The sequence below is a fragment of the Arvicola amphibius genome, chromosome 9 (genome assembly GCF_903992535.2).
Source record: "Arvicola amphibius chromosome 9, mArvAmp1.2, whole genome shotgun sequence".
NCBI lineage: Eukaryota > Metazoa > Chordata > Mammalia > Rodentia > Cricetidae > Arvicola > Arvicola amphibius.
In genome coordinates, this window is record NC_052055.2 from 48,091,843 (window position 1) to 48,163,931 (window position 72,089).

The window sequence follows — 72,089 nt, forward strand, 5'->3', positions numbered from 1 at the left end:
GGAATTTTGGTTTCTGTTAAATGCGATCCATCAATAGCATGGGAGCACACATTAGCTATAAGTCACAGAATAGACACACCACAGTACGGGAGAACCTTGAAAGATGAAGTTATGACTGTAGCCACTTAGGGTGGATACCAATGCTACCCTTGAGGTGAAGACGACTAGAAGTTTCAGAACTACCAACTAAGCGTAACAACAGGTGTCTGAACTACTGTTGACAACCAGCTAGTCAATGTCACTTTGTACATTTATATTCAAAAGGACTTTTCATTTTGCAGCTTAGCTGAGTGTCCCAAATAAGAAGCTTGAGGGATAAACCTCAATGACAAAAATGATGTTTGCGAAGGAAAAATCTATTATCATACAAGTGACATTAATTAGAACTTGAAGGAGTTGATCCTGTGGAATTAATTTAAATGTGTTCATTAAAGTTTACAGAGAGCCATGTGTACAGCTGGAAATGATACATTTTACTATTTCATACAACACAGGCATAAACTATATTTAATTTTATACACAACTGGGCTCTCTTGTCAAAGAACTTATTTCTTTGTTTAAGGAAAGAATTAAAACATATTAAAACACGGTGCTAATAAATGACGTGAAATATAAAATACCTTATATAACTAAGGACTATCAGTACTCAAATAAAATGCATTGATAATCTCAAAGTTAAAAACAGAAATAAACCAAGAGGCAAAACAAACAGAAATTATACAACAGGTTATTCATTATCACGGGTATATTTTAAATGAAGAAGTCAAATGTTCTGTGTCTGTGTGTATCTGATTCGATGAGCACATGATTCTAGGTCTTTCTGTGACATGATTTTATTTGGAGGCTTTATGGTGTGGATGGTAGTCTTGGAGAAGAACAGGATCCTTGACTATCAAAGCTGGTTGCCCGGCCAGGTAACTGAAAGATAGGAATTTCATAAAATCTGATCCAATGATGACAAAGCATATAATGACAATCGTCTCTCTCTCTCTCTGTGTTAATAGTGATATTCATGCACAATTTGTAAATCTCTGAAGAGAAGATTTCTGTAACCTCCACACCCTTCAGAACTTACCTTCTAAGGCAGAGAGAGAAAACACAAACATTTCCAGTAACACACACTGTTTGAAAAATAAAAGGTACACAGAATAATGTCTCACAGCTCCTTTTATGGCTTTAGAAGAGTCCCACACTTTATAAGAGATGCTTAGTTTTTTTTCTGTAATATTACTTATTATAGTGTAAGGTAAGAGCAACAAGAAATTGTGGACACCGATGACTTATGATAATCTGAATGAGAAATGGCTCCCATAGGCTCATATATTTGAGGACTGTTTGGGAAGCTTATGGAACCATTGGAAGGGATTGCCTTGTTGGGTGGACTTTGAGGTTTACAGCCTTGGTGCCCATTTTCACGTTTGTTCTGTTTCCTGTTTGTGGATAGAAATGGGCTCTCTCTGCTTCCTTCCCTGGCCTCCTGCCACTATGCTTCTCCACCATATGGATGGTCCTTTGGAACCATAAGCCAAAACAGCTCTGTCTTCCAGAGATCACTTCTGGTCTTGGTATTTTATTACAGCAACAAACTGTAACTAATACAAGGCTGTGTTCCTTTTTCTTTTAAGTAGGGGGGATTTTCATCTGGGGAATTCATAAATGGGAAGGCCAGCTTGTCAGGTGGCAACCCCAAGTGACAAGGGTAAGTCTCATGATCCTTACATATCTGTATTTTGAGAGTTAAATAAAGTTTGATTAATAAGTTGAAATAAGATTTTTTTTTCTAAGTGAGGCTTTCACCTCTGCCTACCAACTTACTCAGCTCTTGAATAACTAGTACTTTCTCATTTATTCCTTCTCTAACAAAAAATATATAATTTCCCTCTTCATTTTCCTGTAGTGCTAAATTCAGGCTGGGCATATGTCTCTGGTCCATACAATCTGTTTGTCTACTAAATAAAAACATAGGGGATGAAAAAAAGCTATGTGTAGAGGAAAGTACATTTGTCTTTTAATGCCAGTTGTCCCTGATCCAGTTACTAGAAAACTATCTTTGATCTAATGCCACGCTATGTCCTGTGTTCTTATGTATCTTTTGATACATAGGAACTGAAGGGGGACTGAAAAGGGTTCTTTTATTCTTGTTCTTGATACAAACATATGCCTAGTGTTCTTTATCAGATAGTTTTGTGTTTATATGCATTTATGATATATATAATATACTTCAGACTATATGCGTCTCTTTACATTTGTTTAAATTTTGCTCATCTGCTTTCATTTCTCCTGAGCCATCTCATCAGCATGGAAGGGCACGTAGCTTCTCCAGGATCAGATATCAGAGGAACAACCCCAGAGTCCACATTTCCAATTGGCGTGTCTCCCAGTGTAGCAAAGCTTTCTCCCCTTTCTATATTCTTGAGCTCAGGCTCCCCTTTCCAACTTAAAAATGAGACCCAGGGAAAAGTGCACAATTATATAACAAGCAGGGAAGTGTATTTTAGACAATACTTACCACGGAGACCAGATAAAATGTACTTTAGTGAGTGTTGAGATACCCAGAAAATGCACCTGTCTCTACTTCTGAAAGATTTCAGGGGAATACTCTGTGTGATTGTGTGTGTGCATGCATGTATGTATTTTTGTATGTATGTATGTATGTATGTATGTATGTGTGTGTGTTTGCATTTTTTGTGTATATATGTATATGGGTGTATATGTTTCTGTATATCTATGCCTGTTTTGTCTGTGTGTATGAATCTGTGTGTCTCTGTGTGTGTGTGTTTGTAGGTGGTTTTGCCTATATATGCATGTATGACTGTATATGTACATGTGTGTATCTGTGTAAGTTCCCATGTGTTTATATGTTTATGTATGTGTAAGTCTGTGTACATGTGTTTGTGTCTGTATATGTGTATATGTATGTCTGTGCGTATGTGTCTGTGTGCATATCTATTGTATGTGTGTATGTGTCTGTATCTGTGTTGTCTATGTATGTGTGTCTGTCTCTTATGATTTACATTAAATTATGGAGTCAAGTAAAGTTTTGGGCCATTTATATATAAATGCAACCTGTGATAGCAATTAACTTTCAGGGCCTGACCATGACATGTTCACCCCGTTTACACAAAATATCTTGAACAAGACAGCCAAGGTCTCATTCTTGTAACTAAGCTGAGACTGAAACCCAGTCCTACTGCTACATTCAGTCAGCTTCGGTGCACAACCTCTACCAGTTTAAAACCAAAGCTTCATGTGCAAAGGTTGTGGAAAAAATTTTAAGGTGTGTTACATTTGTTTATGCGGTGGAGAGTTTGTTTAATGATGTAAAGGTGTGGTGCTTTTGTTTGTGCTGCATTTGTTTAATTCTATGAAGCTGTGATTCTTTGCCTGCCTAAAACAGACGATGGTCTAATAAAGAGTTGAATGGCCAATAGTGAGGCAGGAGAAAGAATAGGCGGGGCTGGCAGGCAGAGAGGATAAACAGAAGGAGAAATCTGGAAGAGAAAGAGGAGCAGGTAGGGGAAGGGGAGCAGGACACCAGGAGCCAGCCACCCAGCCACCCAGCCACCCAGCCACCCTGCTACGCAGTCAGCCATGGAGGAAGAGTGAAAGCAAGATACACAGAAGTAAGAATAAGAAAAAAGCCCAGAGGGAAAAGGTAGATGGGATAATTTAAGAAAAGCTGGCTAGAAACAAGCCAAGCTAAGGCCAGACATTTATAAGAAAGAATAAGACTCTGTGTGATTTATTTGGGAGCTGGTGGCAGGCCCTCTAAGAGCTAAAGGGTCCCCTAAAAGCTAAAAGAGTAATAGGAGTAGTAAAGAGTAAAAACATCCAACAAAATACAAAGCCACAATTACCTCTCAAAAAGGCTGTCATTATTTATTTATTTATTGTGTGGCTATCATAAATATTCATTTTATGGAAATTCATCCTTTTGTAACACATTATGTCTCAGTTTACGTTGTGGCTCTTGAGGTGGTTGCAGCAACTGTCTTTGTTGGAAAGAAAGGCATTCAGCCAAGCGATACTTATTACATCCAGTAGACTGACTAAGAGGAAACGGGTACTCATCTTTACTAACATAACTCAAGCATGGACCCAGCTGTAAAGACCTCATATTGAGTCAATCTGCGCAGCACTGTGTTCACCATCGTCTCTGTAAGGTACTTTTATTGAATAGGCGCAGCCGCAACTCAGAGAAGGTCAAGTCATTCACCAAAGCTTTATAATAGAAGCCGCACGGCATGGCCAGGCCTGGAACACAACTAAGTTGGTGCCTTGATATTTTAAATTTCTGTATATTCTTTCTGACCAGAGTTGGATGGAGCAACCATATTCCTTACACAGGTGTATCAGACAGCAGTGCTTTATGAAGGGTTTGTAAATGGAAAGGGGCTTTAAATAAAGTGGCTTTTCCCACAGAGAAGCAGTTCCCACTGAGTAATGAACGTAAGACAATGGCCCCTGGTCACTGACGTAAGCCTAAGGCTGTGCAAAGAAAACGACACACTCCTTCCACAGGCTTCCTGAACAGGAAGCCACAGACAGCTAGTGTTTTTTAAAAATCCTTCAAGGCACACAGAATTTGAATAGATGATGCTAGAGACTCTGAAACACAAGCGTGAGAATTGTTTTGAAAGGTAAATAAGGGAAATGTCAAATGAAAGTTAGCAGGTAAAAAAAATATTTAAGTAACAGCAATATAACTGAGGGCAGAGGCAGCACCCACATCCTTACCTCCAGCAGGGGGTGCCAGTGTGTGATCGGTTTCCGGTGGTAGGCCAGCATTTCGTTCCAGTGGTCTCGCCCAAGACCCTCCGCATCTAGTCCAGTTCGACACACGCCTATGACCTCATTGTGTCCCACCCTAGGATTTGTGGAATAGCATACTTTCACTGTCTTAATTCAAAGGTAAGTGGGAGGTTCCACATTTCAGTACAGTTTTTAACACATCATCAAAAGCAGTAGATTCTACAGCTATGGTAGTCTCTAGACCCAGGTCTCACTTTGGTACTTTCAGTGATCCGTGGGCAATCACCGTCTGAAAATACCAAATGAAAAGTTCTAGAAACAAATAGCACATCAATCTTAAAGAATGCTTTATGTAGTATCTTGTTATAATTGTCCTATTTTATTATTTGTTACTTGTTACTGGCAATCTCATGCACAGTTTATAAAGCAGACTTTCTGAAGATCTGTACACGTAGGAAGAACGGAATACGTGGAGCTCACCACTGTCTTTACCATGATCTATGGAACATGATAGAACATATTCCCTCCAAACAAGGGATTATGGTGTAGCAGTTTTGAGTAAATGAAAACTTCTAAATAAAAATTAAGTAGGCCAGGTGTGGGGCTTGACTGAGAGGTGGAGACATGAAAATCAGAAGTTCAAGTTCATCATTATCTACAGAGAAAGTTTCGAGGCCAGCCTGGGGCACACGGTATCTTGTCTCAAAATCAACTAACCAACCAACCAACCAACCAACCAACCAACCAACCAACCAACCAGACAAAAAAAAGGCCCAATGATAATTAACTAAATAATATCAATATACAATATGAATTTGCATATAAAAACCTCATAAACCTATTCAGCTCTCTGCAGTGTTGACAAGGAAAGTGTGTGCCTGGGACACCAGCAGACCCCTCACTTCAACAATGCTGCTTTCTGGGACGCAGTTCTACCCATCCCCCACGCTATAAGGAGAAACCCTACTCTCTTCACAAGGCTTGCTCTGTGATGGTGTTTCGACTGTATGGCAAGAGGACAGTGCTCACTTTCTGGCATAACAGTCTCTATTTTACTGACTAAATTATATGCGTGAGTGCACTATTGCTGGCAGTATAATTAAGTGGGGCAGGGCTGTGTTTAGTCCCACCACTATGATTTATCATTGCATAACAAAGCATACTGTTTGACATTACTATTTTCTATTTATGCCCCACTTTCGCTGCAACCAATAAAAATGATAGCTAGTATTTATTTTTACTTTTTTTATTTTTGATATTAAAATATAATTATACCATATTTCCATATCCCCCTTTCTCCCTCCAAACAGGCTCAGAGTCTGCTCTTCTCTCTCCTTCACATTCATGGCCTCTTTTTTCATTAATTGCTATTGTATGTACATAGGTATAGGTTCAGGCATATGCATTCCTAAATATAAGCTCTTCAGTCTGTATGTTATTTGTATGTATGTTTCTAGGGCTGACCATTTGGCATTGGACAACCTATTGGTGTTCTCTTCCCTGGAGAAGACCACCTCTTCTGCTCCCAGCATTCCTCAGTCACCTGTTGTTCTTTGTGTAGGGTTGGGGTCTTGTAGTCTTTTCTCTATCCTCTTGGGCTTGTTAGTTGGTGTAGTCCTTGCTCAGCTCATGTTTACGCAGTCACATTGGTAATAGATATTTCATGGGTGTAGCTTCTGACATTACTGGGAGACAGTCTCACAGCAAGCTCCCTGACTCTCCGGCTCTTGTAATCTTTCTACCTGCTCTTCTGCAATGTTTCTTGAGTCTTAGGTGTGGAAGTGTTCTGTAGATGTCTCCATTTGAACTGGGGATAACTAATATTTTTTTGAGAGTTCACTATGTAAAGAAAGTTTTTTCCAAGCATTTTAACATAATTAATCCCGAGCCCATGACTCTCACTCTGGATATCATTACTATCATCTCATTTCATAAACAAACTGGAGGCCCAAAAGAGTCAATGGCAGAAGCTGGGTTCCATCAGGATATTCAAGACAGCACCTGGCATGCTGAGGTTCTTTCTTTTTTAATCTTTTTGGAGCCAGGTCTTATGCAGCCCAGGCTGCCCTCAGACTTACTATGTAGCTGAACTGAGCCTCTTGCCTGCACCCCCGAGTGTTAAGCTTACATGTCTCTGCCATCCCAACTTCCTTCAAAAGCTTGTTCTTGAAACAGAATGTAATCTGAAAGAATCTGAAAGACTTTGTACAGAATTACTTAGATAGCTATCTCTGAAGAGGCTTTGGGGTAATTTTAGGATGCTCCAGTATGCTTTTCTGGTCTTTTCCATGTAAATTCATGGCACTATGAAGTTTCCCAACAAGCATATTTATAGGAATAATTTTATCTTACTGATTTATGTGGCATTAATTTCTATTTCCTTAACATTGGGTTGATGACATACTTAGCTGCACCTACTCAAACTCACTGCTTTGAGAAGTCAATAGGGATAGGTACTAAAGCAAAATAGGGCTGTTCATGAAAACATTTATAACGTTTTTAACATTTGAAGAATGGGATAATTTGATATTTTTCTACTGCTGAAAATCATCCCAGGTCCTTTTCCTTTAATATAAATTCAAGCAGATCAGAAAATATTAATTAGTATTTTATACCTGTCATAATCCATGACACTTTGAGACACAAAATGGCACATTGCTATCACTACTCATAGACCAGTGAGTATTCTCTTAGGCATTTTATATTCATGTTCTACACAAGTGGTAGAGTTATCAAAAGCAATGCATAAAAGCATTGAGCTGATTGCGATTGCATCTTTCAGTTCCATCAGCACCCCACATTCCACAGCATGTTAACAGTTTCCCAGTGGAGAAGGTGAATCCCAAAGACATGCTGGCCCTCAAAGCCAATTCATTATAGAGTTGGGGTGAGCGTCACTATCCTTGTGTGGTAGCCTCTCTAGTGAAGTCAACTCTGGACCGCAGTGTTTGTTATTCTGAAGAAAAGGTCCTCACCAACCCCACATCTAAATAGTTCTTTATACTACTTGCAGACCTTTCTTCAGCCTCAGGTGAATGTTAAGAAAGACTGCTTTGGAGGTGAAAACAAAAGAAAACTATAACTATAGATTCTCACGCATCATTGCCCTGTTTTTATTTCAAGTGAGATCTGCTGTAACAGTGAGTAACCTGGAAAGCAGATGTGACCTGGTTATGACAACTTGAAGATCTACATTGGGGCCAGCAGCCTCCACCCACCTGTCATAATCCATGACGGCAATGCACAGGCTGACCTGGTCTACATTCTCTGGAGGGATGTCAAAAATAATGGCTTCATTGTACACAGGATTGAGAGTGTTTTTCTTTGTAGTCGTTTTCCGTTTTTTAAGTCGTCGGCCCTCACACATCAAAGACACTTTGACATAAGGATCTGTCAGAAGGGAGGTAATTTTACTAAAATTAAAACATCCATGCTATGCACGAAACACTGTATTTAATCTTTTACTAAATAAGAAAGTGTGTGAAAAAACAAAAACCCAGTGTAGCTCAAACAATCCTGTATAATAAAAAGACTTTCAGAGGCATCACCATCCTTGACTTCAAGCTCTACTATAAAGCTATAGTAATAAAAACAGCTTGGGCCGGGCGGTGGTGGCGCACGCCTTTAATCCCAGCACTCGGGAGGCAGAGGCAGGCGGATCTATGAGTTCGAGGCCAGCCTGGTCTACAAGAGCTAGCTCCAGGACAGGCTCTAGAAACTACAGGGAAACCCTGTCTCGAAAAACCATAAAAAAAAAAAAAAACAGCTTGGTTTTGGCATCAAAACAGACACATGGGTCAATGGAATAGAATCAAAGGCTGTGATTTAAATCCACCCACCTATGAACACCTGCTTTGTGGCAAAGAAGCCAAATTATACAATGGAGAAAAGAAAGCATCTTTAACAAACAGTGCTTGTATAATCATGTTGACATGTAGAAGAATGCAAATAGATCCATATCTAATGTCTATCACCCTGCACAAAACCCACGTCCAAGTGGATCAAAGACCTCAGCGTAGATCCAGTTACATTGAACCTGACAGAAGAGACAGTAGGAATGTAGCCTCGAATGCATTAGCACAGGGGATGATTTCCTGAATACAACACCAGTAGTAGCACAGACACTGAGATTGATAATTAATAAATGGGACCTCCTGAAACTGAAAAGCTTTTGTAGCCAAAGGACATTGTCAATAAGACAAAATGGCAGCCTACCGAATGAGAAAACATCCTCACCAACCCCACATCTGACAGAGGGCTAATCTCCAAGATATATAAAGAACTCAAGAAGATAAACATCAAAATGCCAAATAATCCAATTAAAAAAAGAGATCTAAACAGATAATTCTTAATAGGAGATTCTCAAATGGCCAAAAATCACTTAAAGAATTGCTCAACATCCTTAGTTATCAAGGAACTGCACATCAAAATGACTCTGAGATACCATCTTATACTAATCAGAATGGATAAAATCAAAAATATAGATAGCAGCTTCTGTAGGAGAGGATGTGGAATAAGGGGAGCACTCCTCCACTGATGATGGAAGTACAAACTTATACAACCAATTTGGAAATCAGTATGGTGGTTTCTTAGAAAATTTGGAATCAATCTACCTCAAGACCCAGCTATGCCAATTTTGAGCATATACACAAAGGATGTACAATCATAGCACAAGGACACTTGCTCAGCTATGTTCATAGCAGCATTATTTGTAATAGCCAGAACCTGGAAACATCCTAGACACCCTTCAACTGAAGAATGAATAAAGAAAATGTGATACATTTGTACAATGGAGTACTACTCAGCTGTAAAAGACGATGACCCCATGAAATTTGCAGGCAAATGCATGGATCTAGGAAAAAAAATCACTCTGAGTGAGGTAATCTGGACCCAGAAAGACAAACATGATATGTACTCACTCATAGGTGGTTATTAGACATAAAGTAGAGGATAACCAACCTACAATCTATAGCCCCAGATAGTCTAAATAACAACGAGGGCCCAAAGAGAATTCATGGATTTTCCTGGGAAGGGGAAGTAGAAAAGATCTCCTGGGTAAACTAGGGGCAGGGGGCTAGGGGGATGGCAGGATGGTAACGAGAGGGAGCAGATTGGCCAGACTCGGTGCAGGAGGTGGGTTGGTGGCAGGATGGAGGGAAAGAATAACCAAAGAGATGTCTTGATGGCGGCATTTTGGGGTTAGAGATAAACCTGGTGTAAGGGAAACCTCCAGGATGCCACAAGGATGATCCCAACTAAGACGCTTAGCAATAGTAGAGAGGGGGCCTGATCTAGCCATCTACTGTAAACAGATCAGTGACCTCCCTAATTGCCATCAGAAATACTCTATCCGGTAACTGATGGAAACAGGCAGAGTTCTATGACAAGCCCAGTGCTGAGCTCCAAGAGTCTTGTGTAAGAAAGGGAGGAGGGATCGTACAAGCCAGGGTTGCCATTATGGTGGAACCCATAGAGATTTCACCAGAGCTCATGGATGCTGGACCCACAGTTTGGGAGTCTGCATGGGACAGACCTAGGCCTTTTGCATGAGTGTGACAATAGTGTAGCTTGGTCCCTTAGTAACGTGGTTAACAGTGGGAGCAGGACCTCTCCCTGGTGCTTAGCTGGCTTTTGGTAACATGTTCGGCACACTGGATTACCTCACCAGACCTAGATTTAAGGGGAGAAGCTAGGTCCTGCCTCAACTTTATATGCCATGCTTTGTGTAAGCCATGAGAGGCTTGCCCCTTTCTGAATGCAGATGGAGAAGGGGGTAGATGGGAAAGGGGAGGAGAGGAGGGAGGGGAAACTGATTGGTATGTAAAATAAGTGAAAAAAGTTGTTTCAATAAAACAAAGACAGTGCTTGTGAACCCTTTAGTATTAATAGTTTAAAAATTAAATAACTTACTTTGCAACAACAGATTCTTGATCTTATTTTGTCTAATTCTATAGTCATAACTTTTGCTTCCTTAGAATAAGATTTTAATTTGTTGAGCAAGTATGTACATTTTAAACTCTAGGAAAATGTATCTGGAACATTTCAAGCAACAAAAGGTATTTCCTTATGGGAATTATGTACATGCTGTGCATGTAAGGAGGCAATGTTAATATCTAATCTGCCCAGAACCTTTTTTTTTAACACTTGGGAGACAATTCTAAGGGAGATATTCTTGCAGGGAGCAACAGCATCCTAATAAGGGAATGAGGTCTTCTTGCCTCTGCTCTCCCATTATGTCTCTGACGACACTCTTTGCCTCGCACACCATCAGTGGCTCCTGATATGCTTGTTGTGAGGTAGAACGAGATGGTACTCTCAAACATGGACTCTGATGAGGAAAAGCTTCACATAACCGGGGAGCAACTTCAAATTTCATAACAACTCTAGCACTGCTCTGCTTGGCTTAAAATGTATCATAAAAGAATAGAATAAACAATAACTTATTGGGTCCCTTATTGGTGTTCAGCGATACACATTGACACAAGGTTTTCACCAAAATAATTTTAATTGTTCTTGTATGTCTTTCTGCAAACTTTAAGAAAGGAATGGGTAGTCATGGTGTGGTCCCCACATTAAGATGTCAAAGCCTCCCTGAAAACTGGTCCCGTCCTTTGCTGCTTTTCATTGCTTCATAATTCCCTGGGAACATACCACAACATAAATTTATGTTCAGAAACATAAAAGGGAAGGTGAAGGGTGCACCGTGTGTTTCACTCCTCTGTCAAATTCCCACAAAAGAAATTCCCCTCTAGCATTTCTTGACATACTGCTTTTGTGTGTTTCTTGTAGTTTCTTTAGATGTTCCGAATTTTAACTGGAAAGGAGTCAAGGATGCAAACGTAAATGGTGAGCTTACATCTTATGTTTCTCCGTAGACACATAAAGGAAGTAAACTCAATTTAAACATATCTTTGTATGGACACTTTCACAGCTGAAAGTCTAAGGACCTTCCCTTACAAACAGACTAGTTGGAAGTGTGGGAGAACAAAATAAATGTGGCATTTAAATAGACTAGATCAGGAAAGAAAGGAAGAAAGGAAGAAAGAAAGGCAAAACTAAAGTTCAAAGTCAATCTATTGATAGTTTTTAAAGATTCCATAATTTTAATGTTACCTTAAAAAGGTGATTTGTAACATTTTGATTTGTTATCTTTCTTTCTGCTATTATTTTAATCCCATAGCAGAGAGGTAATTAAAAGCCATATGGTTTTCATTATGAGAAGTTATTTATGTAGGGATGTGCCATTGACTGTGTGTGCACTCACCCGATGACCCGGTAATGTCCATTGCCTTCAGATTTCTGCACTTGATCACTGTCAAAGTCATCCGCCCAGCAGTTGGCAGGTAGCAAAGGGAAAACATGATCTCGCCCAGGTCTATGCTTTCCTAGATTGGCAATTTCAAACAACACACAGTGAAAGCAAAACAAAAGGGAAGATAACTGAAAAAATTCACATTATTAGAATATTATAAAATTAAAAAAAATTCATTGAGGATTCAGATACATTGTAACAAGTTGGGTTTTTTTCTTGTGAATGGAGTTAGTAAAAAGAATATATCTGAGCTGCTCACTTACCGTCTGTAATTTAGCAGACTTCTGCTTCCACCCCCTGACCACCTTAGTCTTCAGTTTGTCACAATGAACAAATGACAGTATGGCTTACTCAGAGGCTGAAGCCAAAAACTAGTAGGTTCCAACTAGGAAGTGAGTGTTTGTTTCCTCTTACCTCTGCATCCCACCAAGTCAGAGCAGGTCTTCCCTTCACTACTGTCAAAATATGCCATCTATTACTGACTCTTCGGGAATCTATTATGACTGTTCAAACCACCATTTCCCACCAGGATTGAATGACCTCTAATGCTCATCTCCCACACCATAAGTTAAGCTTCACATAGCAAAGTGATCATTTATGAAATGAAAAGCAAATTTTACACACACACACACACACACACACACACACACACACATCAGGGCATGACTACAAGCTCCAATGTGCCTGGAAAGTTCTTGATTCACAACCCTCTTAGCGTGACTGTGAAGAATTTCCTTTCTGTGTGTCTTCATTTAGACGACACACTGAAGAGCCATATACGGAACCCACGTTGATTGGATCCTCTCTGCTTCATCTCTAATGTACCAACCCAGTCTTGTTGCCTCTTTCCCACAAATCAATCCCTCTGCCTCTATGTCTGTCTCTCTCATGTGTGTGTCTCTGCATGTCTTTTGGTCTCTGTCACCCCACCTCTCTCTTCTTATCGCATGCGCCTTCGTGTGTTCATGCATGTAGAGGCCAGAGATGGATGTTAGGAATTATCCTCTATCCATCTGCTACCCTAGTCTTTAAGGCAAGGTCTCTCAATCAAACCCAGAGCTCACCAGCACGATGGAGCTGGTTTGGAATCCTGTCTCTGCCTTCCAAGGCTGGGAATTACTGGTGAACCACTACACCCACCTGCTGTTTATGTATATTCTAGGGATCAAGAGCTTAAACCAATGAGCTGTATCCTCAGCTCTCAGATGGATAATTATTCTGGATAAAACATTAGATTTGTTCCTAGCATTCTGATGCAGATTTATATGCTGTCACGGCATAGATGGCAAACAGTGAAAACTGAATGCATCACGAGAATTAAGAATTTTGCTTTAATGGGAGCTCATCAAGGCGAGCTCACCAAGGCCAGCTCGACTGGGACTGAAAAAGCATGGGATCAAACTGAACTCTCTGAACGTGGGGGACAACGAGGGCTGACTGAGAAGCTGAGGACAATGGCACTGGGTTTTGATCCTACTGCATGTACTGGCTTTGAGGGAGCCTAGTCTGTTTAGATGCACACCTTCCTGGACCTGGATGGAGAAGGGAAGACCTTGGACTTCCCGCAGGGCAGAGAACCCTGACTGCTCCTTGACTGGAGAGGGAGGGGGAGGGGAGTGGAGGGAGGGGGAGGGGAGTGGAGGGAGGGGGAGGGAAACGGGAGGTGGGAAGGAGGCGGAAATTTTTAATAATAAATAAATAAATAAAAAGAATTTTGCTTTAAGGGTGAATTAAAAGATTTGATGAAATTATTCCTAAAGAAAAAAAATTGAAGTCGATTTAATTTGGAGAAAATAAATTCCTAACTTAATACTCAGGAGCTCTGAAGTAGGTTCTTCAAAGCTCCTTGTTTCTTGGGGCTGGAAAGATGCCTCTAAGCCTGGTAACCTGAGCTCAGTCATTTATTTTGTGTGTGGGCATGGTTACATGTGTGACAAGGTGCACTGTGGGAGTCAGATGCCATACTACAACTTGGAATGAAAAATATAGAACATTTTGGAAATCTTTATTTCTCTGAAGAATGCAATCAGAATTTGGATTGGCATAGCATTTGGTCTGTGAGTTGCATTGGTAGTAAAGCAACCTCCGTAGAATTGATTCTGGAATTAGCCCATGATCTTTGGAGGGCTTCCCATCTTCTTGTGTCTTTTTCTTTCTTTGATGTGTTAAAGGTTAATTGCAAAGGCCTTTCCTTCCCTGGTTGTGCTTATTCTTTTGTCCCTTTTAAATAGGACTGTTTCCTTGATCTTTTTCTCAGCATGGTGGCTTACTGGTGTATAGGAGGGCTGTTGACTTTTGTCTGTTAGCTTGTATTCTGCCACTTTCCTGAAAGGGTTTCACTTTCTAAGAGTCTTTGGGGTCTCTTATGTACAGAATCACAGCATCTGAAAACAAGAACTCCGAGCGTTCTTCTCTTCCTGTGTATTTTTTCTCTTGTCTTTCTGCTCACTAAGACCTAAGACTTTCAAGCACAATATTGAATAGGGGAGAGTGTGGACAGCCTTGTCTTGTTTCTGATTTTTACTGGAAATGCTTGGAGATTTTTCCCTGTTTAGTATAATGGTGGCTACAGTTTGTGGAAACACAAAAGAACTCAGATAGTGAAAACAATTTGGAGCAAAACAAATAATTCAAGAGGTAAAATGATGCTGATTTTAAGTTATGCCATAAACCATATCAAACAAAGTACTGGCACAAACACAGAGAGGGATCAATGAGTAGAATAAAGGACCCAGATAAAAACCCCACATCAACAGCCACGTGATGGCCACAACATACAGTGGAAAAGAAGACAGCCTCTTAACTAATGGTCCTGAGAAAACTGTATATGCACATATGGAAGAATGAAACAAAATCCCTATTTCTTATCCTGTATATGATCAAATCTGAACAGACTAAAGATCGTAAACTCTGAAACTGTTAGAGGAAGCAGTGGGGAAAACATTTTTAGGATATTGGCATTGGGAGGATTTTGTGACTAGGAATTGAGTCTCTTGGGAAACAAAGCTAAAAGTGGACAAATGGGACCTTATCAAATTAAAAACCTTCAGCACAGTAGAGGAAACAACTGAGTGAAGAGACAGCACGTAAAAATGGGAGAAACCTATGCTGCTTGCATATCAGATGGAGGATTAATATCTAGACTATACAAAGAATGCAAAATTAAATGGATGGAACTAGAAAAAAACCATCCCGAGTGAGGTAATTCAGATCCAGAAAGATGAATATGGTATGTACCCCATCCTAGGTGAATGCTAGCTGTAAAGCAAAGGACAAGGAGCCTATAGTTCATGACGCTAGAGAAACTAAGTAACAAGGAGAACCCTAAGAGAAACATACATAGATCCCCAGGGGAAGGGGAAATAGACAAGATCTCCTGGGAATGTTGGGACGGTGAGCTTAGGAGTGAGAAGGAAAGTAGAAAGTTAGGAGGTGAGGAGAAGGGGAGGGGGAGGAGAACTAGAGGGAATGGGATGGTTGAGATGGGAGAAGAAGAAAGACTGAGAACAGGGAAAGAGAGATCTTGATTGAGGGAGATGTCATGGAGCTAGCAAGAAATCTGGTACTAGAGAAATTCCCAGGAATCCACAAGGATGACCCCAGCTAAGACTTTAAGCAATAGTGAAGAGGGTGTCTGAACTGGCCTTGCCCTGTAGTCAGACTGATGACTTTCTTAAATATCACCATAGAACCTTCATCCACCAACTAATGGAAGCAGATGCAGAGAACCACAGCAGAGCACTGGGCTGAGCTCCCAAAGTCTAGGCAAAGAGAAGGAGTGAGAATATGAGTAAAGAGATCAAGACCATGATGGGGATACCCACTGAAACAGCTTACCTGAGCTAGTGGAAGCCTACCAACTCTGGCCTGATAGTGAGGGAACTGGCATAGGACCAAACTAGGTCCTCTGAATGTGGGTGACAGTTGTATGGCTGAGGCAGACTGTGTGGCCACTGGCAGTGAGACCAGGATTTATCCCTACTGCTTGTTCTGGCTTTTTGGAACCTATTTCCTCTGAATGGATACCTTGTTCAGCTTAGATATAGGGGAGAGTGCCTTGGTCCTGCCTTAAACCAATGTGCTAGACTTTGTTGACTTCCCATGGGAAGCCTTATACTCTCTGAGTGGTTGGGAAGGGGGGTGGGATGGGGGTGAAATGGGGGGTGAGATGGGGATAGGATGAGGGAAAGGTAGAGGGAGTGGGAGGAGGAGAAGGAGTGGATACTAGATTTGGCAGGTAGAATGAGAAAAGATAGTTTTTAAAATTAAATTAAAAAAATCGGACTCTCTGAAAGTGGCTGATGGTGGAGGCTGACCGAGGAGCCAAGGACAATGGCGATGGGCTTGGTCTCTACGACATGGACGGGCTCTGTGTGAGCCTTGTCAGTTTGGTTGCTCACCTTCCTGGACCTGGGAGGAGTTGGGAGGACCTTGGACTCAACATAGTGTAGAGAACCCTGATGGCTCTTTGGCCTGGAGAAGGAGGGAGTGGGGGTATGGGTGGAGGGGAGGGGAGGGAAGGGGGAGGAGGAGGGGAGGAGATGGCAATTTTTAATAAAAAATAAATAAACTGGAAACAAAAAAAAGATCAGAAACAAGACAAGAATACATATCCTCCTCATTCCTACTCAACGAAGGGCTTGAGGTCTTATCTGGAAAAACAAGACAGAAAAAGAAATAAAAGTGATATAATTAAGAGAAACTGAAGCGCTCCCTTTTGTAGATGACATTTTATACACAAGAGACCCAGCAGATTCTAGCAAAAGGCTCTGAAAACTAAAAAAAAAAAATACCTGAAGAAAAGGGAGAATATAAAATTAACAGACATAAATCAGTAGACTCTCTTCATATAAATGACAAATATACTGAAAAAGAAATTGTTGAAGCAATCTCATTCAAAATAGCCCCTAAAACAAGTCAGATGAGCTGTACTGAGGAAAATAAAGGAGCCATGTGCTAGAGCGAAGGTTTAAAAATATGAGTTAGTTAAGTTCTAAGAACTAGTTGGAAACAAGCCTAAAGCTTTTATAATTAATAATAAGTCTCTATGTCATTGTTTGTGGACTGGCGGTCTAAAGAAAGTCCGATAAAAAACTTTCTACAACTTCTATAATACTTTAAGACACTGAAGAAAGAAATTGGGGAAGGCACTAAGAGGAGGAAAATCCTCCCTTACTCATAGATAGGAAGAATCAAAACAGTGAAAATGGTCATTCTATCAAAAGCAGTCTATATATTCGAAGAAATCACAATCCAGATCCCAGGGACATACTACACACACACACACACACACACACACACACAAACACACACACCTTAAAATATGTATGGGTGCAAAAATGACCGAGGATAACTAAAGCAGTCATTTGCAAGAATAATATTGTATGAAATATTATTATCATACCTAATTTTACATTTTATGCAGAGTCACAGTAATAAAATAAGCATGACACCAGCACTAAAAACCCCACATAGATCAATAAAATAGGATAGAGGAACCAGATACATGTACAAACAATAACTATCGGATTTTTTTGTAAAGTATCCAAAAATATACGTTAAAAAAGATACCATCTTCAGTGGATGGTTCTAGAAACCTGGACATTAACACGTAGAAAAATGAAACTACAAATATATTAATTATCTTGCCCTGCACAAAACTTAATTCTGTAATTTTTAAAAAGATCTTATAAAGTCCAGATATCTTTGAACTGTTAAAGGTAAAAGCAGGGAGTGCAAGATATATGCTAGGTCCAAGTGGGCTCCCAACCCTCCCAAATGGCAAGGCCACTGGCAATGTCCGAAATGACAGTCTGGGCGCAGCTCAGGCTGGACTCTCACATGTAAACAGGATTGGTGCCGAAAACCAGCATTCCTCAGAAACCTTGACAAGAGTCATCACTTCCCGCTCTGTCCCATTCAGCTAACTATCTCCAGCATGGGCATCTAGTTCCCCTTTAACTCAAAACCTTCAGCAGACCTAAGTGCCCTGTTAGTTCCCAGACTGTTCCAGCTAACTCGACTACCTCCTGCTGTAACATAGCCCCTTAAAACTGTCAAGAATCCCCCCCCCACCATTTTCTATTATCTCTGAATGCCAAGAGATAGCCCTTGCAGTTTGAATAAAAAATTTCGTAGTTGTGAGTTCATGGTAGCCTTGATTGCAACATAAATCTAGGTAATGATTTTCTGAACAGAATTCCAGTTACATGGAAAATAAGACGAGTGCTTGACACATGTAACCTCGTCAAACTAAAAATCTTCTTTACAGCAAAGGAAACTGCCAAGGGAGTAAGTAGAATGGGAGAAAATCTTTTCTGGTTAGCTATATATCTGACACAGGATTAGGAACTAGACTATATAAGACATTCAGAAAGCTAAGCTCAAAGAAAACAACCCAACTGAAAAATAGGATTTTGCACGGAATAGGAAGTTCTCAATAGAAGAATTACAAATGGTTAGGATTCAAAAAGTATTCGACATTCTTAGCTATCAGGGGGAATGCAGACTCAAACTAGTCTGAGATATCTCAGTCAAGGGCACTAATGATAACGAATGTTGTCATGGGTGTCAGGAAAGGAGAACTTTATACACCGTCAGTGGGAATGCAAATGACTGCAGTCTCTTTGGAAATCAACCTGGAGGTTTTTCCAAAGACCACACGATGCAGGTGTATCGGTCCTTGCCATGTACCCAAATGACTATCTTAATACAGAGATATTTATATGAACACATCCAGGTCCATTGCCCCTCTATCCACAATAGACAGAAAATGGAATCAGTCTAGATGCCCAGATGAATGGAGAATGGAAATGTTGCAAATATACACACTGGGAATTTTATTCAGCTGTAAAGAAAAATGAAACAAAAAATATACTGAATGAGGTAAACCACCCTCAGAAACAAAATTGCTCATGTTCTCTCATCTGTTCAGATCCTAGACTCGACTCTTTAATTGTGGGTGTTTAATTTGGGGTTCCCTCAAAGCCAGGCCACTAGAATAGAGATGAAAGGTCTAGAGGTGTCTTGCCTTAAAGGAAGTGGGCAGTAGCACATAGAAGAGAACATAGAAAAAATGAAGGCGAGGAGATAGTAAATTGAATGTGGAAAGATTCAAACAGGAAGAGAGCTGGGCAGATGCGGACGTAGGGTGATGAGGTAAGGTGTACATAAAGTGAGTATGAAAAGAGAATAGACAGGATCAGGTACATTCAGGGTGAATGTAATTCAGGGTGGTATGACAGGAAGGTGCTGTGAAGGCTGTCCAAGGAAAAAGGTCATAACCAGTCTTATCCAGCTGTGAGCACTGGCAGCAGCAATGACAAGATATGCCCTTAGGTGACAGAGTGACATAAAGTCATGGAGATAATCATCATAATTTTTAAAATTAAATTTAAAGCCTGCTCCACACGAGGCAATTCATGGCTGGTACTACAACCCCTGGTTGAGGAGGTCACAGTCCCAAGGGCAGAACCTACTACTAATATTTCATGCCTCTGGAGTCTCTCTACTTGTCCTTAGGCCATAGATTAGTGGCGCTCTTGCCGCTCATCAGATACACTTCTTATTGTAGTAGACAGGGGTTACCACGAAGACCCACAATTGGCCAATATGCAGAGAATAATTGAGTGTAATGTGGTCAGTCCTAAATGGAACATTTGCATCATCCTTCTTGCTGCAAAGCCATCTTGAGGTGGTAAAAAAATTCTTAAGATTTTTTAGATTAGGATATACTATGTGAGAAAAAAATCTATCTTAAATATAAGAGAAAAACGAAAAGAGAGGGGAGATGGAAAGGAAGGGGGAGTCAGTGGGGAAGGGGAACTGTTCGGGAGTAGAAGAGGGTCCTTGGAAAAAGATATGATCAAGACACAGTGTATATATGTATGAAACTGTCAAAGAATAAGTAGTGTGATAGCTATTCTTGGTTATTAACTTGACTCATCTGGAATTAACTAAAATTCAAGCAGCTGGATACACCTGTGAGGGATTTTTAATTAACTGACTTACTTGAAGCGGGAGGACCCACCCTAAATCCGTATCTTTTGAGGTAGGAAAGTTCACCTTAAATCAGGGTCACACCTCTGGTGGCAGTCTAGATAAAGGACATGGAAGATGGACACTCTTGCTCTTTGCTTGCTTGCCCTTACTTTCTCTGATAAGTTCATTTCTTCATTGGTATTAGAGCCTTCTTTGGGAGTCTGAAGACCAACTGAAACATCCATCCTTATGGACTGAACAACTACTGGATTCTTGGCCCTTCCATTGGAAGACAGACATTGTTGAAATAGAAGTCTTTCCATCCATTCAGAGATTCTGGAATCTGTTAGATACTGGTTCAGAATTGAGACTGATTCCTGGAGACTCAAAGACGCATTGACACCCTCCAGTTAAAGTAGGGGCTTATGGAAGTCAGGTGATTGACACTGCTTTGGCTGAAGTCCAAATCACAGTAGGTCCAGTGATTCCCTGAGATCACCCCGTGGCTGTTTCTTCAGTTCCAGAATGTGTAATTGGGTAAGATGTAATTACGAGTTGGCAGAATTCCCACACCGATTCCCTGATTTGTGGAATTAGGGCTATTATGGTTGAAAAGGCCAAATGAAAGCCACTGGACTTGCTTCTATCAGGGAAAATAGTGAATCTAAGACAACACCATATTCCAGGAGGAATTATGGAAATTAGCGCAACCATCAAGAACTTGAATTATGCAGGGGTGGTGGTTCCCATCACATCTCCCTTTAACCCTCCTATCGGACCAGTGCAGAAGACAGGTGAATTATGGAGAATGACAGCTGGCAATCAAATCATTAATCAAGTAGTAACTCCAACTGCAGTTGCCATATCAAACGACCTTCCTCATTTGAGTGTGTTACTCTGCCTCATGTACGAAGTGACTCAGTAAGCTGCTAGCTTTGAATGGGACCTTAAACAGAAGAAGGCTCTTCAAAAGTTCCAGGCTGCTGTGCAGGCTGCTCAACCCCTTGGACCATATGATCCAGTAGGGAGGTGGTACTTGAGGTGTCAGTGGCAGATAGGGATGCCGTCTGGAGTCTTTGGCAAGTCCCTAAATGTGAATCAGAGGAGATCCTCGGGGTTCTGGAGCAAAGCACTACTGTCATCGCAGCCAAAGAAGTATGATAGTGGACCCACGATCACAGAATTCACTGGTATTATCATGTTCACTATCATCCCAAAGTAGATGACATAACAGCGGAGTGGTCTTTTGAAGCTACAGTTACAGGATCAATTAGGTGTCAGAAACCCGGGGGCGGGCAGAGTTCTCCAGAAGGTGGTATATGCATCCAATATATGGTATGGTTTCTTCAATAGCTAGGATCCATAAGCACAGAAATCAAGGGGTGGAAAAGGAAATGGTTCTACTCATGATCACCCCCAGTGACCCACTAGAAAACTTTTTGCTTCCAGTTCCCACAACCTTAAGTTCTTCTGGCCTAGAAGTTTTGGTTCTAGATCAGGGAGCACTCCTTCCAGGAGACACGACAAGTATTGAACTGGAAGCTTAGACTTCTCCATGACTACTCTGGGCTTCTGGCTAATAAGGGAATAACAGTATTAGAATGGATGATTGATCCAGGTTATCAAGGGGAAACTGTATTGCTTCTCCACAATGGAGGTAAAGAAAGATTATGTGTGGAGTGCACTATCTTGTCTTGATAAAGGTCATCATTTAGTGTTCATTTTGTTTATAATTCTATTAAAATGCTAAGAATATAAATTACTATATATCTGGGGTGATTTCCCCTTATTCATTACCATATTCAGAATGACTCTATTCTTGTTTTTTAGAATATTTGCTTCTTTTAATCTACATTGTGTCGTTATAGGCCTTTTTAATTTATTTATAGCTATTTTTATTTCTACTATTGTCTCCTTAGATTTCAAGTGAGTTTTCACTGTTGTAGATTGATATGGCAGATAAACATTCTTGTTAGATTTTTTTCTAAAATAATAATAAATAAGTATTTAGCAAGAAGTTGCGGTCTCCTCAGGGAGAAGAACAGTAATGTACAAAAATGAACACTAAATGATGACCCGTGTCAAGACAAGGAAGTGCATTTTGTATCTTCTTGAGTAGAGAGAGGATTATAGCACTATCTCTGCAGTTACTTTTCTCTAACGTGCTTAAAATGAGGCCGGCCTCTGAGGGGCTCCTGAAAATTCACTCATGGCTATACTACTCTCTGCAGTATCAATGTAAAATTTCTCCTTCTTAGTCCTTCAGAAACTTTTGTATCTCTGAGAAAATAACTATTTGAAGACCTATTGGAAAGCCTAATACTTGCCATTCTATAAATTCTCTTCCAAGAAGTATCTTTAGCCCATTTATTCATGTACACACTGGCTCAGTTAAGTGTTCACTGTGGTAATACTCTAAGTACATGGTTGGTAAATGAAGACCAGGAAGGAAGATGACAACGAGGCTGATGGAGGGGTTTGTGCTCTTGATTTCTTTGTCTTGGCTGTAACATCATTTTATATGGGTTTAATGAATTAAGGAGCTGAGATGTCACAATGAATAGAAAGTATAATATTTATTTAAGTACTGTGATAAGTATTCAAAAATAAAAATGAGAAGTACAGATGGGAAAAAGAGATATTGTGATATTCAGTGAGGCTTAGGATAGGCAGCCAATGGCTTAAAAGAAAGCCAGAAACCAGATATTAGTGGACCAGAAAAACAGGAGTTTGGCAAAGTGGAAAGAATTCGGGTTCTTAGTCAGAAATGATGGAGATGAAACTGTACATCTTCAGGACTAATGAGATGGGCCAATCACAATAGTGCCTGCCATCCAAGAAAGAGGACCCGTTTTCAATCCCCAGCACCTAAAACACCCATGCAGAAGCTTGGTGGGGTAGTACACACCTTGAAACCTCAGTTTTAGGGAAGCAAAGACATAGGCATCTCGAGCTCACTGGTCAGATGGTCTTGCCAAACTGTTGAGCTCTAGCTCCAGTGAGTGATAATATCTCGAAACTATGATAAAGAATGATTGAGGAACACACCTTTACATGCATGCTAACACATATGCATATCCATCTGCACACATGTATGGATATGCACACAGACACCAACAAAAACTGTATATCTTCCATGTATTAATTCCCAACCATAAAGCTAAAAACTTGACCTTCTTAAACTGGGTTTAGTTGCAAGTAAAATGGGAATAACTTTTTCCTTACAAGGCCGAGTAAGCACTTTATGTAAGCATATACATAGAACACAATAACGACAGCAATATTATTTGCAATCCATCTTTATCTTTTGTGACCTAGGTTAGGAGAAGAGAGAGAAGAGGGGAATTAAGTGAACTAGGGATGGGGGTGTTGGCTGAGGAAAAGTCTCCTCTGAATTCAAGGATATATTGGGAAGTACACTAATGAAGACGTATTGAAAAAAAAACTTCAGAAAGCCACTGGTTGCTATGGTTACAGAAGTCATCACATCAACTTAGCACCCTAAATGTAGCCTGCCTTCCACATTTCCTTGAGGGTAAGAAAACAGATGGTTTTTTTTCTGTAGTCTACTGCTAAAAGCAAGATGTGCTACTAAGTAGATCAAGTGAGCTCCTTCATCAAATTACTAGCCCTTTGTCCACCTCCAAGGAAATGTATTTATAGTGAAAATCAGAACGGTGTACAGGGTTCAAAGAACTATAAAATTCTTATTATGTTTTTCTTGACACACCTCATGGAATTTAATCTTGAGCAATCAACCCACCCTTACTTGGCCTCTGTTCTTGGTTTAAAATGAAAGTGTTCAATGAGGTGAAATAATTTGTCTTCCAACTCAGTGTTTATAACTACTAGGACTAGTAAAAATAAGGCCCATGGAGGATATCTAGTTGGAGCATGTTCAAGAATGTCTGAACCTGGGGCTGGAGCTATGGCTCAGTAGGTAAGAGACGTGGTTGCTCTTCCAGAGCACCAGGGTTCAATACCCAGCATCCACACAGTAGCCCACAAGCACCTGTAACTCCAGTCTCAAAAGATTTCACACCCTATTCTGACTCTCCATACCAGCCCCCCCCCACACACAGTGCATAGACACACACACACACACACACACACACACACACACACACACAGTGCATAGACACACATTCAGGCAAAAAACCCACACCTATAAAATAAATTTATTAAAATAATAAAATGTCAGAATAACAGTTTCAGGCTTCTTTGCTATAGCTGGTGGAGAGCCAGAAAAGCCCACAAAGGATCATTGGATTTAATAGCTCAAATCTGAGAGAAGAAAAAGTGATCACAAAACTTCAATTGCTGCAAAATATGTCTGATGAGGGAGGCAATAATTCTAAAACCAGTCAGCATCTAAGTTCATTTAAGTGGAGATTAGTGAGGAAAGTCATAAAGGTTAATGGATGTTCAGTGTTATTTACATTGTTCTTGTATAATTAGGATGCCTGGAAGAAATAAGGACATTCTAAAGAGACCTGGTGTCCTGCGTACTAACAATCTGGACGTTTGGCAAAGGGAAAGCCCGAATCCTGGTGCCTTCCAGAGAGAGGGACCTTGTGTAGTGAAAGGAGATGTTGTTATCAACAACTGTTAAGATTGCCTGTCAGGGAAGACAGATTGGGTCAATGTTGAGCAGAACCAAGACTGCTTAGCTATGATTCTCTCTCTTCCTTCTGTTTACAATCTACCCTCGTGTCAGAAGACGGACTTGGCAAAGGGTGGGGAGGGTGATGTCACTGAATCTTTTTTTATCCCTTTCCCCAGCGTGGCCATCCTGAATCTGCTTTTACTGCTTTTTACTACTACCTGTTTGCTTAGTTGGTTTACTAAGAATAACTGGCCTGATATGGCTTCCTGGGGCTATCCAGTCGCAGGCTTCAACAGCTCCAGTAATACCTGATTCTGCTAAAAACTGTCAAACAGATCTGCTGTGGTCTTACAGAGATCTTAAAATACAAAGTCCAGACTTCATATCATGACACACACAGGTCCCTAATAGTTTGACTTATTATTATTATCATAATTATGAATTTCTTGTTTTTCTCTCACATTTCCCAAGTTCTGATTTCAAGTGTATCAAATACCCTATCAATCTTTAAAGATTTGTTCATCCATCATGCTCACATTTAGTGAGAACACTCCCAAACACCAGCCACTTGGCTAGTCATGGGGACACTAGTGATCAAGATAAATGCTGTCTCCCAAGGTGATTCTGAAAATGTATCTTGACTTTTCAAAATGTCACACAATTAATTAGGGGACAACACAGAATTAAAACACAGGTTTTATCATCTTAAAGCATCTTAGGGATTTGGGGGGTTTTAAATAATAGAACAATGATTTAAAAAAATACTACCTGATTCTTTCCAATGTATCTCATTTCCAAGGGAGGGTGATAAATACTCCTAGGAAAAGTAGGGTGGACTGCAGCAGTGAAAACATCCACAGAGGCTCTGGGATGGGAGGATGGACAAGGGCCAGGCCGTGCAGGAAGCATTTCCAGGGCAACCTCATCGAACACAGTTTAAATGACATCAACAACGCTAGCCGTAGTCTAGATGGCCTCTCCTCTGAAGCATCTTATGAACTTGGATTTTTCTGGGTTCTGATGTTGTTTGGTTGTTTTCCTGTTTCGTGAGGCAGGGTCTCTAATCTCTAAGTAGGGAAGGATGACCTTGAACTCGCCATCCCCCGGCCTTCATTTCTCAGCGCTGGGATGACAGGTGTGTGCCACCACACACAGTTATAAGATGCTGGAAATGCAATTTCGGGCATCGTGCTTAGAAAGCAAGCGCCCAGTCAATTGAACTTTATCTCCGCTTCAATTTTCTCTGCTGTCAGGATGAGTTCCAATTTCCATGGCTTATACAAATTAGCAGGAGGGAAGAGTTTTTGCTAACCTGCAGCCCCTGCCTGGAGTATTGCCCACTGGTCCACCCGTTGAGCAATGAGGCGAACAGCCAAGTCACTAACCCTTTCACCGCATATTTATACTTAAGAGGAAATTGAAATTTGATCATCTTGAAAATCGTATCGGTGAATATACCATCTCTCAGAGTTTAGGAGAAAATTCATTAATAGCAAAATTTAAAAAAAAATAGCATCATTCTGGTCCTGACAGATCTAGTACAGCTGAAGGTAAAATGAAGAATGCAGCCTCGGAAATAAGAAAATCCATTTAAGAAAACTCGGGTACTCAAAGAAATTTAATAGTAGATGATAAAATGTATTTATTTATATTCAATTGGAAGGTCAGCGGGAGCATTCAGAACTCCGAATGACTGGCCCCAGGAACAAGATATTCCTTTTACCTTTTTACTTTTCAAATCAAGGTCGACTCTTTTTACATAATACTTGGGCAATGCTGAGTTAGAAAATGAATGTTAAGAAAAAGCGATAAGTGTATGAAGACAATCTGACGGCAAAAAAAATGGTCCAACTTGAGAATTAGTGAATCAAAACAAGTTAATAATCTAACCTGAGAGCAATTTTCCAATTCCTCATCTGTAATTCTGTCAGACACATGGAGTTATAAAAGTGAGCTGGAAAAACACACTTTTTAGAAACAAAATCGATGCTTCGTTGGAGGGTGTAACAAGAAAATGGTTACATAAATGGATAGCATATTTAGATATCATGCATTATGTGGCCAACAATATTGTTCAGCAGGTCAAAGCACTTGCAGTGAGAGCCTGGAAATCTGAATTCCACCTGTGGAAACCCATGGAAATGTAGAAAGGGACTAACCCCACAGACTGGTCCTCTGTCTTCTGTAAGTGTGTGCAATGGTAAGTGTAACCACACATACACTGTACACACACACACAGACACACACACACAGTTTAAAATTTTCAATGATAAAGATCATGTACTGAAACAAATTAGCATGGAACAAAATCAGTGCGAAAATAAAAACTCTGTGTAATCACAATTATTTTAATGTATTCAGAGCAGAAACAGGAATATAATACCCAAAACATTTACCTAATTGGTAGCATTGTTGATTACTTTATTTCTATTGTTGTTGCTGCTTTTAAAGATCTCAATACTGTAGTTGATACCATTTTGCAATTGAAAAATACATATCACAAAAAATAATTTTAGTATGGAGAATTATCTCTTGATTCTTTAGCATCCCATGTACTGTAACCACGTGCATTCCATGGAAGCTTCTAAAGTCATGGACTGTTTGAGGTTAAGCCATCTTGCATCAGTGTACCTCCCAGGTTTTACCTGTGAAACTAAATCACTTCAAATAATGAACTCCAGCATCACTCATGGAGAAACTGGTATATGGAACAGGTTACACTTAAGTATTTTGTAATAGAAAAGTCTTTCAGTTTGGAGTCATGTATAAAAGCTGCCTTGCCTTTACACCTGCAAATGTTTCCTATGCTGTATTAGGTACCCAAGTTATATTGCTATGTAATCAAACAGCCCCTTTGCAGGAACCTGGGGTTTACGCTTTACAGCTTTTTTTTGAGTTTAATCTAATAACACGGGCAACAACTGGTCTTAAATATCACCAGAAGCCAAAGAGAAGTTGGCGGATTTATTGCTTACCGTGGTAGCACAGTGGATATCTTTCCACACCGTGGCTTCCCTGGAGAGATCAGAGACTTCAAATAAGTTATCAAGAATCACTTCCCCAATCATGTCGTGCCTGGAAAATCTGTCAAAATCATATATGCTAAAGTGTAGTTTCCGGTTGCTTAGCTGATCATAGGCCACTGGAAACTGAAATATCTCATCAAACAGGGGGTTTAGCGTCTTCCTGTGGACGCGCGTCTGAAATTTCTTTTTCCTGTCTGGCAGAAGATAGATCTTCACGTAAGGATCAGAAGTGCCTGTAAAATCTTTAGCTGGGAGCTCTAAAGCTTTGACAATATTAACGACTAGGAGTTCGTTTTCATAATCATACTGGAGCGTGAAGTTAAGTTTCCCACAGGTTTTGACATCGTCTTTTCTGTTGCCCTCGGAGTCAACCGATTTCTGCTTGTAGAGCTCTGGTTTGATCCTCCCAATGCTGGTCCTCGTCTCTCCTCTTTGTAAAACAGGTTCGACGCCCATGCTAAAGTCAACACTGGAGACGTTCATTTGCCTTGGTAGGTGTCTCCTGAAGGAATTGTGGCTGTAAACATACAGACACACACACACAATCGCTTTGGTTAGTCACTTCTGATGGTAGGTACGAAGTGCCATACACACCCTCCCCACCAGCCAGGATCAGGAAGGAATGCTACTGTCCATGTGCAGGATTATTTAACCTATGTCTGTGTCAACACTGTCCCACCCTCTCGCGATGCAAAGGGTTGATGTGAAAAGCCAGAGTGACAGCAGTCCAAAAAAAAAGTCTAAAATGTGATAGACAGTTGAAACACACAGTTGCGCATTTTAGAAAAGGTTGTGCTTTTTTTCACTCATAAACACCCCATTAAACACCATTGTGAAGAAACAGGATTCTCAATGGCCTTCTACTCCACAAACATTATATGTCTTCACCCACTGCTCACAGCCAGACTGAAGACAGCTGTTCACTTGGTCTTCTTCTTTACATCTGGATATTTGAATTTTATGTTTTAGTAACTCCGCTACTAAAATAAAATTCTATAAAAACATATTCTTACATATCAATTGTTTTTCATATTTAAGATAACTAGTTGAATACTAGTTTTTAAAATCAATAGAGTTGTGACAACCCAAGTGAGTGTATGTCCCTTGTTTAACTTGGAGTGGGCCTCAAAACTTTAAGGACAAATAAGAGGGAACAATTTTAATGATGTAAAAACAAGTCTTAAAAAATTCCAAACTAGTCCCTCTGAATGTGGGTGACAGACGTGTGACTGGGGCAGACTGTGGGGTCACTGGCAGGTGGACCAGAATTTTTCCCTAGTGCTTGAACTGGCTTTTTGGAGCCCATTGTCTTTGGAGGGATACTTTGCTCAGCCTAGATATGGGGCGGGGGGTGGGGGTGGTGGTCCTGCCTCAAAGCAATGTGCTGGACTTTGTTGACTTCCCATGGAAAGCTTTACCACCTTTAAGGAGTGGAGGGGGGTGGGGTGAAGGGAAAGGTAGGGGGAGCCAGAGGAGGGGAGGGATGGGGAACTGGGATTGGTAAGTAAAATTAGAAAAGTTTTTTTGTTTGTTTGTTTCATTGTTGTTTATTGTTCTGTAGACTAGGCTGGCCTCGAACTCACAGAGATCTGCCTGCCTCTGCCTCCTGAGTGTTGGGATTAAAGATGTGTACCACCATCACCTGGTGAGAAAAGATGGTTTAAAACTTAAATAAAAATTCCAGCTATTAAATATCCTACTCTCATGAGTGTCATGTCTGTATAACTGGGATTGAGATCCATTTCCTTAGACACGCTCTGTGATTTCCATCTAGCGTGAGCCATGCTAGTCCACGAGCCTCCCACAGGCTTCATTTCAGGTCTTTGTTCTTTTCTCTCTTCAATCTATCTAGCAAAAAAATTACAGGTTTGGACTATAATTCTTGTTTGAGTCAGATAGTTCCTCAGATAAGTCCCTGCTACATAAGATTCTCCCCCCATGTCTCTAAATCTCTAGGATTTCAGAACAGATGTCCTAACGACTCTCCCCCAAACTCAAGCAAATTCATTATTTTCTCCTTTTTGCTGCCACAGCAATTTCCTCTCTTATAATCACTAATTATACTAAATAATGTGTTGTGTTAAGCAACCATAAAAATACTTAAAAATACTCATATATGCTTGATACAACTGTTTTGGTTAAACATTATATGTAACATACTAAATATACTAAATTTCAAAGCTTACTTGGTTGAAATAACTTAAAGTATAATTTTACAGTTTTTTCCTCATTTCTTTAAATAGCTATCTAAAACTAAAATGGCTAAAGGATGATGAATTTGTAAGACAAAGTATAATGATTCCATGATGTAAAAAATTCTATTAAGTATATTATTAAAGTATACTTTGTAATATGTCTATATATTCAATATCTATTGACAACAGTAATATAAATATGTAACAATTTGCTATTATATAATAATAATGACCACATTAAAATTTGACCATAAGTTAAAAATTATTATTATTACTTTTGGTTTTTTGAGGAAAAGTTATTTTCGTACAAAGAAACTAGAAATCTTAGGTCAGATAAAAAATTAGCTATTAATTAAAAGTATTGTTAATTTAAAACTCAGTACTTCAGTTTCTGTAATTGAGCACATATAAACATATACATGAAAGTCTTTACTAAGACTTGACTGTAAACCTTGAAGCAATCTGTCTCCTTAGACCTATCCCATTATAATTCATTAGACACTCCATGTAGTGAATATGGACCCTAAACTTATCACAAAATCAAAGATCAGAAGCCTGGATTATATTCAGAGTAAGGCCAGAGAGAATTTATGAAACAGCAGGAAAAACGTTCCCATAGGCTCCATTGTTGTTATGAACCATGGAAGTGGCCCACTACAATCCAATTTGCAAACAAAGTCTCGGGTGTTAATCACTATGTAATGGGGCAGCCCTTAGCTTCTTGAGAAGGTTCATTAAACAACAATGTTTCTATTAAAATCGCTTTCACTTGTCCAGCAATTTTGGTTTGTATGAACAGAACCTGAAAGGAGGTAATTATGGAATGTGAGAAGCTTATTTCATAATTCCAAAGACTTTCAAAGATAATAATTTAATCCTCTGTCCTCTCAAAACTAAGAAATTTTCTTCTTCGTGCCTCTGAGCGTGGTGTGCATGGCTGTAAAGCTACTAATGGGACTCACTTCTACAGGGCTCCTTTCAGTGGAGTGAAAACTGTAGCATCCCTTCTGTCCAAGTAGCAGTGTCCTAATTACAGGGTAAATGGCACACACTCCGTGTCACTTCAGCTAGTAGGCTAAGAAAAGCGCTCCTTGCTACGGTGCTGAACCATCGCCATTGACAGCGCACGGCTGCTCCCTCTTCCCCCTTTGCTCTTTTGGAATGACAGTGAGTAGCAAATGTTCAAACAATGAAAATGTGAACCACTGCACCTCTGACCCTTCCAACTTCCAGAGGCCCACGCAGGCTCTCTGGGAGAAGCACTGGACTGTGAGGGACTGCAGCTGGTCCTCGGGTGTCTTTTTTTTTTTTTTTTTGAGCCTGGCCAGGAACTAGCTCTTGTAGACCAGGCTGGCCTCGAACTCACAGAGATCCGCCTGCCTCTGCCTCCCGAGTGCTGGGATTAGGGTGTCTTATATAGAAAGGCTAACTGCAGAAAACACTGAGGGTAGGAATGGTTTGTACACTTTCTTGTTTGTGAGAAACCCGCCCTAGTCTTCTCATATGGTTGCTGATGCTTTCTCGACATCCCTTACTCCACGGCATCTTGGTCTGGAATACTCCACAGCTCTTGTTCCCCACTACCACATTTATGCAGTTCGGAAATAAAAGACCTCACTGATTTGTTAGCTAAGCATGGTAACCCACTGTTATCAGCTGCGTCTTGCTACTCAAGGCATTCCCCCTGAAATTTTAGTCTCCTGGTTACGTATCCCTTTGAACACTTATTCTGACTGCCACCCTACACCTGTTTCTTCCCTAAGTTTGATCTCTAAGTTCAACGGTCAACTCCCCTACAGTGACGACTTATATCTTAGTCACTATCATGCAGAATAGTTAGAGTCTGTTTTACCGTTAACTGGAAACTATTCCACAGCTCCAGCTTGAGTAATACTTCTGATCAATGTTTCCTACTTTCCATGCTCTTCTGGAATTGAAGAACTATCACCCGCTAAAGAGAAGTGGCGATGCTGAGTCAGAGAGGAGCATTTTAAAATCTTATGAAGGAGAATAAAACTCAGCAACAAGGGAAGATCTAGTGTAAGATTAAAGGTATCGTTGTCTTAGGGAGAGTTTCCACTGCTGTGGTAAAATACCGCAACCAAAAACCAACATGGAGAGGAAAGGGTTTGTTTCATCTTGAACTTCTCAGGAACAGTCTATTACTGATGGAATCCAGGGCAGAAATTCAAAGCAGGAACCTGGAGGCAAGAATGGAAGCAGAAGCCATTGAGAAGCGCTGCTTATTGTCTTGCTTCTTATGACTTGTTCAGTTGACTTTCTTATACAAGCCAGTACCACTATTCCAGGAGCTGCACCACCCCAAAAGCCTGGACCCTTCCACATCAAACATTAATCAAGAAAAATATTCCTTACAGATTTGCTATTGGTAGTCTGGATGGAGGCATTTGAAAGATAGGGGTTCTTCTTCCCAGATAACTCTAATTTGTGCCAAGTCAACAAAAATGAACAAATAAACAAACAACAACAAAAACCCCACAATAGTTGACTCCATGAAACCTGGTACACAGAGACATCCCTATTCAATGGGAAATATTCTTTTCTTGTTCAACATCGAGATCTCATATTAACACTAGCAATACAAGATAAAGAAAGCATAAATAACATTGGAAGTTCCACAGTCTTTAACAATTCAAACATCTTAAAAGTTCAATCTCTTTAAAACATCCAAAATCTCTCAATGGTGGGCTCCTATAAAATAAAAAAACGCAAGTTACATATTTTCTTATCCCAAGAATGAAGAACCAGGGGATAATCACAATTAAATCAAAACAAAACTCAAATTTTATAGGAATAAATAGAATTACAAAACTCAAAGGACAGAAAGTCTTACAAGTATAATGGGTCAAGCAGAAGACAGACTATCAGGACTCATAGGCAAAGCAGAAGATCTATGCTGAATCAGCAAGGAATATTCCATTGAATTATAGGCATAGATGAGGGAGAAACAACTGAAGTCAATGTCATAGAACATACCATCAATAAAATCATACAAGAAATCTTCCCCAAATTAAGAAGAAAACATGCACATACAGATAGAAGAAACACATAAAATAACGATTAGACAAGACCAGAAAAAAATCCTTGTGGCCTACCATAGTTAAAACACTAAGTATACAGAACAAGAGAAATGTGTATTGAAAGCTGCAAAGAGAAAAAAATGGAAATCGTGTAGAAAGGAAAACTCATGGAATAACAGATGATTTCTCAATGAAAACTTTGAACACAGGAAGAGCCTTGAGCAAGGCATTCTAAGACCCGAAAGACCATGATAGCCACACTTGATTAATATATCCAGCAAAATTACTCTTCATAGTTAAAGAGAAAGAAAAACTTTCTATGATATTAACAGTACAAAAGCTATATACAACAAGCCAAGCCTAAAGATAATACAGAAAGCAATATTTCAGGCTAAAAACAGGAATGAGCATCACAGAAACCAAGTAAATAAATACAAAGCCATAATTACTAAAGCATGAAGTACCACTGAGAATACAAGCAGTAACGCCAAAAATCAAAAATATGATGATTGCAATTAACTCACATACACTTCAATAATAATTTTAAATATAAATGGTCTCAATTTCCCCATCAAAAGACACAAATAATGTATTACAGGACCATAGTAAAAAAACACCATGTTACTGGTACAACAACAGACACATAGACCAACGGAACAGAACTGAAAACCCAAACATGAGTACAGACAACCTCAGCCACTTAATATTTGACAAAGAACCTGAAAACATAAGATGAAGGAAAGAAAGCATCTTCAACAAACGGTTCTAGGAAACTGGATGTTGACATGTAGAAGAATGAAATCAGACCCATAGCTATCAACTTGCACAAGAACTAGCCACAAATGGATCAAAGATTTAACTGTCAAACCTGAAACATTGAAACTGCTGGAAGGAAACAGAGACAGTGCCCTATATGATACTGGCACAGGAAAGGACATTATGAAGAGGACTCCACTTGCCTAAGAAGTAAGGCCAAAAATTAACACGTGGGACTTCATAAAACTAAAAAGTTTCTGCATAGCTAAAATAAAATCAACCAGGTAAAGAGGAAGTACACCAAATGAGAGAAAAACTTCATTAGTTACACATCTGGCAGAGTATTAATATCCAGAATACACAAAGAGCTAAGAAAAAAAAGCCCTAAAACAAATGACTCATTCAGAAAACAGGCCTGGTACCGGAACAGAAAGTTCTCAAAAGAGGAAAAAAACCAACTAAGAAATATATAGCAAGTTTATCTTCCTTACCAATTAAGGAAATGAAAATCAAAACAACTTTGAGATTAATTTTATCCCAGTCAGAATGACAAAGATCAACAAACCATGACAACAGATACTGGAGGAGATGAGGGGGTTGGGGTGGGGGGATGAAAATGACCCTCATTCACTGTTGGGGGATTGGAAGCTGCTCCAGGCTCTGGAAGCCACTAGATTTCATTTGTCTGTATCCAGATCATTTCCACCACACAAATGGAAGCAGTCCCTTTGCATTTAGTTTTGCATGATAGGTTTGATTATTCTTTTTTAAAAATTATATGAGCCATTATTGTCTCAGCTCTATTTTTTAATTGTTTTTTATTGAGCTATATATTTTTCTCTGTTCCCCCCTTTCTTCTCCCCACCCCTTCTAGCCTCTCCCATGATCCCTTGCTTCTAATTTACTTAGGAGATCTTGTCTCTTTCTACTTCCCATGTATATTACATCTATGTATGTCTCTCTTAAAAAAAAAACCTAAAAATAAATCTACTATATGAGCCAGCTTTCACTACTTGTTAGCAAATACATAAAGGATTAGATAGTCTCCTCCACAGATACTTGCCTTCTTATTTGTTGATGTTCTTTCTATTCACAATACCTAGGAAATTGAAACAATCTAAATGTCCTTCAGCACACAAATGGATAATGAAAATGTGGTACATGACCATTAAGAAATATTACTCAGCTACACAGAGAATGAAACCATGGAATTTGCTGGTAGATGATTGGAACTAGAAAAGATCATATTGAGGGAGTTAACCCAGTTCCCAGGAAGACAAACACGACATGTTCTTCTGAGGCTTCCAACTCCAGATCTTCAGATATGAGTTCACATCCTGGAATAACTACAAAACCCAAGAAAATAAAAAGGATAAAAAGGGACCGTTTCCAGGGTGGATGAGCAGCAGGGAGGGGAACTACCGGAGTACCAGTGAGAAAGGGGAAAATTGGTGGAACTCTAGTTAGGGAAGATGAAGGAGATAAATACAGAAGATTGAGGATGGAAAAACAGAGTAAGGATGTCTGAAAAAGTTATAAACAATAATACAGTTACTACATACATAAAATACTTATAAATGTAAGTAAGTCAGTGTATCATACTTTAAATTAAATTTTCCTCCCCTGGCTGACAATGTTCCATCCAAGAACCAAAGACTATCTAAGAAAAACCTCAACACCAGTCATGAGAAGCCCTCTTTTGAGTGAGCGTAGTTCAAATGACTCCCTAAATGCTATAGGCTATTGTTATTGTCTTTGACTGTTCCCCTGCAATGGAAGTCCTTATTGATGAAGAATTCATGCGCTTTAGATGCAGGACCCAGAAACTTTGAGATGGATAAATCTTGAAAGTCCACAGCCCAGGGACTAGCTTTTATGGTACCAGAAGTTGCCACGCAAGCTTCCAAAGGAGGGAAGCAACTGGTAGATCTACCCAGCTATGGTGCTTATAAACCATAACAATGGATAGCATGATAACTCTAAAGGTGTATTCGTGCCACCTTGGAGGTGATCAACAGTTATCCAAGACTTAAGACCCACTCAATAAGTAGAAAACCATGCCTGGTACTGAAAACTTAGCCAGCTATGCAGGACTAGGGAAATCATAAATCTTAGTGATCCTACAACTACATTAGTAAGCCTGCAAAATCATTAAACTAATTTGTAAATATTTGTCCTTATACCCACAGACAGGAATAGTTCTTACCCTCAGCCCTCATCAAGGGAATTCTCCTTGCAATAGAGGGAGACCATTATAGAAAATCACAACCAAACAAAATGCATTGATGTAGAGGCCAATGGTACATCTATAAATCACTCCTGCACCTAAGGCTCAGGGAACACTGTGGAAGAACGGAGGAAAAAAAATAAGATCAAGGAGTTTGCTGTGAGACTGAGTCTCCTAGAAATGTCAGAAACTACACCCATAAAGTCTCCCTAACATGACTGTGCAAACATGAGCTGAACAAGAATAACAATAGCCATTCCATTGTGGATGAGGGAAGCCCAGAGAGCCTCAGCACTACACAAAGAGCAGACAGCTAATGAGGGTTGAGACCAAGAGCAATAGTCTTTCCCAGGGAAAAGCACACCAATTGCTTATTCTACAACAAACAGTCAGCCCCGACAACATGAAACTTTACATAAACTGAGCAGATGGTATTTATAGGTATACATATGCAACATATAAAACAATAATTAACGAAAAAAGAGTCCTTGAATTTAAAAGAGAGCAAGTGGAGATATATAGGAAGGTTTGGCAGGAGGAAGGGGCAAATGACGCAATTATATTAAAAACTCAAAACTAAATAATAATCATTTAAAAATTGTCAATAGCATGATTAATATAACAAATCTTAGACTCACTTTATATTGTTTCTAGAACCTTCAAAAGTATTCTGGCTGAAAATATTTTGGTCTTAAATGTTTGTACTCAGTTTTCCAGTTTAGGCTTTGCCTTATAAAGTAACCTGTTTTGACCACCCTGAGCCCAGCTCTTGGGTGAGCTGAGCTGGGTTCTGAAGAACAGTCATACTCCTCAACTGAACTTACCTCCTCTTATCTGCCACCTTTCTGCCTTCTCTGCCCTTTAGTGCAAAGTTCCTGGTCTATTGGAATTACATATTTTCTTTCCTGTCTGCCAAATTCTTCAGTATTTTAATAGACTGTGGTGTTCATAATGTCAAAAATTACTATTCATCTTCCTATATTTTCAATTAAAAGCAGTATGGGGCCATACAGATGACTTTATATAAATGATTTATGCTGGTGTCCTTGTGACGAATACCATAAAATGTTCTAGGACTTAACAAACTATAAAGAAGCATCCAGTCAACATAAAATTAGTGCTTCTACAGAAAAAAATATTATTTATTAGCACCAGAAAACTAAAATAGATTTTTTTCTGGTTATTTTGTTAGGTACAGCCTTGATTGAAGGAGGCACCCCATTTGAGAAAAGCAGTAGGTGCACACAGCAAGTACACCCCCTTACAAGGCAGATTATGCACTGAGTCATGACCACCTGCCTCATGAACTTTCAGCTCAAAGAGGTTGACCTCAGTCTCATCTGTCTTCTGGGCAAAAATTGCTTCTTGATCTCCTAGCTACATCTTTTTCAAATGCTCCCTTTTGTTATTATTATATCTTGTTTTCTATTCCTTACAATGACCTGGAATGAGTAATTTCAGTTTTTTGTTCTCTTTTGAAAGAAATTTAATTTATATAAAAAACCTTACAGTAAATAAAATTACACAGTACTCACAGTTTTACATAATTTTTCACTTTCCGTTTAACAAGGTACATTGAATTATTCTTTGTAAAATTGTACATGATCATTTTATGAATTGTTTTATAATCAGTCATAGCTAATTCCATCCGAACATGTAGTCAGCATTTATCTTATACACATTTCCTTGCTTTTGTTCATGTTTGATTAGATCTCTCCTGTTTTCTCATCATTTCGATGGGTCCTTAGAAACCATGAACAGTGATGAACCCAATGACTATTCATTTAATCTTTACACCATTAATGAATGAACAGAAAATTGGTTTTTATACTCATCTGTGAACACAGCACCATTAACCTCCTAATTTGAGCACAGTGCCGCCTTACCACCTGATATCTAGCAGAATAAACTGAAATGAGGTAATGATCAATCAATCAAAGACACCCTTTGACAATTGCTGTGCACCTGCCTATACTGTGCTGGAAGATAGGAGGGTATAAAAGTAGGTCACACGTCTTTGTAGCTCGAGAATTTAGCCTTTAGTTCTACGAGCTCAAGAATAAGACACTATACCAGCTTATAACTTTAATTTTAAATAGCAGAGATAACAGCATATGTCTTGGAATAAAAGTAGACTCAGATGTATTTTCAGTAAGGATTTTAGAGTAAAGAAAAGATAATTTAGATGGAAACCAGCACGATCCATTGCGATGGACAGGAAAAGGAGATGGAATTCATTCACTGACTTTGAAATTCATTACATCATGCAGAGTTTCTGCAGCGCATTCTCTACTCTGAAAAGCAGAATAGAAGTGAATATGTATCAGGAGAATGCACAGAGCTATCCACGTAGAAACATTCAGAATTTAGGTAAAGTCAGATTATAAAATCTTGTAGTTTCAAGTTTCTGAAAGCTTGGACAAGACAGATGGTCACTAACATATCACCTAAGTAAGTCTGATACAAGACTCGTGGTTCTTTTTAAATTGACTACCTTAGTTTCAAAAGACACGTCGTCCCTTACAGTCTTTCCCATAAACAGCTGTCGAGTTAGTTATCCCGAAACGTAACTCCTGGAAACAAGAGACTTCTACTGAACATATATTGGCAACGACAACCTTTGAACATCTCAGCCATGATTTAAGGGCCTCTTATACTGTGATGCCACCAAATCGCTCTTAGCCATACGTTGTGTTCTATGACTTCATGTGTTTCTATCAGCAATGCACTCTTATGTCTCCACGGGAGATTTCTGGATTCCTATTTGCCTCTCATCTTAGTGATACTTCTTTATGGCTCAGTTGGAAAAATTCCCTCTGTGCTCTGAAGTTCGCCTTCTCCACCACACAGGTGACATTTATAACCTGCTTACACCGAAGTCGGCTTCACAGGATGTAAATCTCTTTAGAGAGTCTCAGAGTCTTGGAGTGGACAGAGGACAGAGCACATTTATTTCATCCGGAAGTAAACTTGTGTTTAGTGTGAGTGTGGGGCCAATCAGGAGGGCCATATGAGAACGTTCGTGACAAAGAAACACACAAGTGAAGCTGAGTAGTTTGTCCAACAGCTGGAGGAGCCAAACATCCAGGGATTTGAAGGTGGGGATGAGAAATCGAAAAACTTTCTAGCATTTGAAAATGGAGATGAGAAATTTTTCCAGTGTTCAGCAATGCTGTTAATTTCTAGACTTGTCAGACTGATACTTCAAAAGAGAAAGGGATAACTTTTGAAAGCATGATATCATCTCTTGTCTGAACTAATAAGATGTGGAAATGAAAGAAAATCAAAGCTAAGTTTGTTTTGGACACGTGTGCATGCATATGCATGCAGCTTTGATTTTGCCATGTCAGGCAGAATTGGCATTTGAGCTGGACAATTTGATTTATTAAAAAGTAATCTCCATGTCATGTCTGGGGTGACGGCGTAATGAGCTCTGCAATCTCCTCTGCTTTGTATAAAGAGATCGTACAACATGATGAAGAGATCGATGAAGATGAGGGATGTTGAGGAGGAGGAGTGATGAAATTTTCTCCAAGGCAGCCATCCCCATGCCAAGCAGATTTGGAATCCTGGCCCTAATCCCTCACAGGAGCCACACCCCATTTCAGACCTTTGTTTAAGTGGAACAAGCAGGAAGATGTTTTTCAACTCCAAATTGCTTGTCTTAGCTGACTTTGTAACTCCATTTTCTTTGTATAAAACCAAGATTATGTTTAAAAATTGAAACGTTCCATTCATCTCAATAAATTTGAATTACTAGTCCTGGAAGTTTTCCTTATGTCAGGCAAAATATTTAATCTCCCTGGGCTTCGGCTAATCCACAAATAATAGAGATGATTACTAATAATTTCTGCAGAATAGTGAAGGCAAAGCAAGGAAGGGGTTTCCTTTCTTCTTCCACCACCTCCCATATAGACAAGGGCACTTCAAGAAGCAGATCAAACAGCAACATTGCGGCCAAATTGTTGATTTGTACTGTTTCTTATCACTTAGAGAATACCAGATGTGTACAAACTATCTTTATGTTTTATAAGATGGAGTGAGGAAAAGTTTTCTGACCTAATTGCTGTTTTTTTGCATATAATTACTGAAAAACCCAAGTTAAATTATGTGTATTGACTGCAAGAGGCTATGCCATGGCTAAAGCTTGGCTTTCACGTGCGTTTTCAGTACATAGGCTGTCTGTCATTCTCCGTTTACTAGGGATGATCAGATGGCCTCTTTATAATCAAAAGATAGCAATTTGGAGATAAAATTTCACCTTTATTATGCTTCTCCAAAGAGAATACCTGCATCATCTTCACCACCTGAGTTTATTTATGTGAGGTGTATACTTATCAACTGCAGTTGACTAATTCTGAACATCATGCTAATCCCTTATTCATAATTGTTAGAACAGTAGTTCCTCTTATCCTATTTTATGTTTTCTGGTCTTTGTCAACTGTTGTCTTGGTTATCAGTGGTCAACTGAGGGCTGGAAATACTAAATGTAACATTCCAAAAGTAAACAATTCATAAATTTATGAATTTATGAATGAATGAATACTGTTCTGACTGTTGAGATGAATTATTGTTCACTATGCTTTGTGTCCCAGGGGATGCAACTCACTCTTCTGCCTATCACATCCATGCAGTTTGTGCAGCCTGTTTCTCAGTCACTAACATGTCATCTTGCTGGCCAGATACACTATGTACCTATGTACATATGAATCTATGTACCGCCACACATTCACTCAAGTTACTCTGATGTAGAAGTTCAATACTATGTCACAATATCTGCATCCTTTATTTCCTTTTATTGCATCATGGAGGAAATATCATTGCATATCACAACAAGAAGAAAGCTATTCCATATGTGTGTGTGGAATATATATATATATATCTATATATATATGTACACACACACACACACATATATATATATATATGTACAGTACTTTGAGACAAAGGGACCAGATTCATACGGTTTTAATTATCACCATTCTACTTTGTTATTAACCGCTGTTGTTGCTTCCTCTTTACTGTAGGTGTGTACACACAGGAAAATATAGCATTCATAGAGCTCAGTGCTTTCAGGAACCCACTGGGGTCTCAGAAGACATCCCTGGTAAATGGGGGATCTGCTTCTTTTAAAAATTGCTTCGTGTTTTTCAGGAATAATAGCATAATAACCAAGGAGGCATATGGGATCATTTCACACATGTGAACAGTTTTAAGTGACCATAAACAGCACTGGCTAAAAATGTTCTCAAAATAACTAGCTAGCAACTTTGCCTGGACTATAAATTTTAACCAGCACAGGAGGCTATCCCGAGGGACAGTTCTACCTGCTTTCTTTGTTCTGAAGTTCCTTACCTCACTGGTAACAGTTTCCCACTCCCCTCTCGGGAACACATTTCAGAAAGAAGTGTGTGCTTCATGGTATGCCCGTGACATTTAGGCTCCTGTAATTACCTGCTATAAAAGTTTCATCTACATGGGCTCAGATAAAGAACACATTTTTATTTTGCAGTTTAGGAGCTGACTACTGCAGACTAAAAACTACCCTCTGTTTGTTTTTATTGCGAGTGGTTTGTATACTCATGCTTCTGTAATATGCATTTTCAATGACTGTTTGTACACTACTTATTAGTTAACAGAACTAAACTGAAAACTTGCAAGTGGCAGCTATGGGCTGATGACATTTGAAGGGCAAGAGTCAAATAACTAGTGTGTTATCATCTCACTGAGATATCAAACACTATCAAGTCCTTGTTATACACCACTCCATTTCAGCTACTTTGCCCTTGATTTTCTCTCTGCATTCCCTTCTGTGTCCTACCCTTTGTCTCTTGACTGCCTGACATACTTACTTTTCCTTCTTTCCTGTTTCTCCGCTTCCTCTCTCTTTCCCTCCCTCCCTCCCTCCCTCCCTCCCTCCCTCCCTCCCTCCCTCCCTCCCTCCCTCCCTCCCTCCCTTCCTCCCTCTCATTCTTGCTATTGATTCTTCCTGTTTCTTTTCTGCTCTCTCTCTCTGCTCGTGGCTTTGCTCTTTTGAAACCACTCATGGGATAACATGACAGGACCCTTCCTTACCGGGATGAAGATGTAGGCTCAGTGGTTTGTCTTTGCACACGAGCATGTTTAATCAAATGTTCCTTTAGAGCGGTCTGAACTTCCGCTGGGATGTCAGGGGAAGTGTGGCTGATTTTTATTGCAGGTTCAATAGCTTTCGGAGCTGGCTTTTCATTTTCTTCTACTTCTTTTTTCTCTTCAGTCTCAAAAACCTCCGTTGGAGCACTTGAGGTGCTCTGTGGAAGGGCACTGACATTGGGAGCCACGAGCTTGCTCTTCCAGCATGGCCAGCACAACTTCCAGAAGACGAAAAGGGAGACAACCAACAAGGCTAGGCCGCAGAAGCTTACGACAACTGCTAAAAGGCTGACTGAAATATCTGGAAAAAAAATCACAACCGAGAGAAATATCAATTGGCATTATAAATTAGAAGCAGAAATAGCGATACAAATGGGAAAATATCAGCTGGATTCAGGAAATACATTACATATGCATGTCATACTCAAGCATACCACAAGATTTTGGCCAACTTACCTTCTGCCACAAAGCCAGAAAGTTACACTCCGAAGCTGTATATAATAGAAACTATTTACTTCCACTTTCATTGAATGATCTCCTTCCCCTGTCTATGCAGAGGACAGCATTAAGCACTGGGCCCATCTTTCTATACTCTAAGTAAGAAAAACACCATGCTATGAGAACATAATAAGGCTTTCAAACTCAGGAAGTGTTTTCTAATAACTTTGTATGTATGTACTTTTAAGTTAGTATGCATGCAATTTTAAGTCCCACGTTAATAAATGAATTGGGTGATCATCTGAATGTCTGTGCTCTCCTAAAACTCTTAGATTTAAATCTGAATTTCTAAGGCAGGCGATGTCATTGGGATGTGATGGTTAACTTCAATGACCCTGCCTGAATTTCGATTATAAAGCACACCCCTGGGCATGACTATGGACTTTTCCAGACAGGACTAACTGGAGGGGGTGGGTGATGAACTACCTAAAATGGGAATGACACTGTCTCATTGTCTAGAGACATAAATAAACAAATAGGAAATAAAAAAAAAACATCAGGTGAGATTTGACATTCTTATTCTGTTTCTTGCCTCAACATGAGGAACTGAAACTCAAAGCAAACCATTCCTTTCCTCAACTTGTTCTCTCAGATATAAACACCATGGTAATGGGTGCTAACACATAGAAGACACAGCCTCTGGGGAGGAGACTAGGTCATGAGGGGAGAGCCTTCGTGGATGGGATTATAGTGCCCTTTAAGATGGGCCCAAGGGAGCTTTTGTGTCCTTCTACCATATGGGGCTACAGAAAGTAGTTGCCAGCTGTGATCCAAGAATAAAGCTCAAATACAACGTGTTTCCTCCAAATGTGTGGATTAGAAGGTTCTTCAATGCTAGTGCTGGGAGACAGGACCTTGGGAGAGGTGTGCAGTGATAAGGATGGAGCATCCCCTCTGACACTGGAGTTTTACCTCTCTGGGGACTAGACTACTAGGTTAGGGAGAAGACTTGTAAAAGAGCAAGCATGCTCCTTGCTTTACATCATTTAAGGGTCTGTTATGAGCCCAAGTGACAGCAGGCCCTCACTAGGTGGAGGTAGACTTATCTGCCTCCAGGATGATGAGTCAAAACGAATCTCTTACCTTCACAACTTATCCAATCTTAGATATTCTCCAGTGGTAAAAAAAAAAAAAAAAAAAAACAACAAAGACAGGCTCCCATGAGCTACTGAATCTGCCCGTAACTTAATCCTGAACTTCCCAGTCTGCAGACTCTGAGAAACATATTTCTGTTCTTTATATGCCGCCCAGTTAACACTGTTTTGCAATAGCAATGTGAATAGGTTAAAATATTGTTATTCGGGAATTTAAAAATATACACATTAAAATAATTATAGTACGAATATATGCTTATCATGTAAAATGATAGAAACACGGTTTAAAGGTTGAGGCTGAATAAACAGGTAAGTGGAGAAAAGCAGCAAGGTTGCCTTTGGAAGAGTTCTAAGCAGTTTATGTACATAGTCTACTTTACTGGAGGAAGCACAGCTCCGTGCTTCTTTGGTGTGGGCTGCACACCTTCATAGTGATATTCCCTCAAGAGTACTGCTGACAATGAAGGTGATGGAAGTCCACAGTGATGACCTGTGGTCACAGTATCCCACTGTGGCATGGAATGATGGAAGTGGTCCTTTACTTCTGTAGCCTTCATGCCTCATTCCAATAGCCCAAGTTAATCATGATAAAAAAGAATTTAGACAAGTTCCGAGAAGTAGACATTCTAAAAACACCCAACCAGTACTCCTATAGATCATCAAAGTCATCAGCAAAAGTTCTGGAAAAATGTCTTAGTCAAGGAGTACCTAAGTCAACTTAACCAACAAATGTTGTAGATCATCTTGGATAAGGTCCTGGAATAGTTAAAGGCCGTTAGCCAAAGGTGAAGGAAAGCCCAAAGAAAAAGGTATGGGCTTTAGTTAATCTCCCAATAACAGTGTATGAATGATAACAAATGCGCCATTTCAATGTAAGGCATAAGTATTAGGAGAAACTGAACATGGATATGACGAGAGTCTGTACTATGTTGTTTTTCCATAATTCTGAAACTGTTAGAAAACATGAAGACTAAACAAACAGAAATTAATCTTCGCATTACCCATTTCTGTCTTTCCAAAGTGACCTAAACTAGCCATGTGGCATTATAGCATTATTTAAATTTTTAATGTCAAATAGATTCTCAATAAAAGGCAATTTTTCAAGATTTGATTAACCTTATACTTTTCTATTACCAAATTTGTTTACCCTCAATATCAAATATAAATCCAATTTCCTCTGTTTGTTTTAAGCAAAAATGTTAGGAATATATCACAAACTGATGGCGTCTGTCTTTTATCCCTTTCTAAATTCATCTCTTGATGTAATGACTTCAAAAATATGACTTTATTTGAGAAAAGCAACTTTTAGCAATTTTGGTAAAATCAAGTAATAGGATCCAGCCTTACCCACTGACACATTTAAAGAGGAGGAGAGGTGAGGGCACAGGTACATCCAGATAGAAAAATCACATAAAGACATGGGATAGTGATGGTCGTCCTGGCTGTCTTAGTCAGAGTTTCTCTTGCAGTGACAAAACAACATGACAAAAAAAACCCCAAGTTGGGCAGGAAAGGGTTTTCTCACCTGTTCCTTATCAGTGTTCACCATCAAAGGAAGTCAGGGTAGGAACTTAAGCAAGAAGGAACCTGGAGGCAGGAGCTGAGGCAGAGGCCATGGAGGAGTGCTGCTTACTGGCTTGCTCTCCATGGGTTGCTCAGCCTGCTTTCTTATACAACCCAGGACCACCATCCCAGTGGTGTCCCCATCTGCCATAGGCTTGGTGCCCCCATCGATCACTAATTAAGGAAATGATCTACAGGCTGATTCTACAGTCTTGTAGAGCCATTTTCTCAGTTGAGGTTCCCTCCTTTCAGATGACTATAGTTGGTACCACTTGATATAAATCTAGCCATCACATTGGTCAAGGACAGCAGTCTCAACCCTGCCAATACCTTGACCTCAGACTCTAGCTGCCTGGATAGAGAAGTAAGTTCCTGTTCTTTAGGCCATTCATTCTGGATATATTTATATGACAGTCTCAGGACACCAAAGCTGAGTAGTTTCAAATTCTTTTAAACATGGTTGTCGTTACATTGTGTCACAATCTTTTGAATTAATCACTGACACTAACTGGATACATATGCGTAAGTCTGGCACTTATACAAAAAAGTATCTTATAAATCTTAAATATTTATAATTACACAATAATATTTTAATATAAATTATCTGCTACATAATTCTTTCTTCAATTTGCCTTTTTCCCCAGTAATGGATTATAATTTCATGTTGATATAATTTTCTATAATAATTCTTCGTAACAGATATGTAACTTAAGCCCAGCTTGGGAGTGTAACACAGCTACATTGAGCATCTTCATATCTTTCTTCTTGAATGAATATTTGTGGCGATTTTCTAAAACAAAGGTCTCAGAAAGGAATTATTGGCATGGATTTCATGTAGGTTTAGTTTTACTGGGTATTTTCATAGTTCCAAGGACAATGAGTCCCACACTTGTGAAAGATGCCATATAGGTTATAAATTTCTACAATTTTAGAGAAATATTGTCTCTTAATTTTTACTAATCTTCCAAAGCTTCATTTTTTTTAACTGAAACGGGAGGCCATTTTCCCATTTTCTTACTACTGCCTAATTGTGATAATAGAATGCCTCTGACACGCAGTGATAGGCATTGATATTTCTCTGTACTACTACAGCAGCTACCGAATGCTTTCTATTCATAGCCTATTGATAAGGAAGGCTTTCTTTAACATGTTAGAGTTTATTTTTTACCATTGTATTATATATTATCACCATAACTTGAGGAAAGGAGAAAAATGTGTGAGATTAAACTGCTTTCTGTCTATTAACTGTGTTTTACAAGATGAATAAAGATGATGACATGTCTGTTGGGCTTCCAAAGTATTCCCCAAGGTTTTTATCTTGGAAACATTAACACAAAAGCAGTCGGGCTGCCAAGTGCTGCCAAATAAGAAGGGCCATAGTCGCAAGGGTCAGTCCATAGTTCAGTCATGGACTGATGTCATTCTAAGAGTGGCTAGTAACTGAAGGGTAATTGTTAGACTTGCGAATTCTGGCCCAGCACGAAGGCCCTTGATATCAAACTTCTTAGTTTTAGAACTATGAAGCAAGTCTTTATTTACCAACTATGTAATCTGGGTTATTATTGGAGTAACATAAAAACAGATCCAACTCTGTGGTCTTTCTTAATTTACTTTAATTAATGGTACCTTAGTTTATAAGGTAGAATTTACCTTATATTATTCTGTACACTTTAAAACTAAAGTTCTCAACAGCTATTCTAACAAAATTGGAGCCAAGCACGAAGAAGATGGAGACCCGCAGGATTAGGTGGGATTTCAGTGGTTACTGGTAATATCTCTCCTTTTCCTTTGAGTGGAACATCCTGTAGTAGGTATTGTCCCAGAGAGAAGGCTTCGACATTCAAAGTACTAATTTAGTATTAATTCACAGCCCTGTGTAAACCTGAGGATGTTTTCTATTTTTATTCTACCATTTTTTTCTTTCTAAAATATCACATCAGTTTGGGAGCCATCAAATACTTCTGCAAACCACCAGAACACTTCTGATAGTGGTAGGTTATCCTATCAGCACAAACAAGACAGCAGAAAGCAGCTGAGATGTTTGTTCACTCCATCCTCTTGGTCTCATGTCCCTTTTGATGAACCCAGACTTTTCTGGACATCTGACAGTGACTCTGGGCTTCTGCCTCTGGCTTCGGGTCAAGCTTTGCTGTCTGCTCTTTATTCTGATCAGTGTTACTTGGTTGTGATTTTTAGAGGCCTCCTGCAGCCTCAATGCATTTTTTCCTCCTGTTTTTATCAAGGGGCATCCTTGTGTTCATCCTATAATAGTAAGGCCAATGATGCCACTCCCATGGGTTCCTTTCTGCTTCTTCTACTCCACGGCCTTCTCATACTCATACACACATACTAGACACTAGTATTATCATTATGAATTGACCTGTCTTGCCATTCTTTTAACCCAAATTGTTAAAATATAATGTATTTGAAAATATTTTTATTTGGATATTAGATATCAGTATATATACTACCTATGATATTATCCAGAAGTCAAGCACAATACTAATATCTGTAACCACATATACATAAGTGGGATTATTATAGACCATAATAATGTACGGCCTTAATTAATGCCAAGTCAGGTAAGTTACTAGTGTCAGATTGGTACCATTCACAAACCCTTATCAAGTTTCAGAGTTTTGAGGGCTTTATACATGGATGAGGGACTTTGGGTTGACTCTTGCTGCCCCTCTCACCAGTGTCACTTTACCAATATTCCCACCGCTTGGTCCTCCAGACCAGGACAAACTTACTCACCTTTCTGTGTTCAGTGACTTTTTTCTACTGCATGGTCATGTGGAGTTAAACTGAAAACATGCATTAGAAATTATATGATTGCCGGTGTTTTCACTGTGACAAAAACACCTCCAAATGAAGGGAGATTTCTGGATCACAATTGCAGAAGGTTTGGTCCATGGTCACTTGGTCCCACATGCCTGCGTGGAACATCATGCTGATGAAAGCGTGTGAGTTTTTTTTTTTCACTTTTGTTTTGTTTTTGTTTTGTATTTTTTCAAGACAGGGTTTCTCTGTAGCTTTGGAGCCTGTCCCGGAACTCTCCCTGTAGTCCAGGCTGGCCTCGAACTCACAGAGATCAGCCTGCCTCTGCCTCCCGAGTGCTGGGATTAAAGGCATGCGCCACCACCACCTGGCACATGTAAATTCTTTATAGTACACAGGAAGTAGAAAATGCAAAAGGGCTCAGGGATAAGATAGAGATGGCTTCCAAAGCCAGGAGTGGTCTCTCATGCCTCTAATCCCAGCACTCAGCAAACTGAGGAAGGAACATCACAGGAGTTTGAGATAAACTTAGGCTACAGAATAAGTTCATGAAAGCCTGAGCTATACAGTGAGATGCTGAGATGCTGGCTCAAAAACTACACACACACACACACACACACACACACACACACACACACACACACACACACAGAGAGAGAGAGAGAGAGAGAGAGAGAGAGAGAGAGAGAGAGAGAGAGCTGTTTCCCAAAGACAGACTCAGTGCTCAGTGTTCTACTTTCTCCAGCTTGGCTGTACCTGCTGTAGTTTCTAGCACATTCAGAAACAGTATCACTAGCTGGATATTTGGTATAGAATACATGACTTTGTTCAGATTTAAACCTTTATATTTAAAGAGCTCCTCCACTGTCTGTTGATTTCTGGCTAACTAGATAGCTAGAGGGTTATTTGGAGGGAATGTGAAGAGAGTCTTCTACAAGGAAGATAGAATGACAGACCCGTTTTACAGCACCATTCAGATACTGGTGTCCATATCTATCCCACCACTGAGAAACTTGGGGAAAATTATTTAGCACTGTATTTTGTATAAATATTCAAAATGAGAGCAAAGGCTTGATGCTCAGGTCCTTATGATTTAATATTTTACAACAAAATTAATTCAACAAAGTAAGAATCCCAATGAAGGGTTAAGCAAGGATTCAGAAATTTTTCAATGATATTTTTGTAGCTGTGATTCAACATGTTTAATATGGTTTAAGAAATAAATGAAAGGGGATGGAGATGGCTCCAAGGATAAGAACTCTTGCAGAGCACCTGGATTCCATTCTCAGTCCCGACATGGAAGCTCACAGGTGTCCTAACTCCAGTTCCAGGGAATCCTATGTCCTATGTCCCCTTTGGGCACCAGGCATGCATGTGGCACACAGACATCCAACACTCATATGCATAAAATTAATCTAAAAAACAAAATTTAATAAAAAGAAATAAGTGTTAGTGAGGGAATGCATTCTGTGGGCAGAGATAAACACTTCAAGAAACTGTACTCAGAGAGAGAGAGAGAGAGAGTAGAAGGAAGGGCAGCAACTAGAGTGGTATACGGCACTGACACAGGCTTTTCTTTCTAGTTGAAATGAAACATTTCAGCATGCTTAAAATTGATGAAGGGAATTGGTAAACAATACTAGAGGAGCAGGCAGAGTGCTAAAGCCGAAGTCCCATGGAAGGTCTGAGGCAAAGATGGAAGAGCTGGCCCATTTCGTTTTTCAAGAAAGACAGGAAGGTCCTTAAAGTTGCTGGGAGAATAGGTCTCTGGACAGGAGAAGTAAAATGTTCTTGTTACTGTTTTTCCAGTCAACTGTCAATCAATTTGGGATAGTCTATGAGAAGTTTAGAGAGTAAAAAAACAGAAATGGAGTCTCTAGGTGAAGGAGGGAGAAAACTCCATAGAAAAGCAAGGGATGGTTGTACGCACACCTGTCTGCCTGCTTCAGAAATCTGGAAGCCATGATTGCTTTGGTGTAAGAGTCAGCTGCAGCTGTCCATGTCTCTCTGGTTTTTATTTGTTTGATGTTCGGCTCTCCAGGAGAATGTGATAAACCCCAAGGGCATAAGTGCTTGCATTTATGAAACGACACAGTATGGGTCTGTACTCAGTAAGGGAATTCGTGCGAAGACGTTGGTTAACTGGTGTGAGTTTCCAAGTGAGAAGCCTGGCCCATGGTTTGAGAATTGGAATGTTTGAATTTGTAAACCTGTGGTAGTGTTGTTCACCCCAGATTACACAAGATCATTACAGAAGAGAGGAAAGGAGGACACAGGGAGACCATTAAGCGAAGAAGCCCAGCGTCTATGCCTGGGTGGCAGTCTGAACACTTTGCCTTCGAATCAAGCCACCCACTACAACAGGCGAGCTTGAGGAGTAGGCCTCCCGGAGCTGAAAATTTCAGTCTCCAGACAGTTTAAAAGATTTCATTATACAACTGTCATTGTATTATATCTTGATGAGATTGGCAGTAAATAAAGTTTACAGAAATTAGATTAGGCTTCCAGACAATCAGATGAAACTACTGGAGCTGTGGTTTGCGTGCCAACATTTGCATAAGCACTGTCCTGTCGCTACGCTACGTACCATAGACATGTCCGTGCGACTGCGCATGCTCTAACTTTACTCTTTCTTGTGTTTTAACACAGCGAAATAAAACCTCAGAGTTCTGAAAAAAAGATGTCAGACCACTCTAAGGAGGCATGTGTCTGCAGAAGATTCCAGATGAACAGAGTCTTTGATGAAGACCAAGAGACTTGGTCTTCACATTTCAAAGGACGGGATTCACTGTGGCCTGTGAATAGGTCAGATCTGTTGACCTTTGGCCTACACAGTTGGTGGTAATCGCTTAGGAAAGCAGACCCTGAATGTCACAGCCTCAACAGCCTCTGCTTCATTAATACTGTTTCTGCCTGAGCCTTTCCCGATTGTTTTAGGTTTTTAGCATTTTGTTGAGAACTTCATTCATGAGCAATGCATCTACATCAAACCTGTCCCTTCCTTCCTCCCAAGCTCCTAACGTGTCTCCTCTCCCTCTCAAACTCATGACTTCTTAGTTTAGCTTTTATTTATTTTTTTAATTACACTCATTTTAGTTTTTTAAAATGTGTCACAGTGTAATTTTAAAGTTAATGAGCAACTGTAGTTTTGTCCGGGGGTGTTTTAAGTATTTTGTTTGTTGGTGTTTCTTTGATTCCTCATTGTGTGACCACAGACTCCCATAGACCACACCTTTGTTTTGGCACCATACTGCAGAGAGAGGGAGCAGAGAGTAAAACTCAAACCAGGGTATTTTATTAAATGAAAGGACTTTGGGGGATTATTGATGAAGTTCACTTATTTATACTATTTGTCAGGTATTCGTGTTATAATAGTTCAGCCACAGCTCTGGTTTCTGTAACAAAGGGCCAAGTTAATACTGACTTAAACAGGGAGATGTTTCTTTCGTTAAGGGAGAAAGAGTGAAAACTTTAAGCAGCCAAGGGCAGATTCAGCAACACCAAGGAATTTTTTTGCTCCCTTGATGAGTTTTTCTTTCCCAGGGTTACAGGGAAAGCTACCAAGCCCACATCCCAGGTGTCTGAATGAAAATATCCAGGGGAAGAGAGTATGAGGGGACAGCGCATTATGGTTTTGGAGGCTACAGCCTTTGTATTCGACATTTCAGATGGTGGCTTACATTCTGATGTCCCCACCTTCACAAGTTAGTCAGTGGTCACACCACAAACTGAAGTAGGCACCAAGAGTTCTCTAACTATGATGGAAAGGGGATCTGAACACTGGCAAGCAATTACTGTTCATTCCTGCATTAGGCATATAATGCAATCAGCATGCCCTTGCGCAGAGCCTCTGAGGAGTTCCATTTTAATTTCATTTCCCCTTGCCCTTCCTTTGAGTTACAGTAAATAAAAAAGTTTGCATTAATATCATACTTAACTGATGATAAAATGTGTGTTTCAAAATATCTCCTGTTGCTGAGGTCACAATAGATCAGTAGTTCTCAAGCTGTGGGCTGCAACCCCTTTGGGGGTCACATATCAGATATCCTACATATCAGATATTTATATTATGATTCATAACAGTAGCAAAATTATACCTACGAAGTAGCAATGAAATGATTTTATGGTTATGTGTCATCACGACATGAGGAACCATATTAGAGGGTATCAGCATTAGGCAGGTTGAAAACCACTGCAGCATACATGAGTAGTTATGGTTTTAATAAAGTTTCTAACAGCCAGGAAGTAACTGTGGTGTAGTTACGTCTGCACTAAAGCAAACACACCCACATACAAATCCATATAAAAATTTTACAGCATGAAGAAATTACTTCAGCAAATGGTAATATAGTATTTCTTCCTTACACACTAAGTTCTTAGTGGGAATTGCTAATAAAGGCGATGAATAAAATTTATTGGCCACGTTGTTAACATTCAACATTTTGCACAGAAAGCTATACGGAACAATAACTAATGGATTTTATATTAATATGAATTCCTTTTAGAAAGAAATGATGCATCAATTCTCTCCGTGACACAGTCTGAAAATGGCTAAAGAACAAGTACAATATTGATCCTGAATTAAAAATTGACTCATAAAGAATTGGACTCAGAATTTTAGCTTTGAGGCCTGAGGTATAGCTCACTGGTAAGAGTGTTTGCCCAGTAAACACAGACCCTGGGTTCAGTTCCCCACTCTATCAGGGAAAATGTAAAGAAGTTAAGTTTTTCCAGGTAGTGGTGGCACAGCTTGTCATCCCAGCACTTGGGAGCCAGAGGCAGGGAGATCTCTGTGATTCAAGGCCAGCCTGGTTTACAGACTGAGTTCCAGGACAGCCAGAACTGTTACATAGTGAAACCCTGTCTAGAAAAACCAAAAACAAACAAAAAGTTAAGTTTTAAAATTACTCCCATCAACTTAGAACTTTTGGACTTTTTTCTTCTTTCATGTTTAGGAAATGCAATTTTAAAAATCTGCTTACGTTTAAAGGATATCTTTCTATATGGATGATATCAACAATTCCTGTGATGACAAAACACTGAACTGCCACACCTAAGGCTCGGGAAATATTGCTGAAGAGCCAGAATATTAGGGAGTTTGCTGTGAGAACTGGGTCTCTTCGGAACGTCAGAAGCTACACCCATAGAGTCGCCACGACTTCCTACACGTGAGTAGAACAAGGATGACAATAGACGTGCCAACGTGGATAGGGAGAAGCCCTGGAGGCCTCCTCCCTACATAAAGAACCACAGGTAACTAAGACTGCTAGGAGTGGCAGAGGTGGTCTTCTCCAGGGAAGAGCACACCAACTGCTTATCAATACCGAGCGGTCAGCCTGAAAACATACATGCAAGTAACCTATAGATTGATCAGGTGCTGTTTAGGAATATACATATATTCTGTACCTAAATGCATGCAATAGGAAATGAAAAAAAAAGGGCCATGCGTTTGAAAAAGCATGAGGAGAGGTATGTGGTAAGGTTAGGAGCAATTCTCAACCTGTGGGTCGAGACCCCGTTGAAGCCAAATGACCTTTTCACAAGGGTCACCATGAGAAAATACAAACATAAATTACAGTTCTGAAGTAGCAATGAAATAATCTTAAGGCTGGGGGTCACCACACATGAGGAATTGTATTAAAGGGTCACAGGATTAGGAAGCTTGAGAACAACCACATTAGAGAGAAGAAGTGGAAGGAGAAAATGATGTGATTATATTATAGGCTCTAAAATAAAAAATAATAACTTTTAAAATAAATCAAATTAAATTTAAAAATGAAAGCAATGACACCTAATCTAGCGACAACATTCTCTTAGATTTCTCGGTGCTGTGTAAAATAACGGTGCAAACGCATTTTCACACAGTAAGAATTCGAAACACGCTTGAATAAAAGCACAAGGCAAAAAACTGTCTTTCCGATGCATCATCAACTCCTACTGCAGTAGATGAGAAATTACAATAAAATTGAGAATATTTAGCCTATCTTTTCTATAATTCTCTGAGTTTGGAAATAGGACTAAGGGAAGACCAGGGAGAGGGTGACAGTTAAGAACTGGCAGTAATGTTTCTTATTCAACAAAAACATAACAAATGGTCCTTTCTTCCTTCTATCCCAGATGACAGTACCCTTCAGACTACAGTGCTTCACAGCACGACTTCACAGAGGAGAAGGAGGGACTGCTGAGAGAGATGAGAATGAACTACTCTACAGCACTGAGTGGAAATGGTCCCAAAGCTGTTCCATTCTCTTACATAAATTGGGGTGATATCTCCAGACCAGTACGCATCCTACAGGGCACTTTAAATCATCCTTAGATTTCTTGCAGTATCCAACACTATGCAAATGTTCTGTAGATGGCGGCTACACTGCTCATTCTAAGAACAATGGCAAGGAGAGGAGTCTGCGCAAGCTAGATGCAGTTGTTTCTCAAGTGTTTCCCATCCACTGGTGTGGAGCCCATGGACTTATGGGGCTGACTTTGTATTGAGCATACAGGTAATAGAATGTGTGCATGTAGTTTTCCATGACAGTCTGCTAGACCCATATTCCTCTCAGTTCTTACAGCTCAGAGGGTCCTTATAGAGTTGATGCTATAAAGAAAAAGGTGTCTATTGTTAGTAATAAGAAACTATACCTTCACACAGGGGTTAAGTTTCTAAACTTGGTCAGTACACTTGACACTGTGCAAGTGCATAATCAGAAAGTATAATTTACTGGCCTTTATTAAAATACTTGTTATCAGAGAGTCCCGTCTCCTTGGCGCATGAACTAGTCATGTTTCGGGACCTCTGAGGAGAGGGATTTCGCTCCTATGCACTGTCGCTCTGCTTTCATGGTTTCACGATAATAAATTTTAGCAACAAGATAGACTGTTAGTTCCTAAATTTGACAGGAAAATACACAAATCAGAGTCTTTACTGATTCTTTTAAAAAATAATTATGAATTAGAAAAAAATAATTTATTTTGTTCTAACATCTTTCTCCATTATACATTGACCCATGAGCACATAAAAGGAGTCATATGAGAAACTGTATGAATTCAACATTAGCTACATTTAATACAGTAAACTCTTTTGCATTGGGTTAGAGAACTTGCTCAGCAGAGAACCCAGGTTTGGTTCCTAGCACCCACCTTGCAATTGTCAGCCATTTGTAACTCTGGTTCCAGGGGCTCTGACACATGCTGGCCTATGGGTCCTCCCACATATGGGGCACAGGCATACATGCAGGGAAAACACCAATACACATAAAACAACAACAACAACAACAACAATAATAGTGGTAATCTTTTACATGATTTCGTTGTTAATATGAATCAATTCTATTGAGACTAGAAAATAAGCAGATAGTTGCATACACTTAGGTGTACATGAATGTATATGTTCAAGTATGACAAATGAATAACCTATGTTCTATTTGCATGGTAGGAAATCTAACATAAAGAAAGGTTCTGGCTTTGAGTTAATTTTAAGAGAGAAATTTTGTTGGTACCTTCTCATACATTATAGAGAACAGTATAAATGGAATAAATAGTTAAAATTCCAGTTTACCAGTATTTGCTATAACAGCTAGGACTTAAGAAGGTTCTTTTTTTATTGTCTTTGTTTTTGTTTTTCAAGACTGAGTTTCTCTGTAGTTTTGAAGCCTGTCCTGGAACTAGCTCTTGTAGACCAGGCTGGCCTTGAACTCACAGAGATCCGCCTGCCTCTGCCTCCTGAGTGCTGGGATTAAAGGTGTGTGCCACCCCCACTGGGCAGGCCTAGGTTCTTAAATATATTCATCAGTAACTAGTTGTGATTTGTGATAAAAGTGTAAACTCCTTGTTCTTTTTGCTTCTGTTTTCATATTTGCAGAATAATAACTCCTGGTCAAGCTGGAATAACTAGCCAGAGTTTTAATGATGGGTTTTTATTGCATCAAGTACTTGCTACTTAAGCCAAGTCATAAGCTTTCCTTTGCTCCTGGGTCATTAAGGAAGCCATTTAGTTCATTCAACAAATTATCTATCCAGTCTCTAGTCTGCGCCCCGGATCTTTCCAGTACGGGGATGTTACAGGAAACAAAGCTCTGTCTTCGAAGACATAGGATCCTAGTGATTTAAAGTGCATATTAATCTTATCAGTGTAAATCTAGAGAGCCTTATTACTCTTTCAAAATGTACATAATTGCCACCGAGTGGCTCTGATCCACGATTTTTTATTTTATAATAGAAGAGATAAGGTAGAGATCATATTTTGAATTTGAAATGCTGGCCTTTTCTTAGGTTAGCAATATTGGTATAATCTTCTTGTGATGCTTGGCTGTAGGGTAAAGTAATGATTTGAGCTTATTTAGTATAGGTTAAGATAAAGTGATTGCACTTCCAGCTCAGTAGACTGGGTTTATTAAGTGCACTTCAGATTTTTTATCAGCTTCTAACTGGGACACCTCCTCATTATAACTCAAAGGGTATTTGTTTTATACAGACTTCCCACTTTGCTAGAATTTCAATGAACTCCATACATTTACTGTATGATACTTTACTCACTTAGCAAATATTTATTGAGTCCGTAAAATGTACCCAGATTTTTCTAGGCATATATTTATGGGCTTAACGTGCACATTAACTGTATCAATGTTAATTTAAGATTTTTTTTGTTAAATATCTGCTCATTGGTGTGCCTCTAAAGAATCAGACAAACTTGGAATAATTTATCCATTTTTTAAAGAATTGTATTCACATATTGAAATTGCACACAAAAAATTCTGGAACACTGAAGAATTAAATGCTCATTAAAATACTTATATTAAGGTTAGCTATCCACAGCTGTGGTGTGAGTGTGGCTGTGACATTAAACTTCAATGATCTTGATGAGCTGTGGATTAGCAGCTCTGACTTTCAGGCTGTTTAAGATTCTCAAACTCAAACATCTCAGTAGCAATCAAAGACTATCCAGAAATGAGGCTAAAACCACTTTAAAATGATTATGCATACTACTATGGCATATTTTAGAAATAATACCCAAGACAAAGCTAATTTTTTTTCGCATTTTCCATAAGCTTTCTCAATTATATCCTGTGCACTAAGTGAATTCGTAGGGTGAAATATCCATTTTGGGGAAGAAGACGCCAATCAATCAGTGGCTTTCTTTGTTGTTGATTTTAAACTTCTCCCACATCTAATTTTCTAAAACTTACACATGATGGACTTCGTAGTACCACTGATGATGATTCATAGAGTGACTTTTATAAAGCATTTTAAATGGGCAGTTTAATTAATATTAGCCTCAACAATCTAAATCTTAAACATTTTACCGATACCTGGCTTTGGTCGGCTGGACTGTGGGCCCTCAGTGGCCCTATCTCTGTCTTAGTCATATACTGGAAATCTAGCTCCCTTACTGTGGTGATGACGTTATCTGTGATCACGTGACCCCTTTCTCCTGCTATCACTATATGAAGGAATGAACAGTGATGCCATTTCAAATCTCGAGATTGTTACTGTATTGTAAATCTAACACTATGTTACAGTTCCTTTAAGAGCAAGCCATTAACTGTTTCAGTAGCAGTCGCTGATGTTCTGTCTACAATGTAGTCGGCACCAACTATTGGAAGTGCTCTTATGTAGGAGCCATAATAAAGGGAACTCACTGTAAGACAATCTACAGAACAATGTGCATCTGAGTGCCTAGTTGATGGGATTAAACCTTTAGCAAATAATCACTGAATCTGCTTCAATGATCCATTAATATTGGAATGCTACTTTAAAATCAGAGCAGTTTTTTTTTGAACCGTTTTGCAATTTACAAATGGGAAAAAGCAGAGGAATCTTGTCTATTTTCATATGTCACATGCAGTTTATGGACTACTCCTCTCTAGTGAGAGCTGTTTTGTATGCTCACATATTAGACATAGCATCCCACTTTTTTAATACATGTTTTCCTTAAAGAGAGAAAGATAGTCACACCACTGTTAAGAGTTGTTTTTCTTCTTCTTCTTCTTCATTCCCGAGAGAATGTCTTACAAAATTAGGGCTAGAGTGATGCCCTATAGCGATTAGGATAACCTCAGATCTCTTTCTCCAGTTTATAGAACGTGTTTTACCCTGAATTTACACAATCGCACAGTCTGGACAGTTTAGAACCCAGTCCTGTTTAGTTTCCAATCGTCAAGCAATTTTCACATTGCTGGCCAATGAGCGCCAGGAAACCACTTCTTGGTGTGTGGTCCCAAGGGCCAAGAAAGAATAAGAATTAAGAGCTAGAGCCTCAGCAACAAATATTAGTGACAAAGATCCACATCCTTAGAATGAAGTATTCTCGCTTCCTGAGCTCTCAGCCTTGGCGTAATGGTCGCTTAAAGACATTTCAGAAGAGCTTACTCACACTCTTTCTAGAGATCTCTACAGTCCTGGCACTTCGGTTTTTATTACACCCTAGCACATCAGGCATACCACACACACACACACACACACACACACACACACACACACACACACACACACACACACGCACGCACGCACTGTTTAAATGGCCCCTTCCACTGTTCAGTTTCATTTACTCTCAAGACTCTAACACCCACTAAACAACAGAAATGACATTGGGCTGTGTTCATACATTCAAAACTGCCTGCCCCCATCACTCTGACAGCAGCAATAATGTTTCGTTCTGCTTCATGAATCCCGGGCTCTGACAGGCTCAGACAACCCCCCTCTTTGCTTCTGTTGCCATCGGCAGAGCATTTGAAAACCTTAGAGACGGTCCACGTAAACAGCCCTAAGTCCTAGCTAAATCAAACCCATTCCCACCCCACCACCTCTCCCTTCCTTTGTCTAGTGCCCAGGGTGGATCGTGGAGCAGTAACTGTGTTCTCCTCTCATCTTCGTACCTCTCTCCTGAGCCTGACTTTGGGGTTGCATTTACCTGTTGCCCTAGCTAGCCTCCCTTCTCAAGCCAGAAACCCTTGCCCAGGGACCAAAAGGACCGGAGAAAACAAAGCGAATGCCACAAGGACTCTACGAAGGAAACAGTGCATTTCCGAAAGCGATCTAGTGACCCTGGGGTCATTTGGCCACATCTCTTCCTCTCTCCCATCCCCCTTACCTCCCCCCCCCCCCCCCAATCATTTGCTTCCATGGTTCTGGAGACCAGTAAGTAGTGTGGAAAGGATTTTAGAATATCTTTTCCTTGACAAGTGACCTGAGCCCCAGATATCAATTATCCCTACCCTTTAAGCATCGCTGCCAAGAAGTACTAGAAAATTACATGTGCGTTATGAAAGGCCTTGGAAGCTTTAGAGAGCTCGACAGGTTGCATCCGAAAGTTACAGCTGAGGGACCCTTTCTGCATTTCAGGACAGACTCAGTCCTACGACCTCTATGAGCAGGTTCCTTGAGGTCAAGTGCAGATTCTCCCGCCAGGCCTGGTGGTCCCATTTGGGACCGGTAGGACAAGCCAGGGCACCGAGTCCCTGGGGCGCCAGAGCAGCAGGTGGGAGAGCGCGAGATCCGCCTAGGAGCAGAGACCAGCAGGTGCTGGCGACAAACTAAACGAGCAAGTCCTCCTGGCCGGGCGAGACAGGCGCCAGCCAGGAAGGTTGCCCCGAAGATACCTCTTGTCCGGAGCAGCTCAGGTCGATCCCCTTACCTGTGCCACCTCCTCCCTGGCTGGCCCTATCGGCGGGAAAGATGCCCGAGCACTTGTCCCACTCCACCTGGCCCGCGAAGCACAGCTCGGTGATGATGTGCAGTGCCTTCTGGCACAGGCTGCTCACGCCATCCTCCTTGCGGAAACTCATCTTGGCTTTGCTTGTTGCTTCTCGGATTTCTCTTGGCCCGAGGCTGAGCCCTAGGAGTTGCGAGTTGGCCCCATGGCGGGCTAGGGCGCAGGAGGGCGGCGCGCACAGATGGATGCTGTTGCCAGGTCTGCGCTTCTCCTCGGAGCGGAGCGCTCGGAGGCACGCGGAGCCCAGCCGGCGGGGAGCGAGGGGCGGTGGCGCGCGGAGTGGCGCCTTCCCGGGTGCTAGGCGGAGCGGCCAATCGCAGGCTCGCGCGGGCAGCAGGGGCAGCGGTGACCCGACCCTCCCGCGGTTCCCCCACACCCACCTGAAGCCCCGTTACCCTCCACCCATCTTCCCCTTGTAATCCAACTTTCCTTGGTCTCTCCCAGAGTCTGCATCTCTTAAAAAAAGTCATTCCCCATTCCAGAACTGATGAAAATATTTTTTTTTTTAAAAAAATGTAAGAGTAATCAGAGGACAAGTCCATGCAAAGCAGAGGGACACCTGTTTAAAATTTGTTTTCAAACGACTTGGGACAATGATGATTAAGTGATAGGGAGCATTCTAGGTGAGAGCATCTAATTAACAGCAGTTTGGTTCCTCCGAAGCTGGTTTACCTGGTGCTGAGAACATGGCATCTTTAATTCATTGCATTCAGCCCTCTCAGGTAGATAATAGAACGAAGCATGTCACCCGTCAGGGTTTTATTTATTAAAATCTTAACTGGTGACAGAGATGCGCGACTTGATCCCCCCCCCCCCTCCTCTTTTCTTAGCGACTTAAACAGTGCAAAGACAAGATTTCCGTGACCAAAGGAGGAGTGTGGGGGATTAGGGTAAGTGCAGTCTGCCACGGGCACGAGCTTATTTGTAAAGACATTGTTTCGAAGTCTTTTTCTCAGCCTGTCTAGAACAAAAGGCATTAATTGGGGCATCATGACTCCCCCTGTCTGAATTTCTCTAATTCAAATGGGTGTAAACCACCAATGAAGCTGAAGATACAAAATAAAATTAGAAAACAGTTGCCACAGGCTTTGATAAATGCAACTACTTAGTTTAAAAAACCATTTTCTTGCCAGCCAGTCAAGGTGGACGATCTGCACCTTCCTTAGGTCTGCCAATTCCAGTTCCCCCAGTCTTATCTCCGGCTGTGGAGCAGGCTAGCTGCTGTCGCCCCGCCTCCCTCTTGGTCACGTTCCCAGGGATAAAACAGAGCGTTATCACAGTCTTAGACCCTCACCAGACCCCTTTGGCTCAGCCTTCAAACTCCGGAGGTTCTCCCTGGAAACCTTCTGGCTATACTAGTCTGAGAATCAGGTAGGCAATCTTCACTTTCTTTCTGTCCTCCAAATTTAATTACCTAGACCCACGCCGGACCTGAAGCAGGCCACCTGCTGGGCCTCATCTTTCTCTCTGATCCTTATCTCCAGGGGACGGTTTAGATCCTGCTGCGCACCCTGCTTTTCTCCCCCCACCTTATGAACCCCCTCAGCCCCATTACTCCTTCTAGCCTGTCCCCATTTCTTGGGTCAACTCCCAGTCTCCAGAAAGACTTTCGAACCCAGGAACTCCAGTGGCCATACCTGACAGGCTCTCACCTCCTGATCTGTTCAAATAGTACCACTTCCAGGTGATTAAGTATTCAAATCTGTGAGCCTGTGCGGCTCACACATTCTCCTTCAAACCACCACAAGGGAGGGGTACTGAGATAGGCTATCCAATAGGGAGAAGGAGGGAAGCCAGAGGCGAGAGAGGGAATAGGGGAGGGACACTTGAGAGCCACTTGGGGGTTCATAGAGAAACTTAATACAGTAGAAGCTTCTAAAATTTATACATATATGAAGGTGATCTAACTGACATCGGCAAATGATGGAGGAAACAGAGCCCCACCTGGACATCTCTTACCGCCAAACGAGCCTCCAGTTCCAGGAATGAGTTAAATCTAATAGAGTTGTTGTCCAAAGCAACCCTATGGAAATTCCCGAACAACCCAAGCTATTGCTGACAGTAAAGCCCTATTGATACAGACACCACCTACACAACTCGCTGAACATGGAGAAGTGAATCTATCATCTATCTAAGGCCTGCACCCCTATGAACTAGTGTTCATGGTACTGGCAGGTACTCTGCAGGCTTCCTAAGGAGAAAGGTAAACACCAACCCAGCTATAAACCCTTCCATCTACAATTGTGATCTGCCTGCAAGATGCACTGGGGTAGTATTGGTACAGAAGTTGTGGGAATAACCAACCAATATCCGATTGCATGCACATCCTACTCCAGGAGATAGAACTCATACACAATGGTGCTTGGGTGCCCAAGAACCTCAGACTAGTTAGATTACATAGGAGCTACTAATGGCATTCTGCTATACTCATAGATCAGTGCCTCTTTGCTCAGCCATCATCAGAGAAGCTTCCTTCTACAGTAGACAGGAATAAATACAAGATCCATAGCTAGACAATGTGCATAGAAAGAGAGACTCTAGAATAGTCAATCCTTTATGGGATGTTGCCACCAAATCCCTCCTTTCAGGGCTTAGGGAACCCTTCAGGCGGGGAGGCAAAAAGATCGTAAGAGCCAGAGTGGATGGAGGACACAAAAGAAACAGGCCCTCCAAACACAACAGAAACGTAGGTGTGTCTTCTATCTATCTGATGATTTCATTGGTTAATTAATAAGGAAACTGCTTGGCCTAATAGGTAAGAACATAGGTGGGTGGAGTAGACAGAACAGGAAGAAGGAAGTGAGGTAGATGGCTCAGACAATTGCCCTGCCTCTCCTCTCTGGGACAGATGCCTGGCGCAATCACCATGCCTCTCTTCTCTGAGCCAGTGGCCATGAAGCCAGCCACCAGGTCAGACATGCTGAATCTTTCCCGGTAGGACACCACTTCGTGGTGCTACACAGATTATTAGATATGGGTTAATCAAGATGTGAGTAAGAGGCTGAAACTAATGGGCCAGGCAGTGTTTAAATGAATACAGTTTGTGTATTGTTATTTCGGGGCATAAGCTAGCCAGGCGGCTGGGAGCTGGGCAGGAATGCAGCTCACTGCTCCCAATCACTACAACACATATAAACTCACAGAGCCTGCACAGGTCTGGGCCACATTCGGGGTCCTAGTGCTAAGAGAAGAAGTAGCTACAAACCCCCACCCATTACCCAGACGCTCTCGCTGTCTCCAATTGGTAACTGCTTGCAAATTAAAGTTAGTTTTCTCCATCAGAGTCTCACTGGGGATACAAACCATACTTGAGGCCAGGCCACATGCCCAGCAGTAGATTGTCAGCACTAAACTAACTCACTGGCATTGTTTTGTAGGTTCTTTGCCTCAGGGTTTTTTTTTTTTTTTGTTTTAACCTTACAATTCCTTGGTGAATATATTATGGCTCATGGTTTTGTGTTTTATGGGATTTATGTATGCGTCCCTGCATCTCTATGTGTTCTCCACTGGCTCTTTTTCTTCTGTTTTGTCATAGTCCACGTTTTATCTTTTTTATTTTATTATTAGTTTTTAGATGCGTGTTTTCTGACAAGAGAGAGAAAGAAAGGGTGTGGATTTGTATGGGAGGTGTGGTCGGGGAGAATCTGGGAGGAGTTGGGGGAAGGTAAAATCAGAATAATCTCGTGCTAATAAGAAATCCATTTCAATAAAAGGAAAATAGAAGAAAAAAAACCCTCACATTTTTTCTGTGGTTTGTTCCCATATTGTAACCCGAGGATTTGATTATCTATTATTAGGCAAGGGAGACATAGTTTCTGAAAAGGAACATCCTGAACATGTGTATAGTTTTATTTTAAGCTACTAGTCAGTCCGTGGTTCGTGTCTGTTGGATGGACGGTATGGTAAAGCTCACAGTAAGAACGAGGTGAGTAAGTAGTCATTAGTTGAATCATTTTTACCTGATTCATAGGAAAATTGGGTGGTCCGAGACTATTTTTACCGTGGATTAAGAGACACTAAAATCTGCAGGCTTTATTTTTTTTTCTTTATTGCATAATGAGTGGTGGTTTCTAGATAGAAATTAAAAAAAATAATTAAACCGTTAGTTTAAAAATATTGGCTATCCATGGTATGCTAGAAGTTAAGAGACACATTTTAGTGGAGCATTTTCCAGTCGTTCTTGCCCTCCATTTATCCGCAGCCTGGGCAGAACAGTGCGCGGCGCATTGTGTGCTTCTGAAAGCCCTGGCTGAGCCAAACGCTGCGTGGAGGAACACATGAGTAATCTGTCTTTTATGCCACTTACAGCGTCCACTCGCTTAAGGAAAGTGACAGCTGCAGATGCAGAGAGGTGCAGACCCCTCTAATAACCCTCTTACGTTTGATTTCTGCTCTAGCGTTAGGTAAGCACATTCTGGAGGTGTTTGTTTACAGTGTCCTGGCTTCACTGCTACTCTCATTTGAGTTTCTGTAACCTGCGGAAACTTCTCGGTGGGTCTCAGCCTTCCTAATGCTGTGGCTTAATACAGTTCCTGTATTAAGTGACCCCCTCCCAACCATCAATTCATTCTGTTGGTACTTCATAACTGTAACTTTGCTACTGTTATGAATCTTAATGTAAACATCAGTGTTTCCTGATGGTCTTAAGAGACCCCTTCACAGGGGTCACTCCACCCTTGAGAGGTCTGGAACTGCAGACAGAGAATCGCTGCCTCAGGCGATCCTTCATTTGAAGCTCTTCTTTCTTCTACAATGAATGACGTTATGGCCTGTCTCTTCTCTCTTGTTTGGTCCTTTACACAAATCATTCATAAGACATTGCTACCTGTTGTTTGTTAATAGCTCAGTAGGAGTTTGGAGAAAGCACCACATTCAAAGTCGTCCCCTGCCCTGGTATTGGAGGCTAAGATGACAAGAATTTAAACATGTAGTCTTTATTATTCTTACTTCTTGCCAGTTATTTCAGCTTAAAAAGTAATTGCCTTCAGTCCAGACACGCCTTCATGTCCTGATCCACACACAGAGAAGGAGAACCCTGCAGTAGTGCACTGTTCAGAGTGACAGCCATTGAGCACTGAGTGTTACAAGTTCATTATTCAACTGTACCTTCGTTTAAAATTGTTGCTCATGCCTAACATGGTGGCACTCATATCTGTGAATCCCAAGCCAGACAGGGTTACATAATGAAATCTTGTCAAATAACAACAGCAGCAGCAGCAACACCACTACAAAGCCATCCCTTTCAATGACTTCCGTCACTGCCTGCTTGCCTTCTGGTGGCTTCTGTATGATGTGTAAGAGAAACTGGTTTGGAGATGACAGTTCTAAGAGAAATCCCTAGGGGTAATTTTGAGCACTCAATACTGTGATTCTGTCCTCCCCCCCGCCCCACATTTACTCAAGTCTCTTCCATTTCCTTCTTTTTCCATTTTCAAACCCTTTTCCAATCCTCAAAGAAGAAGAATCGTAAGAGATACATAAGAATTTTTCCCAAGACTAGACTTCAGCTATTACTTGATTCCATCCCCAATAAAGGAGCTAAGAAGATGATTAGAAGAAATCTCAGCTTGAATAAAGATCATAGTCAAGCATTTAATTTTGTCCTAATGCTCTCCTTTTCCCTGTTCTCCACACAACTCAGAATCATAACTGTCTTGCTCTTTTGTTTAGAGGATCCTTTCACTCTTTGAGAATCTCATACAGTGTATTCTGACCATATCCACACCCTACCCTGTAGCTCCTCTCAGATATGTCCCTCCCCCACTACCCACTCTCAATCTCATGTCCTCTTTTTATACTTTTTAAGAAAATACCCCACAAAGTCCAGGTTGTGCTGACCATATACTCCTGGCGATAAAACCACCCTCTAGAGCATGGTTGCTCTACCAAGGGCTCTTTCACCCCCAGAAGCCATCAACTGTCACTAGTTTCTCAACTGAATGGAAAGGATCACAAACCCTTCCTCCTTTGTGTTAGAATGTTGACTAGCTGGATCTCATGGAGGTCTTGTTCAGGCAACCACAACTGGTATGAGTTCCTGAGTACATCAGTCTAGTCATAGCTAGACGACATTGTTTTGATCAGTTGTCTCTGGACTCTAGTGCTTACCTTTTTTCTTTTTTTGGTGTGTGTATGTGGTGTGTGTGGGAGTAGTAGATATCTCCTTTATGCCTAGCACTCTTCTGACATTCACACTTTGCACTTTTATCAGTTGTGAGTTTCTGAACAAACATCTCCCACTGCACAGACCACATCTCTGATGAGCTCTGAGAGATGTACTGATCTATGGGTATAGAGATGTAAATTTAGAGAGCACTTTGATATTATTCTGACTGAGGTAAGGTAAATCTCAAAGTAGTTGTTAATTTGCATTTCCCTGATGGCCAACGATGGTAAATATTTTTTTAGCTATTTGTGCTTCTTCTGAGAACCTTTTTTTTTTTTTAAAAAAAATTGGATTTCTTTTGTTTTCTTGGTGTTCAGTTTTTTGAGTTCTTTATTTAGTCTAGACACTAATCTCCTGTTTCATGTATAACTGGCAAAAATTGTTTCCCATTCTATTATAGGCTGCCTCTTCAGTTGATGGACAATTTTCTTTGATGTATAGAAACTTTAATTTCATGAAGTCCCAGTTGTTGACTTTATTGGTTGAGTTGCTGATTTTATTTCCTAAACAACTGGAATGCTAGTCAGAAAGTGTAGTGGCATTTCACTTGTATTTTAATAATAAAGCTTTGCTGAGACTCAGAGAGTAAAACAGCTGCCACTGGTCAGTCTTACAGACCAGGCAGTGGTGGCACACACCTTTATTCCCAGTAGCCGCATTAGTTTGCCATACATAGAAACCAGGTGGTACATGCCTTTAATCCCAGTGGTGCACACCTTTAATCCCAGTCCTAGAGAGGATTATAAAACGGGAGGAGACAGCTCTCATGCACAGTCTCATTCTGAGATTCCTGGAGGCAGTATCGCCATTTCAGACTAAGGTTGTTGTAAGAAAAAATGGCTAGCTGTTTTGCTTTTTGGATCTTCAGGTCGAACCCCAATATCTGTTTCTGAGTTTTTATTAATCATGCTTCAAGAAAGTCCTTAGCTGAGATTATATCCTGTACTCTTTAATCATTCTTCTAGAAGTTTTATCCATTTGGATTGATTTGTGTGCAGGGTAAGAGAAAGATCAAGTTTTATTTTTCTACATGTTGATTTCAAGTTTTCCTAACACCATTTGCTAAAGATGCTGCTTTTTAAAAAAAATATGTATTTTGACAAAAATGTTTAAAACCAGGTGACTCTCTGCTATATCTTTCCATGGCTAGATTCTAGAACTCTAATTATAAGGGAACAAAGAAAGGATAGACTCATGGACACATGGACAGAAAAATTGGTATTGATTGTTCTGGGCTCTCTGGTGAAGAAGCAGCAGTACCCGGGAAAATAACCATGTTTATTTAATACAGTTGAACACAGAGAAAGAATTACTGTATTCATATAAACAAGTAGGCAAGGTTATTATATACAACTCAACAAAGAGTCAGTTATTATATACAACTGAACAAAGAATCAGGTTTAGCTAATATAGATAGAAGCTGTTTTCAGGCTGTAAATGTCCCTGGGAAGAAAGCTACAGTGGACATTTTCTGCACATACTATCAACACCAACACATGGACCAGGAGAAGGCTTTGCCTTTTCTTGAGCCTAGGTCAGGTCTAAGGTTTTGGGGTCCTTGATTCTATTCCATTCATTAATGTATCTGATTTAATGCCAGTCCCCTACTGTTTTTTACTACTCTGATTCTGTAGTGTAACTTGGAATTAGGAATGATGACACCTGTAACAATGCTTTTATTATTCAGGGCTGTTTTGGGTACCCAGGATCTTTGGTGCTTCCATATGAAGTTTTTCTTTTTCAGTTCTGTGAAGAATTGGAATCTTGGTGGTGATTACATTGACTTTATAGATCACTTTTGGTAGAACAGTAATTCTCACAGTATTTGAAGTTCATGTAATTGAAAGGACGCTTTCTGGTGTCCTTGCTTTCTTCAGTACTTGAAAAGGAGCATTGTACAGGTATTTCATGGCCTTTGTTTAGGTTTATTCCACATATTTTCATTTTTCTTGAGGCTATTGTGATATTGTTTCCCCGATTTCTTTCCCAGTCTGTTTGTATTTGATATATAGGAATATGATGGTATATTATTTATGTTTAAATAGGTTTACATGAAGATCAGTGCAAAGCAGCCACACTAGTCAGCCACACAACCCAGGCAGTGGTTGCACACCCCTTTAATCCCAGCAGCCACACTAGATAGCCATAGAGGCTGGGCAGTGGTGTTGCATGCCTTTAATCCCAGCACTAGAGAGGACTATAAAATGGGAGGAGGCAGGAATCAAACTCAGTTTTGATCTGAGGATTTGTAGAGGCAGGATCATCCTTTTGTTTGTCTGAGCCTTGGTAGAGGTGAGATCTCTCTAGTGGCTTGGCTGCTTTGCTTTTCTGATCTTTCTTGAACCCCAATATCTGTCTCTGGGTTTTTATTATATTTGCTACATAGGAAGGTTTTCAATTTGTTTATTTTAGTTCTGCAATCTGCTACTTTGCTGAAAGTGTTTGTCAGCTTTAGGAGTTTCCCGGTGGAGTCTTTGGCGTCTCTTGTGTATAGAATCTTGATATCTGTAAATAGGGTTATGTCACTGCTCAAGGGGTGATGTGCCCTCGAGGAATAAAGCCAATAAGTGAGGCAAACTAAAGGGTCATGCAATAGCCAGCTTTACTGAGAGCATCAGACAGTTTATACTCTGAGGGTTAAGAAGAATTACATGAGTCAAGTGCTCATGAGTTCAGGCTGTGTACAATCACAAGGACAAGTGATTGTCCATGGCCTAAATACATGACCTTAACTTGTTTTTCCATAGAGGGATATAAAGGATTGTTTAAATATTTAATCAATTAACACCTGCAAGCAATAATGAGTAATGTGAAAAGGGCAGGCCTCCCATGGATACCAGCCAACCACTGTATATCAAGTTGCAGTGAGACCATAAGACCAGGTACCTCCTCTTCTATTGAGGCTGCTCAAGGCAATCTGGCAGGAGTAAAGGACCCAAAAGCAGGCAATAGAGTCAGAGATAGCCACTGTCAGGAGTCCTACAAGAAGATCAAGCTACACATCCATAACATATATGAAGAGGGCCCAGGTCAGTCCCACACAGGCTCCAAGTTTTCAGTTCAGTCTCCATGAGCCTGGGTTATCTTGGTTCTGTGGGTTTTTTTCTGGTGCCCTTGACCCCATTTTAGTGATTATCTTTGTGAGTCTCTGAATTTCCCTAGTATCTGTTGTAACATCTGCTTTTCCCTTTCTAGTTGTATGAACTTGGGTCTTTTCCCTCTTTTTTTTCTTCTGGTTAATTTGGCTAAGGACTTGTCAGCTTTAACTTTTCAAAGAAACAATTCTGTTTCATTGATCCCATTTTTTCCCTTCCCCATAACTAATTTCTGTTCTTATTTTCTTCATTATTTCTCTCCATCTACCGTTTTTGGGATTGGTTTGTTTTGCTTTCACCAATGCCATTAGGCACATCATCAGATTTTTTTTTTGTCTTTTTGCATTTTTTCCTATCTCTCTGATTTTTCTTTCTTTCTTTCTTTTTCTTTTTTTTTTGTTTTTCAAGACAGGGTTTCTCTGCAGCTTTTTTAGAGCCTGTCCTGGACCTAGCTCTTGTAGACCAGGCTGGCCTCGAACTCACAGAGATCCGCCTGCCTCTGCCTCCCGAGTGCTGGGATTAAAGGCGTGCGCCACCACCGCCCGGCTCTCTCTGATTTTTAAAAATGTAAACAGTTAACATTATAAGCTTCTCTTTTAGGCATGTCTTCATTGTATCCTACAGATTTGGATATCTTGTTTTCACTTAATTTTATAATTTTAAAATACATTTATTTTTTTCTGCAATGTTGTGAAATATTCCTTTATACTGTATGAATATATGTTTTGTGATTGGTTTAATAAGGAAGCTGACTAGACAACAGCTGAACAGAATAAGGTTAGGCGGGAGAGCAGACTAAGAGAATGCTGGGAGGAAGAATAGAAAAATCTAGATTTGCCAGCCAGACCCAGAAGGAGCAGGAGAAGAATGTACCATGTTTATAAAAGTACTGCCATGTGGCAGAGCGTAAATAAGAAATATGTGTTAACTTAAAATGTAAGAGCTAATGAGTAATAAGCCCAAGCTATCGACTGAGCATTTGTAATTAATATAAACCTCATTGTGTTTGTTTAAGAGCTCCTTTAGGACAGGAAAATTCTGCCTACAAGTCATTGACCCCAGTCATCACTCAGTAGTATGTTATTTTATCTCCATTAGTAATTTATTCTGCTATTGATTTATAGTTTTATCCCATTGTTTTAAGATATAACATAAGATATTTCAATTTTCCTATATTTGTTTAGACTTTCTTTGTGTCCTGATATTTAATATACTTTAGAGAAAGATCTATATGATGCTGAAGAGAATGTATATCCTTTGGTATTTAGATGGAATGTTATGTAGATTTCTGTTAAGTCAATTTTATTTATGATGTTATAAATTCCAGTGTTTCTTTATTCATTTTTAACAATTGTTTTGTCTAATGGTGAGAGTGGGGTAATGAACTCCCCCACTTTATTGTGTTGGTATTAATCTGTGACTTTAAATATCGTAATGCTTGTTTTATAAATTTGGATGAGCCTATCTATATTCAATACATATATATTTAGAATTGTAATTTTCTCTTGATGTATTGAACTCTTGATCAACACTAAGTAACTCATTTTATCTCTATTGGAGAAAAAAATTTTGAAGTCTATTTTGTAAGGTATTAGAATAAGAATACCTACTTGTTTCCTGGTTTATTTGCTTGGAATATTTTTCTACCATTTCACCCTAAGGTAGTATTTATCTTTGGTAGTAAGATGTGTTTCTTGGAGGCATCAGAAAGAAGGGTTTTGTTTTTCTAAGAAACACAAGGCCACATCTATTCTGACAAGGCAGCAAGGCCACACTTCCTAATCCTTTCCAAACAGTTCTACTAACTGGGAACCAAGCATTCAGACATAGTCAATGGGGCCCATTCTCATTAAAATCACCACAGTCATCAATTACTACAGAAAATTATGCTGGATCTATTAGACAGGGTTGGCAATTGTGATCTTTGTGAATTTGAAAGCCAGTAGACCAAATACATCTTGCTTTCATGGTTTGGACTGAAATATCAGCAATTATTTTTATGGGCCTTCTTTGTATGTGAGTTCACCCTTCTCTTTTGTATCTTTCAATGTCTTTTCTGTGTTCTATACATTTAATGTTTTAACTATAATATGATGAATGAAGTTTAATTTCTATTGCTGTTGTGTATGGTGTTCTGTATTCCTCTTGCATCCTGATTATTTTTTCTTTCTCTAGATTTGGGAGATTTTCTTCTATAATGTAATTAAAAATAGTTTTGTACCTTTTACATGAAATTCTTCTCCTTTTTGTATGCCTTTAATGTATAGGTTTTTCTTTTCATGGGGTCCCAGCAATTTTTACATATTCAGTTTCTACATTAAAAAAATTATCAACAACCTTAACAAATGTTTCTATTTCTCCATTTTGATCTTCAAATCTTTGATATTCTGTCTTTCATATGATTCATTCTAATTGGTCAGGCTTTTCACTGAACTTTTTAATTGTCCTACTGTGTTTTTTATTTCATTGATTTTCCCATTATCGTTTTGGTTTGTGTGTTCTACAGTATTTCTATCCCTTATTAAATTCTATTTTCTCTTCTTCTTCTCTTCCTTCCTTTTTGTGGAGACAGGGTTCTGTATGCAGCTCTGGATATCCTAAAACTCACTTTGTACACCTGCCTCTGCCTCTGAGTGCTTTTATCACCACCACCTGGCTAAATTCCATTTTCATATCATTGATTGACATCCTTATTTCATTCGGGTGTCTATTCATGTCCTTTGTGAAAATACTTGGGATCTTTTTGAGTTGGTTTACCCTATTTATTATCATTCTTTTTGAATTTTTCATCTGGAATTTCATCTAAGTCATTCTCTTCTGAGTCATTCGTAGGGATTTTAACTTTTGGAAGAGACAGTATCTTGGGTTTTATGTTCCATGTATTTTTGTCCTGGGATCTGCCTATCTGGGATCAGATTGTTAGTTAAGATTTGTTGTTGTGTTTGTTATTTTAATTTATTGCTTCTCTTCTTTCAGTGGTTGGGTTTCCAGTGTTCGAGAGAGACTCAGTGCAGCACAGTGGGGACGATATTGTCATCAGCTAGACTCATGTTCCAGATGCAGGGCTCTATCTCTAGTTCTGCCTCTGTGGATTGAGAATTGTTTGCAGCGTCAGTCACTATAGAGTAGTTACCCATTCTCACCCTAGAGTAGCAGGTGCA

At 40.0% G+C, this 72,089-nt stretch overlaps 1 protein-coding gene across 1 annotated transcript; it reads right to left on the bottom strand.

The window, feature by feature from the left end:
* Positions 1-846: 846 nt before the first annotated feature.
* Positions 847-59,740, bottom strand: Syt10 (synaptotagmin 10). The gene is made up of 7 exons (XM_038343281.1): positions 59,590-59,740; positions 41,971-42,328; positions 27,626-28,193; positions 12,017-12,137; positions 7,971-8,142; positions 4,738-4,867; positions 847-918 (listed from the first exon to the last, which is right to left on the bottom strand). The coding sequence occupies exons 1-7, from the start codon at positions 59,738-59,740 to the stop codon at positions 847-849; spliced, it is 1,572 nt and encodes a 523-aa protein (XP_038199209.1).
* Positions 59,741-72,089: the final 12,349 nt, after the last annotated feature.

What these genes read in the sequence shown, in the direction of transcription:
- Syt10 (XM_038343281.1), bottom strand. Translation starts at nt 59,740, where the DNA reads ATGAGTTTCCGCAAGGAGGATGGCGTGAGCAGCCTGTGCCAGAAGGCA. An exon ending in CCAGGGAGGAGGTGGCACAG is followed by an intron (nt 42,329 to 59,589) that starts GTAAGGGGATCG and finishes TTTTTTTTCCAG; the next exon opens with ATATTTCAGTCAGCCTTTTA. An exon ending in GAGCCTACATCTTCATCCCG is followed by an intron (nt 28,194 to 41,970) that starts GTAAGGAAGGGT and finishes GTATGTTTACAG; the next exon opens with CCACAATTCCTTCAGGAGAC.